We start from the raw sequence: 71,408 nt of genomic DNA, 5'->3' as shown, positions 1-71,408 counted from the left end.
GGATGGAATCAAATCTATACAGGTTACCATAAGTATAGTGTTATCGTAGTTATTTGTTTTTTGTGTACCTATTTAAACTTATTTTAGGTATAAAGGATTGATCAAGACTGAGTTCTAGTTTATAAGTAAGCTATGACACAGTGATTGCAGGAGAATTTGAAAAACAGCTTTACGAATTTAAAATTGTACGTAAGTTCAATATTGTTTTTTTATTACTTGACTACTGGTATTTGTATCAAGTAGTACAAAATTATTTTTTATAGGTAGATACTTAGATTTTTTCATATAGCTATCGGGCATCTGTAAAAGACACTATTTAGTATTTGAAAATATACCTAGGTACTTTATTATTCATGAAGATAAAACTAAAGACATAGATTAACATAAAATAATAAATATTTAGTAAATAATTAGAAATTGTAATGGTAACACACACAAAAATAGTTATATTCCACAAAAAAATGTTACTATATTTATTATTTTGTTTTCATCAATAGTAATATACCTATAAACTACCTTTCTGCCAAATTTCAGCTTCAAGGGTCGTGTAGTTTTTGAAATTTCGAGTTTAATAATTAATGTTGATTTGGCTTCGTAGAAAAAAAATTGTATCCAAAAACATATTTGTGTTAAAAATATTTCGAAAGGACTTCGAATGGTACTTTATATGGTACGTATAATAAATGTTATATAGGTATCAATTATTTAGTATTTCTTTAAAATTATTACAATTTATTCATAAATATATTTAATACATTTTTGTTTGATTAATTCATTTTTTTCTGAATTTCATGATTTTCACGATCTTAACTAAAAATAATTTTTTCAAACTATTTATATACTGACAATTTGTAGATAGATACTTTTGGCCTTTTTACGTGGTGTTGCACGTGCATGTGTTGGCGTGTAGCAGTAGTAAAGTTAGGGTTGATTGAGGGAGTCAACGTGACGGTAAATACGTACGTTTTTGACAAAATCGATTTAATTTTTTTGCAAAATCTTAGAAATAAAGAAACGTACATTTAGGTATTTAAGAGGACTCTACACAGGCATACCGGTTACTGATTCTTTACACTTAAAAACTAAATAATCGTAAAAAAGTCACATACAAATACAGATTATGTTCTTATAAGTTATTATCAAATAGTTTTGTAATAGGTCGATTTATTCTAATTTTTGAACTAACAAATAAGCTAGACGTGATCTGCTGTGTGGAAATTTGGTATATTACACATTTTATAAAATCATTAATTTATTTTAAATTTTAAAATAATAACATTTTACCCAGTAATGAACTCTTAGATCTTAATCTGTGAATTATTGTTTTTAAATCAATTTTATAACATAAATAACCTACCTTACCCTCGCAGCCGTACGTGTCGGTAATCCGTTAGAGTTGAAGGTAAGTATAAATTATAAATCTTATTTAGACCAAAAGCTCATTCCTCATACTCCTTTTCGTAGTCAGTTCTGCACTACTGTGGCAGTTCTTAATATTTTAGATGGTATTTTGCTCCAAGTTTAGTAAATACTTGCAATAAATTAGCGCCACCACTAGGTATATTTAAGTGCGTCTGTAATCTGTGCCAAAATATTTTTTTTAAAACAACATGTATCTTATGCCAGGTTCAAATATTAATATTTATAATATGCACCAGACATTCAATTTCAATTGTTGGAATTTACTTAATAAATAAGGATAAAAAAAATCAAAGATCACATAAATTATAGCACATAAAACGTGAATTATAATATTCCTGATTTTTACATATTTTATAATTAATTGAAATATTACTCATTTCGTTGGTAAGTAGGTATACCAGGGCGGGCTATTGCCCTCCCGAACTACCGTTTAAATATGACCCAGTATACATACATAATGTTATCTTTAATTCCTGACTCAGTTTTTTTATTACGACTTTTGTTAAGGAGGTATTTAGCAATACCTATATCAATATGTAAATATTAAGTATTAAGGCATAGCAGATCCACGGATATTGTTAAAACTTAAAACGTCTATATAATTTAAACTATTTGTATTTCGCTAATGACAGCAATATTTCTTAACATGGAATTAACCTTTAAGGCTTTAACCGCAAAAATGAAATAATCCCACTAAAAGTTAAAAGTACTCCTGATATAAGCTATTAAACGAGTTTTTACAGTTGTACACGACATTTAACCACGATTCCTAATCAAACATTCATTATTCATGTCACACAATTCAACTAACAAACGAATCACTATAGTTGCAAATATGTATATTATTAATATTTCAAAACCTTTAAAATAATCTATCAATGTTATACATTGTTATTCGTTTATCTAGCTAATGTGCAATTTAATGATTCTGATTCGTATAAAAGTAATAAAAATATTAGTTGACTTGTAAGATTTTATAACTTTGCGAAATTATTATTAGATTATAATTACTTATAATATCAATTATGTCAGACCTCAGACCCGGTATATAATATTAATATATAATATGACTTAAAGTTGTAGAAAATAGTTTTAAAACTGCAATCGATATTTTATTTTCGGTTTTTATACAAGCTACGAATGTCTCATCATGTTATGGTTAAAAATATTTAATCTTTTCCGTTATAACAATATTCTTTGACCACGGACTATTATTTTTAGATTCTGAGCGGAGCAATGGCAGTATTGGTTTTACAATGATTTGTGTTTTTTGTGTCTTTAGACACTTTTTATGGAATAAAGAATCTTTTATGGTACCAAAGTAAAAAGTAGGGTCAAAAGTAGAAATTTCGGAGTACTTTTCTTAACAATTAAGATTTATGGGGAAAAGTAAAAAACAAAAAAAAAAACAAAAAACATCCCTTTTTACTTAAAACAAGTATTCGATAAAATTGATATTCTAAATTTGTTGTGATTGAAAAACTAACAACAGTATAATCACTTGAAATTTCATTCTATTTTTTTACATTATTTTTTTCTATACACGATATTTTCAAAATATTATATTATATTTGATTTATTCATAGAAATTTTATATTTGACATTTAAAATTAATTTTTTATATTAATGATTACAAATGTATGTTTTGTAAATAAGCTTAAACATTTAATACAAGGTTTCTCTGAAATTGTCAATACTGTTTAAAAAAAAAAAATTAAATAATCCTACAATAATGTTTCACGAGCATTTGAAGTTTGAATTTTGACGAACTTTGATATTCCTGCTTAAAAAATAACGATTTCTCATCAATGAGTAGATACTAAAAGTGGAAACTTAAAACATACCACTATTATTTGAATCATAATTTTCTATACTTCATTAAAAATGTTAACAATATTCATACTGAATTGAAGCTATTCTTAGGCATTGAAAATGTTCGTATTTTCACTATTTTTTTTTAGTGTCGATTAAAATTGTTAGGCTATTTAAAAACGTGTACATTTAATACTAGATTCTACATGTATATGCATGATTTTTTTTATGAGTTTGAAGTTCAAACTTTGATAGCATAATTCAAATTCATGACAATTTGCAAATTATGTTACAAATATAGAATATTTTAAATGTTTAGAGTTAATGATTGAACATTTAATTCTAGGTTCCTCATAATTAGTTCTTACTAAGACCCAAAATGTAATACCACATCTTTTTTTATAATTATTTGAACTTTAAATGTTAACGTTTTGGTTAACGAAGACGAAGGAATAACGATGTAGAGGATAATTATTGATACTAACTTATTATTATTTATTATTAATAAGGAATATATGGCTAACACACGATGATAAGTTCGATAGTTCTGGGACAACAACATCGAACTTCGGATGACCATGTTATTTGTAAGACTTTCGTTGCTTTATACTTGCATTTCACAAGAACTGTGTAACATTTAAACTTATGAACTAGAACTTAGTATTTGATCTATATTGCCTGACCCTGAAGCTCCCGAGCTACGGTCAAAATATAATTCAAAGGGCTCTAAATACCTTCAAATTACCTATATATAACATATTCTCTAACCCTGTTACAGCGATTTCAATTATTTTGCTGTAAATTATTATTCGAGAAGAATGAAACCTTGACGTAAAAACAATTTTTGTGGAATTTCACTTTATATGCAAGAATTCAAATTCAGCAAATCCATTATAGTGACCTAATCAAGGTAAAGAAAAGGTACACTCGACATCTACTGACTGCTGTACAGTAGAGCAGTCACCTCTCATCCACATTTTTTTAAAGTTTAAATTAAAAACATGGACAACACGTTAACAAAACTGTATTGAATCTGGCCACAGAATTTTTTCAATACTATCTGCATAAAATATACTCGTAAATTATAATAAGCTCTAGGCACTAAGTTCGTTTCTCTTGGAACGTTTCATGTAGACCATGCGATCATTTTAAGCTTATAAAATCAAGTTCACCCTACCAAGAATAGCCTTACATGAACAGTATACAGTTAGTCACACACAATTAAAACCTAAAGATTATAGTAATGGTTACCAATTATTTTTGAAAACTATAAAAATTGTTTCGGTCAAACTTACAACGATCAATATTTTTATTGCTCGGTGGTAAAATATTATTTTGAGATCATTATTTAGTCACGCACAGACGTAAACGACGCGTGTGTGAATAATTTGAACAAAACAATATAGTATAATATGTGTACGACACGATGACGACGACGACGACGATGTGCACTTGGATGAACGAGGACCGCGCAGCATAATAGGCCCGGGCAAACGTACGTACACTATGGTAAACGCACTATAATATGGGTTTAATAATCATATTATATAATGTGAGTAATGTCGTGTGATGGTGGTTACCGTCGACTTTATGGTCATTAATAATAACCTCCCCAGGATGCCTAAATATAATAATATTTTAACGCTTGGGATAAAAGTTCTATCACATGGAACGTCGTCGTCAGTCGAATATAATACAGGTACCTATGAACGTAGTTACGAACCTACCTACGTGTTTATTATAATAACAATATGTTTTGGGGACAATGTAGAAAGTTTGAAATAAAATAAGTTATTCGTAATTGTATTCGTTGATAATTAATAACTATGCCGTCGAGTTGTTGAAAATTTAAAGTTAAATAAAACACTGTTCAACATTTCCAAACATTGTATATAAAATATCAAGTACACCACATTCGTTCAATTTTCTATTTGAGTTAATTTTCTGACAATGTATTTAAAGTTTAAACCACAAACTATGACATGATTAAAATTGTAAAAGAATATGAAATGTCGTGGTCAGTAGTCACCCTTTCACCTCTCGAGATATAAAACTTAATATCACAGTAAAGTTATCTGTTTAAACGAGCATATTTATAATTTACACGAGGGTGATATACATTTTTTAGGCATCTAATTTTTAAGACTGGAGTACCTATACAGTAAAAAAAATAGACAGTTACACTATATAAAATTAAACAAAGTGGTCTTAAATGTACCTATACCGGGTGTAGGTATGCAGGTCTAACCAGTTTGGAGAACGTTCAATTTATTGGATGGATTAAGTTGGATTGGGTAGCAAAATATTTTTCGATGTATCACTATCGTAAACTAATACCCATAAGCAATATAAATTATTTAAAATTTAAAATAATCTTTATGTTTAACTTCAGTATTGCATCTTATTATATAAAAAGGTGGGGAATCGGGTACCTCTCTGCTCTACACCAGGTGTTGTGTGGGTCACTGTAATAGATAAGTTAAATTTGAATTCAATGATGTTAAATCATTGTATGTAAAAAAATAATCTGATTGAAAATGGTTGCCAGCTTATATATTATTAAGTATACTATACGATATTATTGCTATTAAAGTAATTTATTTTACCATTAGTAATACAGAGGGTTGAATTCATTTTGTAGAAAAATATTGTATTTGGAAAGGTACCCACGAATAACATTTTTTAATTATAACGAAATAACTAAAATCGATATTCATCATTTAAATATCTAATTTCATCCAAATTTAAACTTAAATATCTATAAAAAAAACGGCGTTTATATATTTTTAGATTTTTTGGTTACAGTATGAACTACTCGAACAGAGAACCTTATTTCATTTTTCAGTGCTTAGTTATACAAATTTAACATTTTATAAGTTTTTAACTATAAAATAAATTGTGAATTTTTGAGATTTTGTAAGAATTTGAACTTTAAATGCTTATTAAACCAATTTCTTGCCTAGTTTTTTAAATATGTTTAAACTGCTATTATAACAACATATGATAAGACTTGTATAACATTTTCAAGCTTTTAGACTCAACTGATTTTCAATTTTCAATTTTTTTTCCACATTTACAGAAAAAATTTAAAACAAAAATTTAAAATTTAAATTCTCTATAAATTGCTCAATGTTATGTTGTAACACGTGGTTACAACATTATTTAGTACAACGGTCGCCAACCTTTTGGACCTTGCGGACCACTAAATTAATATTCTAAATTCTACGGACCACGTATAGCTTTTTACTTGAATAAGGTTCCATTACTGATAAATGTTACACCAAATTAATATAAAAAAAATACATACATAAAACAATAAAAAAATGTTTTATTTTTATTTATTTTGTGAAATTTTGGATCCAATGTAGTCACTACAAGTCTTTACTTATTTCTAGCTGATTTTTAGCTATTTTTCTGTGGACCACCGGTTGGCGACCGCTGATTTAGTATAACTCACACCAATGGCGACCTGATACAGATATGGAATCACTTATAATAATAAATACCAACTATACAATTTAAAGAAATCTGATACTATTTAACTTTTTCTTTTTTTCTATGTAGTAGGTGTATTATGAATGCACATTGGTAAAGGGATTACAATTATTCAATCTATGAAATATTATTACTTTGGCTATAAATATTATTTTTAACATATTACGTTTCGCCAGCTGCTTATAAATTTCTTAATTTTTCATTATTCGGTTACGTTCTATTTAAATATTGATTGTTCTAAATATTTGTTTTTGATAATTTCTTGTTGTTGATTTATTTATTTTTTTTCGTTGTGAAAAATAATACTGCCTAAATAGCTGAAACACTGATATATATATTTCGTTACTCTAATTCAAAATCTGAAATTCTGAATATGGTTTCTGGTTCTAAAGTGAAAAAAAATGCAAACAATTGTTAAATAATACAATTGTAATGCATTATTTGAATAAAAATGTTTTTTTTCACGTTATTTTTTTCATTCAAAATCTATATTTTATGTACTTGGTATTTAAAATTTTTTTTTTAGCAAAATTATGCTATAATACTCAGGGCCGGCTATAGCGAAAATAATGCACTAGGCAAATAATAATATTATCACTGGTTTGAAAATGCCACCACCTACTAAAGTGCAGCTATAGGCGTGTGCCCATGTCACTCACCCCATGAGCCAGGCATGATAATACTTTTATTACTATAACTTGGGGTTTCTTTAGTATTCATTTTATTAAATAAATTGTTATATTGTTATAAATGTTGCATTCATATGAAATTTAGGCATGAACAATTATAATTATTTCTATGATATCGAAGTGTGTTTTTAATTGTTCTGAGGAAAAAAAAACTTCAAAAATTAAGGCGCCGGACCTCGTGAACCCAGGTCTCACCCTTGCTGAGTGATTGCTCTACCACTAAGCTAACCCAAAACGCAGACCCAAAACGCTATCTTCCCCAGTCAAAGGATATTTAAATATTTTAATAGTATATTATATTATAGAGCTTAAAAAAAAAATGAATGCATTTTTTATGTTAACATTTGAATGTGATGTATGTCAAGTTTGTTGGCACAAAACATTGTTACCGAGGACACTTTACCAAATTTTTTTTATCAAATAGTAACTAATATCTAGTTTTAATATTTATAAATTAAATACTATTAAAATTTAAAATGTTTCATTATTTTGAACATGACGAAATAAACTGTAATTAATAGGAATACAATATAGTAAGATAATTTTATTTGGGCCATAAATAATTATTAAGTGTGTCCATGGACAAAATTGGGGGACAGCGATAAAGCACAAAATATATTATGGTTTCTTATAAAATTTAACATCCAAAAATATTTATATTTTTAACTAAAACAATTTTCTTGATACAAGTTCCACAAGCTTTGCAACTCATCCCGGTGTCCTGTCATAGTATAGTTCATTTAGTAAGTTTCGCACATACAATTTTTTATGCTGTAACTGTATAAACATTTTTAGCATCAGAACGCCTGGTGTAAAAAGTACACCAGATACTGAAACCAGTAACCACTAATGAAACCAATAGTTTCATGAAGATTGGTTCTGTAGTTTCGGAGGAGATAGCAATAATGAATTGTGTCGAACTGGCCACTGGGGGATAGCCCAGTGGGGTATAGCTTCGCTCCATCCAATAAAGACTTAAGACACGGATAGGATATAACGTATTCATTATATTGTGTTAGTTTTGTGGTCCAACATAAGTAGTATGTATTTGTATGTTTACAGTTCGTTTTTCCGAGGTAAATATTTTTGCTCAAGGAGGAATGTTAAACTCGGAAAACATTGATTTACCGTATCCCACATCACGGAGATTACATACTTATTGTCTATCTATTTGCTCCTCACACAAAAATATTTACCACGTAAACACCAATTCTTTTTTCTATCAAACCTTAGGTACTAAAATAATATTTCAAGTAAAGGACATAAATTATTAAATAAACTTTCTTGTTGTTATAAATTAATTTTAAATTATATTTACACACGTTTTCTTACTTCTTTAGTAAAAAGTACATATTCTACAATACGATCACGAATTAACAAACAATAAACAGTTACCCCTGTAAAGGATTTCGATGCCTCAATTTCCAACAAAACATCCACTGCTGAGGCTGTAGCTAAATCATTCTGTTTTGAAGTATAGATAGTTATATTTGGAGGGTCCGATAGAAAAGTGGAAGGACTCAATATTGGGTATTATATTTTACTTTTTTCATAGTACGATTCTTGAAACGATGTACAAATAACATATAATAAGGTGACAATTTTTTACAAAATTTAAATTTAAATCATCATAAGAATAAACTATTGAGTATAGAAATAAATTAAAGTTTGTTAGATTAAAATGATCAAATAAACTACAATCTTTTGATATTGAATTTCTTGCGTTATTTCTGTAACCCAATTATGATAAATCGTGGTTTTTCTAATTTTGAAGCAGTTTCCAAGTTCTATACAACTTTTTTAGGAGTTCTGAGTTCAGGATATTCAAAAGTTTCAAAAGATCTAAGGAATAAACAAACTTTTTTCTTTTTCTACAAGTTTCAATAACTTTAACCTTTCTTCATCGTCAATAGTAATATACGTGGAACCTTCCAGACTATTTTATTGAAAACAACTTTACCTGTAGCAGTAATAGTTCCGCCATTTTTAAAGCTTACTTAACGCATTTAAATCAATATGACTTCAAGTTAATATTAGTTCCAATCTAGAATTATCTAATATTTTTTTATAGTCTTCAAACAAACTTAACTAATATTTCAATGAAATGCAAGCGCTAAATTCACCTTTATCGTTTGCTGGTTGTGATGCATTTTTAAAACTACAGCCAGAATTTTCATAACAGTTATAGTTATCTGGTGTGTTTTTCAACGAGCCAGTAATTCCAAGAACACAATATGTACTACCTATCTACTTTTAACCGATTGATTTATAATCGTATTTATTCGAATAGATAATAGTAAATTAGTAACCATTATTAGTTAGTTTCACTTTGTCAGCTTCCGATATTCTTCCTTAATAAAAATAAACTTTTCGTGTATGGATAAACTTCCGATTGCTGGATTGATACACGTATTTCATTATTATTATTAGGCGATGGTGTATACGAATGATATTCAATTTTCGTAATTTTAGAATCCGTTTCATACGCTGAACTTATATCTAAAATATCACTCCCTGGCATTCTACTGTAATTTATAACCCAAAGCTTGTAATTTTTTTTTATTTTTCCGGGTAAATTTTTTTATTTTATTTGATGTTACCGGTGGCATTTAGTCATATAACTATAGTTGAACTAATTTGAAGTAATGGGTTTATAATGATTTTTAATCACATCTCAAGACTCGTTGCGTTTAATATGTAGCACGATTGTCAATATCTCACTAAAATGATCTATCAGATTATGATCTTGATCGACTAACTGGACGGTTGTCAAGTCAATATTTGTTTCATTAAATTTGGTGCCGACTGCATTACTTTTCCTGACATTTAGGATACATTGGGATACACTTGGGATAAATCGAATGACTTCGAAGATGGCTGTTGAATGATCCTTGAGCTATATTACACATTACTTTTATAGAATTGAGTTTAAGTTCAAAGCTTTTTACGATCGATGAGTTTCACATTCTGGCTTATTTTCTCGTTTCAAAAACCTCAATACAGGTGCCATACTACGTTAAAGCTCTAAGTGTAGTATTTCATTACATTTTATATATGATTTTAAATCATTAGGATCAACCGAAATGTAGAATGTTAACTGTTTTAAATCGTTCATTATAGGTAGATATTTATTTGTTCTATAACTCGTTATCTAATATATTTAATTTCATAGCATCCTTCTTCCAGTTTAATGAAACACCAAAATTTAGTAAATATGTATTTGCTAGTAAGGTTTGTTGAAAAAAAAATATTTAGTATGTACATGGTAAATATTCTTAGGTATACTTTAAATCAACGTCCTCCGAGTGGAACATACCCACTTGAGCAAAAATATTTACTGTGGATAAACGAACTGGGAACATACAAATACATACAACTAATAAAGATAAGAAATTTGCTTAAAATTTTGTGTAGTACCTAGGTACCTGAAAGATAGTTAGATACTCGGTATATAGGTTAGGTCGGCCGTTCTCAACCTTTTTAAATCTGCGTACCACCCATACAGCTTAAACATTTTCATAACCACTTGACTAAATAACGTTTTTTGCCTATCAAAAATGCATAGGTACGTTGTTTCATATGAATGCATTTTTATTTTATTAAAAACTTTGAAATTATGACAATATAAAAGGTAAATTTCTAAATTGAATTAATGATTAATTTGATACACCAAATAAAAATTAAATATGTACAATTTTTATTTATGTTACCTTTTATTAATATTAAATAAACCAAATAATATTTAATGTGAATGATCCATTCCAATTTTTTTATAAAGGGAAGTTTTCTTCACTTTCGGTCCGACCTATGAGCTTTTAATGTGTCACTAGTGGTACGCGTACCATAGGTCGATAAACACCGGGTTAAGTTTATCAGTCTATGTGACCTATATGGTCACAGGTAAATTGTCAATCTTGATCGAATTAGTTCACAAAGCGAAGTATGCCAACGCAATTCTTCCCGTTATCGGAGGTACACCAAAACAAAGATACACCTGTAAATCGCTATATTTTATATTTTTTCATCTGAGAAGTCGGGGTATACAGCAAAAAATGAATATAATATGTTTATCTGAAGTTAATAGACTCAAAAACTACTGAACCGTTTTCAATAAAAGTTATATCAATAGATTCCTCGAGACTAAGAGGGTACAGTTTATACTTTATAGCTTTTTTGTCAACTAACAGTGGCGTACATACGGGGGGGGTTTTCGGGTTCAAACCCCCCCCCCAGGACCAAAAAAAAAAAAAAAATATGTGATATTATTGATGAATTTCTTATGATACACGGACAAACAAACGTCATAATAATATGACTATTGAGTAAACACTATACTTTACCAACAACGAAAAAAGATTTCAAAACGAAATTATGGTTGCCGTATATACACTTAAAATATGTACACTATATTATGTAGTATGTACACTTGATCGTACACAGTCAGTTAATTGCATAGGTACATATTAATATATAAATCACTGGCTGAGAAAATTGACATTGCGATAAACATGCCAAGAATATCAAAAAGACAAACCAACAGGTGTAACATTCAAACAAACGATCCAGAAATATTTTATCGTGTATCAGTATTTATTCCGTACATAGACAAATTCATTAATGAATTGGAAGAAAGATTTACAAATCACCAAAGTACATTGACAAGCTTCCATTCCTTATTCAAAGAAAGTGGTTTTGAAGAAGATTTTATATCTCTTACAAAACAGTATATCGAAGATCTAGAAGATATTGGAAATTGTGATGAGGTATTCAAAAATGAGTTCAAACTTTGGCAACGAAAACTTAAATGTTTATCAGAAACGGATAAACCAAAAAATGCAATGGACGCTATTTACATATGTAATGAAGCCATGTACCCAAATATTTTTAAGTTACTTAAAATATTAGCAACTTTACCAGTTTCTTCTGCCACTAATGAAAGGACATTCTCAACTCTCAAGAGAATAAAAACTTACTTACGCAACTCTACTTCTGAGGTAGGTATGTTTAATTTAAATAAAAGTATTAATGATTATAATGATTCAACTTAATTTAATGTTGTAATTCATTTTGATAGGGAAGACTTAATGGTCTAGCTATGCTATCGATCAATAAAAATGATTCAATTACTCCTGATGAAGTGCTGGTTGAACTATCCAATAAAAAAAGGAGATTAGAATTTTTGTTATAAATAATTAATAATATAATATATATATATAATTATCTGTATTTACTATGTGCATATTAAATAATATTTTACTGCCATGAGTTATGTAAACCTTTGTATTTGTTTTGCTGTTTTGCCTATTAATATTTATACGTGTAATGTATTTGATTGTTAAGAAAATGGGTATTTTTAAAGGGAAAGTTTTAGTGTTGGTTATTTTTTTTAAACCCCCCCCAGATCAAATTTGAATGTACGCCACTGTCAACTAATGTAGGCAGCTAAAGGATGCATTTTAAACATGATTTTTTTCAGCTTACGGAAAAGAAAATTGTTTTTGTTTATCTAAATAGTTGCCATTGGTAAAATATTATATTACAATTATAACTAGAATAAATATAACATATATATTTATTGAAAAAACAAATCTTTGACTCGGGCAACGTCGGGTGAGACTACTAGTATATCACAACATACCACAAAGAGTAGGTAGAGTATATGTTTACAAAAAAAAAACTCAAAAAGTTCACGATAAATATAGTAATAATAAGAAAAAGGTCGACGAAACAGTCTTTACCATATAATATTAATAAGACAAACTGTAATCACAAAAATACGCATGTTTGGTTAAAAAGTCAGCTTTGAAATAGGTACGTCGCTTCTGAAAGGTTATGACTGTTATCTATACCACGATCATTTTACCAAGATGATTTTAACTGTTTGACTGTTTTTTAAATATGTTATACAGTTTATTTTCCTGAAATATTTCATTTTTGAAAATAATAAAATAAATCTTGTTTAAAAACAGATGTTTTAATGAACATTTAGGATTCTTAGTAGAGAGAGGAATTTATTAATTTTAGAATGACATTGTGTGAGCTGTTCTAGACCCAGCCCATCAAATTTCTGAAAAAGTTTCTCACTTCCAATGGGTTCACATAAAAATCTAGAATGTAAAAACCTGTACGTTTCAAATCTGGAATTCTCGCTGCTCTGCGCTCGAACAAAAAAAATGAAAATATCCATCGACTTTTTATGCAACACTACCAAAAGTAGGTCACTGTCCAGATTTTTACGAAATACAAAATTATAATATATTCCAGATTTTTAATGTCCAGAATTGTATGGATTTGTAGTTATTAAATTCCAGATTTTTACTGTACAGATTTATACCGTCCTAAATTTTACTGTTCAGATTTTTACATTCCAAGTTAATACGCACTTCCCTAGAGATTCGTAGAACACGATGGTTTAATGATGGCACGAATGTGAAATAGCTAGAACCTAGGAACACGGAAGTCAGTAGCGCTGGTCCCGCGGAAACAAAACGTTTCAGAGTTCGATGATACGCGACTCCACCACGGTCCGGCCACCGGAAGCAAGTGCGGCTCTAACGGCCGGGCGAAAACAACGGAGAGTATTAGGACAGCTGTGCGGTCCACCGATTCTCTATTTTTCGAATCGGGCTTTCTATCACCGGTGATTCCGCGGAATCGATATAATAGTGTTCGCTCACTATGTGTTTTGGTCTTCGCGGTCACAACAATTATCTTTAGCACCTTGCAACAAGGTAAGTAAAACATAGTAGGCACATTAGCCACTTGACGTCAATCGTCGTCGCTTCTGCAGCCGTCACGGTCATCATCACGCACCCGCGACACTCGTCCGCTGCGTAGCACCAGCCGTGCCAAAGTCGTTGAGGTGATCTGTTGTAGCCCAAGACTAAATACATATCAACATCATCTGCACCCGATACGTCATCACGGGCATCACGTATCCGCCGGTGGGGGATCTCGACTTAAGGACTATGTCTAACGTATTTATTTTTTTTATTATAATATTTATTGTTTTTTTCTCGACTCCCTTGTTAGATTATTAAAATTGTTTTTTCTAAATTTTAAGTCACACCTAACAATGACATTATATTCATAAAATATGGCAACCTTAATACAGTCATTTTTTGAACTCTGTGACTTAAAAACAGATTGCAAGCACCACCGAATACTATCTAGGCCTGAGAAAGATCTCTCCGGAATTGATGTTAACACCGGGACCTACTTGCAGAAGATCTTTAACAGCTTATTAATAATATGGCAAGACCTTCTAGCACATAACTTGCATATAATGCAGTTAGATTTGAACAAAGTGAAGTATTGTCAGCTATACTGAAAATGTAGTTTATATTATACTTACCAGAGAGAATTTTTTTAAATGCCATATTTTTCGGTTATCTGGAAACATAATAATATTATACATTTTTATACTATATATTACGATCGTGTTTGGCACAAAAACTTGACGCTTGATGTTGTCGATAATAATGCACGCAGTGTCGTAAACCCACGTGAACGTGAAACCCGAATCATCGATTAGGGCAGGCGTATGTATAGAACCATATAAATATATTTATAAAATATATAATACCTATGCCTGTTTATTATACCATCAAGTGCCTACCCTTATATGGGTTTTTATTCGTGGGCACTGTACCGAGCACGTTTTATGCATTTACACTTTATATTTTTTTTTTTGTATTTCTTCTCACCGTGTATTTAAAAGCCGACCGTGGATATTGTATATAATAATAAAATATAACACTACGGTACAGGTGCCATGGAAGTCACGGGAGCGACGGGGATCGTCATCACGTGATCGCCGTGCAGTCACGATAATAATATAATAGATGTGTCGCGGACCCTGCAGCTGCCTCGAGGCAGCTATGCAAAATAAAATGTTCGTGAAGGAGCGCTTAGGGCGGCAGTGAGTGGGTGGACGCGAACTCAAAATAATAAAAGACCGTGACTTGTGAGCGGGCATGCTCACCTACAAATTACCCCTTCACATACGTACAACACACACACACACACACACACACACACACACACACACATGCTCACCTATATAGTGATACATCACCTCGCGTAATGGTTACCGTGTTGCAGCAAAGTTGTAAAGAAAATTACTTTAAAAAAGTCGTTCGGCCTTTCGTCTTACTTCGGTTGTGCACTGCACTATAATATTACGGACACCGGTATTTTAGACGTATTACTTTGAACGGCAAACATTTTATTATACCGAAGTCCCAAAAAACTATTATGATTTGAACACACGCTCGACGTAGTATAGATTAGTATGGGTACCTACCGTTATCTAACGGTTTTTTTTTTTAACAATTAACCACTGGCTTATGTTTTTTCCCTAGCGTCTGAAGTACGATAAGCTACGCTTAATTTTCAATACCTATATAGATGAATGCTGCTGGTATAGAGGTGTTTCGCTGTCTTAATGTATAACCATTTTAGGCTATTTTTAATTTAAAATATTTATTCAATCTGCAGATTTCTATACAGTAGGTATAGTCTTTTACGAATTGTACGTTATAACGCCTATAACTATGCGACTTAAACATTAAACGTGCAGGTCGTTGCATACGCATGTATAAAATGTAACATTAATATTTAATATATTATGCCGGGTGGTATACTCGCCAACCATTTCAGTGTATATTATAATAATTTGTGCCACGATAGCATTTTCTTCTGAACCTCCCCACATCCACTTATTATGGCTCTTAATTGTGATTCTTTATACGTATAAAAAGTGCCTTGGGCGTTTAGCGCCGTCTATTAACGTCGTCAAAGTACACCTTTCAAAATTATATGAAGTGGCCTCTCTGGGTCTCCTTAAGATTATTATTACTATTATTTTTTTAATGCAGGAAAAGTGACAACTAAATATTAAATTTTATAGAACCAGAATAAGTTTATCATGAACAAAAAATATGTATGATACATATGTACCTATTTGGCTTAAGTAACTCTTCCTACTACACAAAAAAAATGTAACAGTGAAATCACGAAATTAGTATCATTTTCAGTAATTAATGAACAATTTGTAAATTAAAATTACTATGCACGAATAAAATGTGTTCTCATTCGTTATTCTAAAGGTCTTAAAATGATTTCAAAAATTATCTAATTAATAATTATGTTTATGATTATGTTTTCATAACATAAAATACAGAATGGTTCCAAAGAAAAACTGATTTATAAATGTACCTATTACTTGTCTGTAACTTGTTCATTAAAGATGTTCAGTTTACTAAGAAATCATTTAAACACTCATATTATAATATTTTATGATGTACCTACCTCCTTCAGCTACATGAAATACGTATAGAATTTACATGTTCGACGTACAAAGTCTTTTAAGAGAAAACTTATAAAAATCTTCTAAAAATGAGTAGGTATTAGCATTTGGCTCTAAATAATACCCACCTATGCTTACCAAAATTAAATATGAAAATGTATGAAAAAAAATATTATTCTTTTTCTATTATTTTAAAATTTGCATGCTTAAATCATTAACAATATTCTTAATACACTTAGTGAATGCATTTAATAATAATTAATAAATTATAACCATTAAAAGTTTAAAATAAAAAAAAATCTAGTGGTACTAAACTGTGGTAAGCTATAATATAGTTTTCAAGTATTAAATAATGTTAACCTACATTATAACATTATAGGTGCATCGCTTTTTATTAAACTTTTAACTTTTAACACTGAATTACAATCAGTGTTGAGAAGGAACGCGTTTCTTTTATACGAACGAAGCATGGAACGCATTCTGTTTCAAATATAGTAACGAGAAATATGAAATAGTTCCTATTAATGAGAAACATGAACTCAAATTTCCATTCCTTATATTATAAGAAAAAAAAATGAAACACATGTTATTTTGAATAATATTTTCTGCATCTAATGAGCAAAAATCAAAAGCTGACACCTTCAATTTTCCAAGATCAATCTGGGTCCAATTAACTACTAGACAATGTATTGAATTTCAAAATTAGCCGATTATTTCTGCTAAGATGCAAAGTTCGATTTTTTGATGCCTACTGTGGATTAGTAGAAAACGTACAACAGTTTGGTCTATGCCAAAAAAATTGGGTCTTTTCATTTTACACAAAATACGAACAAAACCTTTTTGCTTGCAACAATGTCATTATGTCAACGATACTTTTGGCAGTAAAAATATTAAAAACCAAAATTATCACTACAAACAATATTATGAACTAATAAAATTCTGATGGAAATACTTCTTTTCTAAAAATCTCTTTATTCTACAGATAATTTGTGGCTGTAAAGGTTAATACGTAAAAAGATTTTTGTACTCTCTTTTTGTACAATTATAAATATTTATCTTTAAAAAAATTTCGAGTAGCTCGACCAAAAAAATATGGCTCTAACTGTGTATCTGAACGTCTATCCGTTAAATGTCAACGGATCTATTAAGCTTACATAATATAGTGATGATGAAGCTTATTGAATGGAGTTGTGTAATATTACTTATGTAATATTATATATAATATATAATATGTATACGTATATATAATATATAATATGTATACGTATATGTTTATATTTATATATTATATATAGACAAAGATAAAAATATGTACTTATTTTGGGGTTTGAAACCGATATTGGATACCGATTTTAAACATCGGTTAAAACAATTAAAACCGAAATCGAAATAGGAAAAAATATTTTCGGTTTCAAGCCCTGATTTATTAATTATAATTTATAATGATACTTTAGTTAGTCATGTGAGAAATATCTATGTAAATTGTAATTATTTAATTGTATTCAATAAATGATTGAATGAATTTATATTTCAAATTATGAACTCATGGGTCCCACACGAACTTGTTCAGTGGTCTTTGTTATCTTCTTAAAAAAAAATTAAACAGAATAAGTACTGTTACACAATACAATATTCAAAATTTCAAATATTGTGTAGCTAATACATTTTATGATTGAGTTGAACAAATCAGCTAAATAGTGAACTATTTTGATATATGTTTTTCTATGTATAAAGATTTAAGAACATTGTAATTGAACAGTACGTATTATTTTAAATTTGTGGATACATTAACTATTTAATTTTACCCCTATTTCTTGCAAATTATGGCAAAAAGTTTGGGTATAGTCATCTCAACGTTTTTGGTTCCAGGTTTTGTAATTTTGAATATAGTAGTCGGTAGGTATATTATATAGTTTGTAGTACATTAAACTATAATTTAATAGTTGAGAGCAAGTATATGATATTTGATTTTTTTTTTTAAAATGTCTATAAATAGTAGCAAAAATACTGCAAAAAACAAAATTGATTTCGTTGAAAATATTTGTAGCGTAAATATTACTGTTTTCTGAAGTTTTTTTTTAGTTTTTCACGATTATATAGGAAAACACAAGGATGAAGGAAGTTATTACTTTTAAACCTCCCACTCCTCTCAAAGTATAATCTTCGAGGAACTATTAATTTTATTCCACTTACCTCAAATAAACTCCAAGCTATTCGCACATAGTTGGAGAAGTGCAAACAACACATGGGAGAAGTATGACAATTTATCTACTGCACCTGGAATTTTAAGAGTCAATTCTATACAATCTGCCAAATTGAAGTCTTCACAATATCAGTTAATAATTATGGTAAATATAGGTACGATTTATTTGAAAAATTTTAATGCTATAAAAACTTTAATTTATTTCTTAAACATTTTTAAACAAATAACAAATATTTACTTATAAATTATAATGTAATTTTATGTTTTTGGAAATTTGGATAACTTAATAATTATTTTATTTGTATAAACTTCAGTATATTGTAATTTAATAAATTAAAAACATATTTAATATTTACGAATTAATTAATTCGTTATTCATAAATTAATGGTATTGACTATGACTATTGAGTCATTTGAATGTAGGGCGGTTTCTATAGAATTAAAATATCTTATAATTTTAGTGAGGTTAGGATACATTTCGATACTGCATCAACCGAAATTAGTAAACCGTTGAGGTACAGACGTTGATAGTGGAGGTAAAATCAGGTACAACTGATGTGAAAATGAGGCACAAATTATTGATATGGGTTTCCGTCAGAAATGTTACGGGTGCTGGGAACATAGATCTGAAATGAGTCCCTGTATATCCAAATTAATTCTAACACAGGGGCAGACGATCAATCTTTTCGTGATCAGTTTGACCATCCCTTAAAAAACGAATGCATCGAGTGTCTCTTTTCATTTAAACCAACTGCTAACACAGTTGAATATATAATTATGTAATATATACTTTCTACACCCTCTCCCCCTTTGACACTAGTATTTCCAAAAGATCTCGACTTCAAAAACTCTTATTTAAATTTATGAAAAATCATAAATATCTCGTTTATAATGTGATTATATTTTCACTTATTTATATTATACTAATCATAGTGATCTATGGACCTGATTTTAATACATATATTTATGATTAATATATGGAAACAATATAGTTGAATCTTTATAATAATTAATAACCTTGGTAGATCAACAATAATTATGTCGCAAACTCTCAAGGTTAGGAGCACTTCATTGCCAATTTTCACCACTGCAAATTTCCGCCAATTGTCTTGCTAAGATATATTAAGTTCCTATTTATAAACTTAAAATGCAATTATTAATCGATTAAAAAGTATTCCAAAATAACTGATGATTAATGTTGGTACAAGTTAATTAATTAAAAACATTTTAGTAGGTATAGGTAGGTACTATATTTCTAAAAATAAGACAATTACTTTACTTTATTTCTATAGGTACCCCCATCATAGTGATAAGTGGTAACCATTTTCTTTTTATGTTTGAAGAGTATACCTATTCTGTGAAGATAATAAATTTTTGTGTTTGTTTACTGTTTACATATCACAAGATATCGTTTACTCAGTTACCCAGTATCATATTACTATCGACTTTTATTCATTGTGTCACATTGTCAATACGTACGTATATTTGTCATTTGTACGCACAACACATTATACTGTCGCTAGAGAAAAAATAAACCCTAATAGGAAATAATTGATTTTGTACATTTAATATAAAAGTCTAATTGCCACAATCTCTAGATAGTATATATTTTAAAAATCTTGTAATATAATATAATAATATGCTTATTGTTTATAGTAAAATGAAAAAATTAGTAAGTCATGATTTTTGATTTGTAATTTGATAGACTTTATTTGGAGGTGAATAGTTATTTACTTAACTTAAACTAATTAAAGCCCAGTGTTAGGATGTAAGATCATGCTCGGTGTTATTGTTTATATAAATGTACCTACATAAAATTATACGTTTTTATATGTAAAACAACTATAATCTATCTCAGATATTACGTCATAATTTTTAAGAAAATAGGAAGTTGAAGTACATACGTATATCGTTATATAAACATAATATTGTCAATATGATATTGAAGTAAGATCTAGGAAGATTATTTCAATAAGAAGTCGCAGTTTGTATGTATCTACAGACTATGTGACCTATATGGCTATATATATATATATAGTCAATAGTGGTATTAAGTACTATTTAAATAGTTACTTAAAATAAATATTTCTAGCCTACCAACCTCCCGATTTCATTCATAATCATGTTTAAAATTTTTATACTCATGTTTAATCAATACATTAATATATAAATGTTGCATCAAATTCCATAGAATCACCATGTAGCAATATTTTATTTTAATTAACATTCGTAAAATAATTTAAAGATAAACTTAGCATAACAAATTATTAACATTTAATTAAGTTTACCATACTTATAGAAGTTTGAATACAATGTAATTACTATGCATGCTGACCCTTTTGTATACTTAAATTACGTTTATATTCAAATTCTGATTTTTACAATTTATAAATAGCCAAATAGGTACTCATTAAAATCAAATTTTTGAATACTTGAGACTTTTTGTACTACATATGAGGGATTCTATGACCAAAAACTTCTATTTTTCATATTTAATAGTTGGACTAGCCCAACTAGCTAAATAGTGCTTTTAGAACTATCCAGTAGACAGTATCTTGTGTAACGCCGGAGAACCTCAAATGTAAGTAATTTGCAACATTAATATCAGGGGTGGTTCCAGAGACTTGGTTGGGGGGGGGGCTAATAGTTATAATTTTCACAAAACTAATAACAACAAATATAAAACAACAATTTTTACAACTCTTATTATTTATTTTTAGAATAATAACAATACAATTCTTATCAAGACAATATTCTTAGTATTTCCCCAAGTTATTTAGTATTCTCGTAGTCCATACAGATAGTAGATGCATTTTACAACTCATACACCGACGTACCTCCAATAATTACATACTTTTACGCGGGTCTATAATAGTCGATACTATAATATGTTTTTTGTTAGTAATTTTTTGTTAGCAATATACAATTTTTTAGAAATACGGGTTTTGGGCCTTGGGGGCGTGGCCCCTAGGCCCCCCTGATTAATATTGTAAAATATTTTATTAAGACCTGAAACCTTCTAAACCGTTTATCTAACCAAAACTCAGAACACAACTTTCAGCAAACTAAAGCGAAGACCCCCCATCTACCACTTTCGCAGCCCACACAAAAACAAAAGAGAAAATCGGAATTGACAGTTCTTATCAACAAAATCCCTTTTTCGTCGTATGCTCCTTGGACATACCACCTAGAATAAACACCCAACTACAATACAGTTAAGAGTGTTAAGACAATACCACAAGCTCAATCATTGCCTCTTGTTTTCATGAACTAATAGACCAACAAAATCATGACCAACTACACATTTACAAGACTCATATAAAAGTATCAACCGAACAAGATTCTTCATAGTTGAAGGCCCCAGAGTCAGAACTTACCAACTACCTGAATACACCAATATATACACTGCGAAAACTTGTGCAACACACATGGGCAAATGGCAGTAAAGTTCTCAAATTCATAAGACAACGAATCTATTAACATTGGGTGATTTGTTTAGTGCGAATACTTCACTAAAAAACCAATATCCAGAAAACCAACTACTACAACTCATCCGAGAACACATTTTTTCATCAAAACAAAAAATAATTTTTATGTGGGTTCCATTTCATATTCTTGGCATCATTCCAGGAAATTAAAAAGCAGACAAAATAGTTAAGAAAGCGGGAACCCTGAATAATATTTTATGAAGTTGACATTGTTACTCTTTGGATATTCACCCGACTTCACATCGAATGATTTTCTTATTTTGTTTTAATTTCAAAACAAATAACCGTAGGCATTTTCATCAAAAATCTATTTTATAATTTTTTATACATGCTACATTTTTCAAAATTTAATATTTTAATAACCTTCGAAATGTTCAATCATACTAGTTTTTTTTTTTATAAATGTCAGTAAAAAATTTTCTAAGTTGACATTGAAGGACTGGGTATAAGACTTTAAAAGCTCGCTCTGGTCCAAGTTCTGGCTTGCAAAATTCTGAAATTGGACCTGCAAACTCTTGATAACTAAGGGAAATATTTTATAACCGTTTCGGACTTTCAGAATTAATATTGAAGGGCTGGGTGAAGTTGGCCCTGCAATACCCTTACCTCCAATAACCACCATAATTCACACTTGCGAATTCTTGTAAACTACTTGCTAACTCTGAGGATAACTTTCAAAATGTTTGAACACAGTTGAAGGGCCAACTTCACTGATTTAAAATCTTTTTTTGTGTTCATGATCGACAATTTCAAATTTAACTAAATTGTATTTATTTATTCATAACATATTTTACGGTCTACAAACCGGCACTATGTTAAATAATAGGTGGCAATTACTAATCAGTACCAAATAAATATTTATCAACTATGATACCGGCTTCAAATTTAGTAGGTACTTCATCATTTTTTTGAGATTTATTATTTTATATTGATATTACAGTTTATACTACCTACTGGCTACTACCTATTAATATTACGATAAGTTGTGTTAATTTTTTCCAAAAATATTGCATTTATTACTTTATTAATTTTTAATTTTAATAGTTTATTATGTCTATCAGGGGCCTCATTTGGGGGGGGGGGCAGACTATGGCAAATGCCCCACTCTAAACATTTTTAAAAAGTCGGCAATTCTTTGTCCGATGATCAAATACTAAAATCGGTAAATACTAAATTTGTATATACTATTTTACACTCAGAAATCAGATATTATTCTAATATTCTCTTTTAAATACACATTCACGGTTATTAATATGTGGGGAAACACTGGCTCCTCCTCAACTTATGACAATCGTTATTACGCGAAATACTTTTATGAAATATCTAGAAAAATTCTAAAAATAGGTATACAATAAATTGTTTGTGTTGATAACATCGATAGCCGTTGCCGACTTCCACGATCTAATCATTAACTAGTATTATTAGTTTTAAGAGGACGTTATACCCGCATGGGTTGTCTCCGTCTTACAAGTGCGTAACATAGCAAATTGTACACTCAGCAGAACACGTGTAGCTCCGTTAATTTAAAAATTAAAGTGAATTGACCTCTTATAAAATCTAAACTTAAGATTATTATCTAGGCAACCTCATAGGTTTTTTATTATATTTTAATTTTAACGCGAGTTATGAGTATTTTAAGATGTATAAAAAATTTACAATGTTAAAATACTCATAACTCGCGTTAAAATTAAAATATAATAAAAAACCTATGAGGTTGCCTAGATAATAATCTTAAGTTTAGATTTTATAAGAGGTCAATTCACTTTAATTTTTAAATTAGCGGAGCTACACGTGTTCTGCTGAGTGTACAATTTGCTATGTTACGCACTTGTAAGACGGAGACAACCCATGCGGGTATAACGTCCTCTTAACTGGTATTATAATTTCATCAAAGTTTTAAATGTACAAATAATAAAATTTTAAGTATTTATTTAATATGATTTATATTATTATTCCATTAAACCTATTGATACTTGATAGGTAACTTATAGGATAAGTAAATAAATTAACGTTTTACTATTTTTAATGTTATTATTTAATTGGGTAAATTGAAACGTTTCATGTTATTTGTTTATCATCACATCATGACATCATTATTCATTCACCCTTACATTTTTTGTTCCGAAAAAAATATTTTGTTGATGGTCTATCGTCCATACATATTAAATATATAGATAAGCATAATTTTTTAAATATTATGAAGTCGGCAAATTTAATCAATTGCCCTATCCTTTCAAAAGTTGAAATGACGCCCCTGAATTGTCTATGCATTCTAACTGTCCTGTCCGTCGATTTTAAAAGATTTGGCAAGTATTTATTTGCAAAAATCCCATGGAAGAAGACCTTTCAGTATTTCAATACAATTTTCGATTTTTCTTTTTTTAAAAACCTTATTCATTACAATTATTTTTTTTAAATAATGAGATAAATTAGTGCAACTGTTCTCATGAAATGCAGTTAACAACAAACACCATTTCATTTTTTTTTATTGTATAGATTTTTATTATTTTATTTGAAAATACTCTCGGCAATTAGGCCATCGACTGTACATAGTTATTTATTATATATAATGCTGTTATTATAACTTCTGAGTCAATATTGACTTGTCTACAAAGAAAGATCTGAATAGGTTTATGGTATAAATATAAAATAAGCAATAGGTAGTGTACAATTATTCTAAATTTAATAATTGAAAAAAGTCATTGGGTCTATAAAATATAGGTAATTATATAGTAAAAGCTTCAAATATCCTAATACAAAAAATAACTGAAATCATTATTCATTGCTTATAGTTCAAATACATCTAATTTCTTCCAAGTTTGAACTTGAAATGTCCTTGAAAATAATGGTACTTTCATAGTTGTATTATTATTTATTTTGTATTTTTATCATTAGTATTAATTACATATTATGAGGAATCATGTTGTAAGTTTTGAAAATGTAACTATAAAAATTGAACATTTAATACATTTTTAACTAACAAATAATTGGCGCATTTTCTTATAGGCAGATATAAAAAAAAAATTTTGGACTTTGAATTTACGAATTTCTTCAAAATTTGAACTTCAAATGCTTATAAAAAATAACTGTGATTATGCATCTTAAATAATTTTAAATAACTATAGAACATACGAGTATCTAACATTGAATTAAAATGTTTAGCTTTTGGACTGACCAAAAATTATTTATTAATATTTTATACAGTAAAAAAAACTGAAAATATCGAAAATATCCAGTCCCTACAATTAGCTTTAAACAGTATAAATAATTTTAAAATTATCCCAGGTATAGAATAAGCTTCTATAAACAATTTCAAACATTTATAAATATTCTATTTTGAATTACAACGAAATAAGACAATTTATTTGTCAAAAACTAGTTTTGCATTTATTTCTAATTTTTTTTTGTCCTCCCGAAAGTAAAAACTACTTACAAAGATTCAATTACTTACCAGAAATCCAGAAAAGGTATTGAAACTGAAAATCTAAGCATTTGTTCTATTATAAATCGTATATCTGTACTCAAGAATCTAAAACTATTTCTTTGTTAATATTTAAAGTCGTCTAAATTGGGTATAACAAATGTTATGTTGTTTACAAAATATATACAATGATATTGATTTGAAAAATCATTTGCGGCTCAAAAGAAGTGTAAACATGTAGCTGAGATACAGACATACAATAAATAATAATGCAAATAAAGATAAAACTTAACAAAATTTACCAAAATTCAGCATGAAGTAAGCATGAACTTACTTAGGCAAGTGTAAGTATAATCTTATATTAATTACCTACCTATTATATTATAACAAGCCAGTGTACAAGGGAAGTTGGCGTTCACCGCCCCCGTCATTTTTAAATTAGGTATATAATTATGCACTTTTATTTCATGTATTAAAAATATTTTTACCCCCCCCCCCCCTTCTTCCTCATAAATTGGTGCTGAATATGTGCTTGTAATATAATACATACAATTTATATAAAATATATTATAATATTACAATACTAAATTGTATAAAACACCTTCTATAAAATACCATTTTTTACAGTGTATTATTTTTGGACTGATGTTAATTAGCTACTGAATACGGTTAGTGAACTGACTATACATAGAAATTGTTTTATACAATTTAGTATTGTAATATTATAATATATTTTATATAAATTTTATGTATTATATTACAAGCACATATTCAGCACCAATTTATGAGGAAGAAGGGGGGGGGGGGGTAAAAATATTTTTAATACATGAAATAAAAGTGCATAATTATATACCTAATTTAAAAATGACGGGGGCGGTGAACGCCAACTTCCCTTGTACACTGGCTTGTTATAATATAATAGGTAGGTAATTAATATAAGATTATACTTACACTTGCCTAAGTAAGTTCATGCTTACTTCATGCTGAATTTTGGTAAATTTTGTTAAGTTTTATCTTTATTTGCATTATTATTTATTGTATGTCTGTATCTCAGCTACATGTTTACACTTCTTTTGAGCCGCAAATGATTTTTCAAATCAATATCATTGTATATATTTTGTAAACAACATAACATTTGTTATACCCAATTTAGACGACTTTAAATATTAACAAAGAAATAGTTTTAGATTCTTGAGTACAGATATACGATTTATAATAGAACAAAAAGCATAGGCTTTTGGGCATTCCGCTGAGGGCGTATGTCCGTCACACCGCCACCTTCCGGAATTTCATCTAAAAAAATTTAAAACGATACATGGATACAGCCGCGATACCCATTGACGCGTTATAGGTACTACAACAGAAAACGGTCACCTATAATTCGTCTTGCTAGTTACGTATTATGGGTCAAATTGTCATAAAGGTTTATAGACAAATTGCATGGCGCTATCTTGTGGTGAGGTTACACTATAACTGCTTGCGCCTGGCACTTGATATGTATTGTTACAAGAATACAACGTCATATTATTATCATGAATTTTTATGATCAATGTTATTATATATTTATATAGGTATAGCCAGTATAGGTATATGTTTATATTATGTATCTTGTACTCTTATTACGGTTATAGAAAAAAAATTGATGATTTGATACTGTTGGTATTTAAATTGTCTAAGACTAAACAAATAATTAATATTAAATAGGTAGGTATTCAAGTAATATAGTAGGTACCTACAAATACAACTAATAACAATGTATTAAGTGAATGAGAATTTATTAAAAAATATATTATACAATTTTACATAGGCAGGTAGGAATTATGAAATAAAATGATTGTTTTTAGTTGCAAACTGTATCTTTCATTAATAACTGGTGAAGATTTTACTAAATTAATTATGATGTTGTTTAGATAGGTATTCAAATAGGCTTGGCTAATCATTGCAATTAAGTATTTTTATTTTATGTAGAGTAAAATGTAAGTATATATGACCTCAGTGCATTTGTCACATTGAGGTAATACTGATCATGAATCTATTTTTCATTAATAATAATGGATTAAAAAAAATGTTTTAGTCACTTTATTACTTTAACAATGTTTAGTGCTTTCAGACGCATTTTTAAGTCCACATATACACTTAAATGACACAAAACTGTTAGGTATGTGTAATCAAATTTATTGATAATTTGTAATGAGATCTTTTCTGTTGGATGTCCATGATGATTCTGATATTTCTTCCATACAGTATTCACAGTTGATGTCTCCAGAAATATGGTTGACAATAAGTTTATCCAAACATATAATAAGTACCTACAATATATTTTTAGTGATTGTATTCAAAAAGCTATAATTATAGTTATCCATATTTTATAAGTAATAGAATATTTTCAAGAATTTTATCTTACTTTTATTTGTCTTTATAATTATACTTCAATGAAAGTAATGAATTATTTGACATAAACAGTGTATAGTTTTCAGTAGACATTTTAATGAAATTCTGTAATAAAATACTGCAAATAGCATATTTCAATTTTAAATAATTTGGGAAAATGTTATATCCAAACCTTCCTCTAATATGACCAAAAAGTAGTTCAAGAGCTTCCTGATTAAACATATATTATGTTAACAAGTGTCACATAAGTACATACAATTACAAGCTAATAAAATCTTAATATTCTACACATAAAAAAAATGTATTTATTTTAATGGTTGTTCTGATGTATGTTGTTTAATTGTTTAAGTGAGTATAGAAATGCTATACATGTGATTTCTCATTCTCAAGTGCCCACCCAGGATTTTTTTTTAACGGGAGCTAAATAGAATTTTAAAATATATATAGAAATATGTAAGCACACTATTTTACTGACTTTTTTATGAAATAAACTATATATTTGTATTAATTTTTGGACTTGGAGTTTTAATTTTAGTCGCAGTGATGTTATATTATATAAGTATAGAGATGTAAGTTGAATTAATTGTTAATACAATACAATGACACCTGTGGGTTGAGATAAATCAAATTTCATCAACAAAAATGTTATAGTGAGAATTTTCCGGTTTCGTATTAATATATTATGCCTACATAGTTTCGAAGAGCGACATTTACAATGATAATAATGTAGAACAGAGGTTTCTCTCGGTTCCCAGAATGGCAAGTATAAATATTGTATTATATTATGTTTTGATTTTACAATCTTAATGGTTGGTAATTTTGTTTATAACATAACTTAAAGTCCATTCTTAATAAAATTAACAGTAAAATTGCCAACATGTTAAGAACTTAGACATATTAATGGTCAGTCAAATATATTTTTTTTTTGGTTAACTCCCACTCTTGCTTATTCTAGATTCTAGGTATACCTACTAAATTTTATGGATACATTGTTTTTTTATATTTTCTTGTAAATGCATTTCTCAAATTAAAAAAATCAAAAATCTCATCAATAATTAGTATAAATTTAATAGTAGCTTCACAATTTTTAGAGTCTACTGAAATGTTTTGTAAAAATTGAAATGCCTTTACGACTGAGCCACCGAGATGTTTGATTAGCTAATTTTTCTTTCATACTATTATTCCTCCAATAAATATGTGAAAAACTCAGTTTCTTGGTTCATTTAAAATTTAAATTGAATATTATTTTTGATTTTAAAAAGTTGTTCTGTATGCCTTCACTCAATCAAATATCATTTTCATCTAGAAAAAAAATACTATAAATTAATCCAAGGTATTTATTGCTAGTTTAATGTTGTGGCATGCTTTGTAGTGAAATAAATGAATATTAAGATGACATCACACTGGTAATTTTCAGTGGTGAATACACATACCGCAGTCAGAGAAAAATTTGCTTAGTTTTGATGTTAGAGTAAAAACAGCTATTACAAAATTAAAATATGACAGTATTATGGAGGGCAAGATGTTGAGTCTTAAAAAAGTTTAATGTTAGAAAAGTTAAAGGTGATTTGAAAATGTTGACATTTTTGGTATTTCTAAAAGATAATAATTGAACGTTATATTGGGAATAATGGAAAAAACGCATTGTCAAACCCTTCAAAATAATATCATAATTTAGGGTTGCCATTCGTCCCAATTTCGCCGGGACACTACCGGTTTTTACTACAGAGTCCCGATATTTTTAATTTCCCGGCCGGGACATGGATAAGTACCGGTTTCTTAAAATAAGATTTAAACAATACACATATTAGTAAATAAGTAAGACCACTCTGTTTTAAATTAAAAATTGTGTACCTAATTAATTTTTTTAGATAATTTGAAATTATATTTATGAACAAGATAATAATAATACTATTATTACATTTTGTGCTATTACTAATTTTGGACTTATTTATTATAAATTATAATATAATAAAAATATTAAATAACGTTGGACTAAAAAAGGTATTATTAAAAATTCCAAAGAATGTGTTGTGGGGAGGGGGGGGGGTATTATAGTGACCCGACTTGTATTTTTGTATAAATGGCAACCCTCAACCCTATCATAATTAAATTTAATAATAGGTATGCATTTTTACTCTAAAACCTAATTTAAGAGTGTTATACTCAGACTTTATCTATATACTTAATATATAAGCTAATCCCGTGCACTTTGTAACCCGTTAACAATGCTCACTTTGGATGAAACCCGCTTGTGATAATGCAAGCAGTATATTATCAGGCGGACAATCCACCATAGGTGGATTGCGGACCCCTCTTGATGCATACTCTATATAAATTATAGGTATCTTTTTTACTTTTATATATTTATTTTCATTTTGATTGCCGTCACGCCGATGAGCAGGTATAAGTACAGCATAGCCATCTTGGTAGACAATGTGCAAAAATTTAATTTGGTGCATGCTCCTGATCCACCCGCCTGGGTAAGTGACTACTCAGTTACTACTCGATTCGTTTTTTTGGCTAAGCTAAATAATTAAAAATGATTGTGTATCATTCGACATCAATACCGACCAGCCTAGAAGCATCCATGGTTGTTGAGTTTGATTGTTATTTATTTTTATTTTTCAGCCAACAAATATTTTTTACTAAAAAAGGTAAACAATTTACAACTTTATTTTACTTGATAGATGAGTTAATTTTTTATTAACTTTGACAATTGTTGAAATGTCATTGGGATAGGAACCTTCTCCGTGATATCATCATCCATTAAAAAAAAAAATGGAGATGATGGGTTGAGTAGTTTCCGATAACATAAGTGTCAAAGGTTTGAATTTTCGATTTTATATATGAAGACTATAAAAAGATATATATTTAATATCTGTATCCTGTATAACTGTATTCTGTATTTCCGTGAATTGAAATTTGAAATGCGACCAATCATTCAAGACTTATCATCACTATAATAATAATATAGTCGTACAAAAAGCAGTTACCTATGTGTTTCAGACATCCAACTTCTAACCCCTGACAGTTGACATCTACCCAGTTAAATGTTTGACAATATTGTCTATTGATATTTGATTTACTAAATAGTAAATATTAATTAGTAAGTAAATGAAATTAATAATACATCATAATTAATATTTTAATACGTCATTTCATAAGGTCACCGAAGATTATAATACTTTATTCTGCAATCTGCCTCCATACAATAAAGATAACGAAATGATTGGCTGGCAGATGATGTCAGAAACGTTTTTTATCGTTTTCGTGTCTGGTTGTTCATTATTGATATCAAGCGGTTGCATTGTTTTCACCAAGCAATTACGCACCAGATAAGCCATTAGGTATTTTAATGTAGCTCAGCTTATTGTTTGTGTTAACTTCTTAAGTTTTTTTGTGTTTCACTGTATCATCGCTATTGTCATTAGTCAATAGTCATTACATAGAGCTGCTGTCGTCTTATACCTCAGATTTCAGTACTTACATTGCTGAAATATTTGGATTCACGCGCCGTGTTTTAGCGTACAGAATTCCGGTTTATGAACGTGCTAGTTTCGCGATGCATTTAAAAAACTATGGGTGAGGGTGTTGTACGATCTAACTAGTGTCTATCAGTCGTTTGTTAACAAAAAACTTATGTGCAATTAAATTAAGAGTGTTTGGTTGTTTTTATTAATTGTGTAATTTTTATTTTCTCAGAATGCTCCTCTAATAAAGTTGACACGATGGTTGCGAGTTTACAGTCGAGGCGTAAAGCATTAGAATCTAAAATCACCGAAAAAAATCGTGAATTAAAGCGATTATGCATACAAGAAGCAGAATTGACGGGCAGCTTACCTCCGGAGATCCCATTGGATCCTGGCGAAACACCACCTACATTCCGTCGACGTGTTGGAACATCATTTACTTATCCTGAAAATTTAATAAATAAACTGAAATTTAAAGACGTAAGTAATCATTTATATTTTTTACTGTAATGAACAGGTTTTGCTTAAGCGTTTTGCTTGTTAGGATGAAACATTGGCTTCACTAGAACTGGAGTATAAAATTCAAAAAGGAATTGCCGAAGCTGCTTTAGGACTTGCTAATGATGAGACTGCCAATAAATCTGTGCGACGTAAACATAGAATGATGTATCAACAGAGTCAAAATAGAATTATTGAACTCGAAACAAGAATAAATTTATGCAATAATCAAAAAGTTAAAAAAAAACCTCGCCCTGAGAGCAGTTACACAACAGGTAATATATGATATATTATATTTCACCATTGTGAATAAGATTAGATAAATAAAATAATAATAATGATATTATAATAATATTAGATTAGAGTAAAAAAAAATTTTAAAAGCTACATGATTTTGGTTAAGTTAGTTAGAAAGAGTAAAAAGTAAAAAGAGCAATTTCTTTAAGTACAATTGACAAATCCTAATGCCCTGATAATATATATGTTACGGTCCAAATAAATAAATTGACATTGCTGACCAATCAATGCGTGCAATGCCCAAGTGGTATGAACCACGTAGATACTTATACATATTGACCAGATATCATATACCATGGCCCAGTGGTGCCGAGTCTTATAAATAGTGGAGCGAAATAAAATAATTTACTTATCCACCCATACACTTCAATAATGTAAGTTTGATATTTCAATTTTCAGACTATTATTTAATATTTTTATCCAGTATTGGTAATATCATTAATGGGTAAATTCACCTAACCCGGTTAAATATTATAACCAAATAAATATTCTTGCTACTCTTAAAATCGGTTTCCGATCAACAGATTTATCATATTAGATTTTGAACAGAGAAATGAATGTATTGACTTTTATGTTATGTTCTTTTTTTTTTTTTTTTTGAAAACACTTTATAGCAAAAAAATACAAATCCTTTTATAATAATTGGGATAAGCCGAAAAAAAATAACCATGGATAATTGAAATGTTTACCTTTATCAACATTTCCTGTACATTTTAACATTTTCTTAATATTTTGTCATAATCACTAAAATTTTCAAACTATTTTATAGTTAAAAATTAAATACAAGGTTCCAACTAAATATTAGGTATATACTAGAATAAAAAAATAAAAATTGTAAGTAAATCCACAACAATTTTTAATGAGCATCTGAAGTTTAAATTTTAATTACATTGGATATTCTCACAATATTTTTTCATCAAACAATTTTCTTATGTCTTTATACCTAACTCAAAACCAAATAACTAGAGTACATGACATTTTAACCAAATAATGTTTGTATTATCATTTTGTACACACAATATAATTTTCAAAGAAGGAATATGACTCATTAAATTTCTTAAAGAATATATATTTCTGGTGATTTACCTCAAATATAGGTAAAAGTTATATTTATAATGGAAAAATATTTTTAAAATATGTATGAAATATGTACAAAATATGTCCATGGAAAAAATTCAAATTCAAATGAATCTAAAAAAATAGCTATTCAAATATTATACATCCTTAAAATGTCATTTTAACATTTTGATAATACATAATGCATACAAGACAAGATAATAGTTATGCACCTATAATATGTAATATTAATAATAATAAGTACCTATGCAAAATAGTATGCATTACATTATATTTTCAATGTTATATATTATATTAGTCATAAATAGGAAATGGATTTTATTGTTATTACATATTTTTATTGGAATAAGATATTTTAAATTCTGATGAAAAATGTGTACAATTTAGATCATTCTAATTTAAATAAACCCAAATTTATTTCACATATTTTTTAGGTATATATTTTGGTATAAATACAATTTTTTTACATAATTTAGTATTTTTTGATTTTTGAAGACTAAACATTATCTGTATCGGGAGTATTTTGACAGCATTTATCCTTAAACTGGTTCAATTTACATGTTTAGCGCATGGCTTTTATCGTGTATCAGAAACAATAAGATGCAATTATTCCAAAGTTTAACAACCAAAGTATCAGTTTAATCAGATATTTTAATTGGTAAAAATCAACAAGGATTTCTAGATATTGAATTCACTCCTTCTGGTATAGTAAACATGAATTATGCCCCTATCACATCTGTTGACGTAGAATGGTCTTTTAGTCCAGTGGTGCGCAACCGGGGAGGTCTTGAAATTTTATTAGGGGGTCGCCAATAGTTTTAATCTAAATGAAAAAGTTATATATTACTATTCCCTGGTCAATGAGTGTGTCAAATGTGATAATTAAAAACAAATATCTCTCTACATTAAATGTTGAAGCTGATTTAAGAGTAGTAGTGTCAAATATCAAACCAAACATAGAATCAATCATGTCTACAATGCAAGCTCAGGTTTCTCATTAAAATAATTTATTGGTAATTTCATAATTTAAAAAATATTTAAAAAATATTTAAATGTTGTTTATCATTTTAATAATTCCAGTAGTTTTTTAATTTTAGATTCTATATGACTCTAATTCTGTATTTTTTTTTCATGTTTTGGATTAATTAAATTAGAGAAGTATTGAAATTAACGTTTTAATTTATATGAATAATATGTTTGTATACATTAAGACTATGAAGTAAATATATATTATACACTTACATAATGTTGGTAGGAAGGGGGGTCGTATTACCAAAATAAATAATTTTGGGGGGTTGTGGATCAAAAAAGGTTGCGCACCACTGTTTTAGTCAATAGAAGAGTATTCTTCGACTAAACCGACACAATTTTTTATTTGCAAACCTTCAAAAATATGTTTTTCCTCATTGCTATGTTCCGGTATGATACTCATGGTTTTATAAACCTACATCATTTTATTAATTTTATTTATAAAATATTTTTTTGCTTTTAATTTTTAATGCTAATGCATTTTTTCGATATTTACATATTATTAATTTTTTTTGCATATTTTGATACAAATAGTTGAATATTTATATACATATTTTGATTTTTTTATTACAATAAAGTCTGTTCCCTAGTCATAAACATATGTACTTATATTTGCTTACCTGAAATATTCTTTCACAATCTGTTGAAAAATATAAAGATAACAATTATTACTGCACTTTTTTAATTCGATGACTGAACACTCTATACACACTATACTGACAAGTTTACCATCAATATTTTTATTACCAAATATATTTCTTTTATAATATTATTACCTAATGTGGATAGTTTTTTCATAGTCTTTATCTTCTCTAAATTCATTACCTAAAGAGTCAAGTGCTGAGTGTTGCAATAATTTGTTCGCTTCAAATATAATAATAAATAAAGATAGGGATTATTCTTTAAAAATATAATACTGAATTCAAAGAGGCAGAAAAGCATTAAAAAAAATATCTTAAGAAATCAAGTCTTATAATTTGGCTTTAAGTAGAAAAAATTAGAGTTCTAGTTTATTATATGTTCTCTAAGCTACTACCTATACAAAAAAAACTTATGACTTCTACACTATCAGAGCTAACGTGCAAGACAATTGAATTTTTGAAACGTGGCTTTATAGGTAAATTATAAAAAATGGTATGGACAGATCGCATTGCCAATCAAATGATATTAGAACAAATTAAAAAGGAGAAAGAACTTAGATGATAACTTAAATGATAAAATATTTTTAGTTATATTACATACATGGAACATGTGAGAAATAATCAATGATATATTCTTCTCATCCTTATGTACTACATACAGCTTCTTGTCTTCATATTATATGAGAGGTGTTTTAATCTTGTGTTTTAGTGAATTAGGTTCTTTCAATATCTAATCTAAAATTGTGTGGTCATAAAGTAATAAAATATAAACAATTTGGTCAGCATATAATTATATAAATAATATGTCATTCTCTATTAAGACATTTTAAGTATCAAAATTCATTTAAGATCAATACAGCATATTATGCACTTCATAATTGCAAAATGTGTATACATACTTTAAAAATGTATAGACAATTATATAAAGAATAGCATTGAGGTAAGAATTATTATAATAATTGTTTCTACTAATTTAAACATAAATGATTATGAATATTGACTAAGTTGATCAAGCATAAAGCCACTTCTTATATATATTTATATAACCTTAACAAGTACCTAATATTGATTTAATTAATTATTTGTTGAAATAGTCATCTATAAGCAATAATATTATACAATAAAATATAATTATTTTTATGGTCAACTTCCAATCTTTGAAGTGTCAAAACCCTACAATATTTCATTAGGTACATTAAAAAATAACCAATTAGGTACCAATTTAAAATGGTTACCTAGCAATTTGATGAAATAAATATATATAACCTATATCTACTACATTTATAAACATAGATTAAAAAAACTCTTTGATTCAGACTTAGCTTTACTCAAACTGTATGTTCAAGCAAAATAAAATATAAATATTGTGAGTTTGCTTTAATGCTGAACTTAAAGATTGTGTCATAATTAATATAATAAAATGTTGAAAACAAGCTCTTACATTTGTAATTATTCATAAATCATAATATATTTTATTTTGTATTTTTAGTATAGTAGTTCACCTATAAATTATAACTTTGTTTATACTGCTAGTAATTTTATTTAAAATAAAAAAATATTCAAGTACAGCTGATTCTACCATTAGTTTTAACAGTTATAATGCTATATACAAAACAAATGAATACACATAAAATTATTTCATTAGAAAAACAGTTAAATCTTAAATTCAGCATGATGGAATAGAATGATTGTGAACTAAATAACAAAGTGAGAATTATAGAAAAGAATGGACCTGAGGTTTATTTATTTTGCTAGAATATTTCGAGAACTTATTAAAGTTAAAAAAGTTGTATGTTATGAGAAAATAAAAGTTAAAAATAAAAGGGGGAATATCGCAGATGGCTGGAGAATTATGACGAGTACAGAATGGAGAATCATTTAGGGTAAGTTTGTATAAGAGCGAAGGTAGTAGAATTTGTTCAAAACAAAGGCGAGAGAACGTTGAAATGTTTTTGCTGAAAGTGTCACTTTTCAATCATTTTTGTGATTATTAATTATTGTAATATGATTAAAATAAATAACATAGTAGAAATGAAAATAACAGATCATTATTATTACCTTACTAAAAAACATATTTAATTTTCCCAATTACTTATACTGTTGAATATTATTTTTTAATTGTTAATGGTTTTGAATTTTTAAATGATTATTTAATAAGTTTTTATTTCTTGCTTGGTTAATAGTTAAATACTAAGTAGGAACTTTTGTTTGAAATGCAGATAAACCATTTTATTCCGAAATATAATAAGTATTTATCATTAATGATTAGTATAAAAATAAAGTATATCCTTATAAAATAATATATTTTGTTTAAGTTCTGATTGGTGATTCAGAACAATTTATTTATTATAAATACATTTAATATTTTTATGTTGTTCTTTTATTAGATTTTGTGAACAATCATAGTGTGACTGATGGTAATTTTGTTGTACCTAAAGATCCAATTGTACAATCTCTGAACCCAAAAGTTTTATCTCACAAAAGTAATTTAAGGCAGTCACAATCATACAACAAATTCCCTGGTCAAAGAAATTCTCATGACCCAAGGTAATTTTAAATATTAAATTAATTTAAACTTATATTTACCTAAATTGCTGATGAAATGTATACAATATTTTTGATGTGGATGTACTTTTATTCAAGTTTGAGTGTTGAAACTTCATATGCATTAATTAATTTTAATGAGAGAAATTTAAATTTTTTATAGTTATATACATATATACATGTATTGTATACATATATTAACTAGTTAAATTTTAATGTAAAATAAATCATATTTTTTTGCAGTACATAACACATTTAAGAATTTTTATTCATGTAGCTTAAAATAAATTAAATTTTATAGCTCAAATAGACCGAGTTAATTAAAAAAAACATATTAATTAATCAATTTTTAGAATTGGAAATGGGCTACATAATGCATGGAATACTCATGAACACATATCCAGTTCTAATATGCAACCAATGCTACTACCAAGATCAACCATAAGTTTAGATAAAGATCATGGTAAATTCTTTATTAATTATTAAAAAATGTTTTTGTTAAAGTAACAATGTTTATTCATTTACAGTAACTTATCCTAAAGATAATGGTGTATTTTTTAATAATAATTCAAATTCTACAAATTTGCCATCCAGTCATGAATTGTCAAGTAAGATTATTGATCAAGATTCCACATCTAAGTATAGGGACAGGTATATAATATTATATTTTACTATAGTAATATTACGTTTTTATAATAAAATAAATTTGAATAATTTAATATTTTTTGATCACAGGTTTGGAAGTTTAGATAGGCGGCACACTACAAGGAGTTCTAGTTCTCGAAGTAACAGTAGTGTTGATCATGAACCTTCAGCTGTACCTGTTGTACCGCGACACACAAATTCTCAGCATCCCACAACTACTATTTTATTACCAAATCAAATGTACCCTGAAAATAGTTTAATGAGAACTCACTCTCTGGGTAATATTAAAAATGAAAATCAGCAACAACCCGAAAAAGGATTTACAGATTTAAATCAGATATCATTGTCTGAAAGTAGAAAAAATTCTGAGAAAAAATGGATTGAAACATCATTAGATAGTAGTAGTGTTGAGTCTGGGCCAACACTTACCCATGATTTACCACCTCCTATCAAAATGCATACACCTCCAATACAACCGGAAAATCACCCACTTCCGTACGATCCACTAGTCAATCATTTTGACACTGTAATTATTTTATAACTTTTGGGTATTGAATTCAAATAATTATGCATATAAATGTAATTTTTTATTAGGTTCCATTTGAATCACCAAAAAATCATACGGTTGTTCAGGTTGGAAAGTGGCAACCGTATCGTGAAGTAACTAAGCCATTTGAAATGTCTGATTTTTATAAGTACAGTACAAGATTTAGGAAGCCATCTGCTAATTCTATTAATACATCTCCAGAAATAGTTCAAGCTACAGCTAACCCATCTCCAACACCATCTTTGCCACCACCATTACAAAATAAAGGAATTTATCAACCTTTACAACCTCATAATTGTCATCCACTGGTACCTCAGTAAGTTAACGCACAATTATATATTTCAGTATGAAATACTACGTTTAAAATACATTTAATTTTACAGAAACATTTCATTAATGGAAGAAACAGTTTGTCCCATTGATTCATTTGAACCCAATAATGAATTATGTTTGGATGAAAGTGTATTTGCTAATGAAATGTTATCTTGGTATCAAGATGAAGCTACTCCTCAATCTAGGACCGCCACGTTGGTATGATCTAAAAAAATAAATAACTAAAACCTACTATGGTATAGTTCTGTATTACGAATTTATTGATAGGCAGCTAGAAGACAACCAATATAATATTATATATTATTATCATTTTAGTACAACATTATTTCTCCATATGAATGACAACAAAATTCTAAAATTTTAATACACATATCTATTTACAATGTATAATATAGTTTTAATTTTTATGACTATATGTGACATTGATCATATTAAAAGTTAATTTATTTTGTACTTCAGTATCATTAAACTGAAAAAAATCTATTGGGTTTCTTTAATAATTGTAATTTTATTTCTGTACAAAGATATTATTCATAAAGATTCATTATGAATAATATGAAAATTAACTTAACTTGTTCGTATACATTTATCGAAGTAATCACAATATTTTGTAATTAATCATCGTATGCAATTCTAGTAATTTACCTAAATTAAATTTATTAAGACATAATGTCTTACTTGATAAATAATAGTTCAGTTTTTAATTATAAATATTTTATTTTAGTATGCTTAACAAACAAAAATTGTAGTTTTTTAACAAAATGCACTATGAATGCAAATAATGTATTAATACAAATATGGAAGAATATGTAGTATAAGATAAGACTGAATGTTATGTGCAATTAGTCTTAAGATTTTAAGATGTTTATATACTTTTTTTACTTATATAGATGATTTTTTTATTTTGCTATACCATTATTATTAAGTAATGTATACAAAAAAAAAGTCATTTATTTTTTAAATTATTATTGTCTTTTGTATTTTATTTTTATAACGACAACATATATTTTCTTATAATTGTATTCAATTTTGAGTTTGTGTTTGTAATAAAAATAATAGTATAGAAATTGATGTGCTCAATGATTATTTTTGGTAAAAATGTTTGGCTATGTTTTTTTTTAATGCTAAATACAATTTATATGATGATAATTTTATAATATATATTTAACAAGATATGCAATTTTTTACATTTTATATATAATATATGCACATAGAGATCTACATTTATCAAACATAAATCTATGTTTATATTTTACTTATATAACTATTATTAATATTTGTTTAAGTACACTCTGCATCACCTACGTTTTATAAAAGTCCCCCAATTTGTAAAATATTTGACAGAACATTTAATGTTTATTTAGACTTAAACATACATAGTAAACTAAAATAATACTAATTAGTAGTAACATTGTGAATTGATTAATTTAATTGCACATTTAATCTGATTTTATGTAATAAACTATTTCGCCTTTGCAATGTTACCTATCTGCTTATAAATAAACAAATACAATACATATGTATTGTTAATTCAATTTGGATCCTATCTATTTTGTTGCACAATACATTAAAAACTACATATTTCCTTAACTGTTGTGATTAATGTTTAGAGTAATAATTGACATAAAGTTTTAATGACAAAATTAACTTTGATAAATTTTAAATCCAGTTATCCATAAAATAAAATTTTTTGAATATTTATTTCAGATTCAGACAGACAGAAAAGTACTTGTCATTTTTGTGTGTAAAACAATATTATTATTTTACATTTAATTTATTTTACCCTTACAATACCATTTAAGCACTGTTTAATTTAAAGGATTTAGTTAATAATATGTAATTTGTAAAGATTAATATCTCTATTATATAAATTTATACTTCCGTTCCATATTCAAATCCTGAAATCCCAATACCTACCGTTATCATGCTGTCTTTTTTTTTTTTTGAGAAAAATAGAATTCTACTTCATTTTTTCAACTAATTACTTTTGCAAATGTTATAGATAAAAACTTATTAGTTATTACATTTCTAAGTATATATTATTACAGGATTGTTATTTTTATATTATATCTTGATTAATTATAAAATAAGAAATGTGATGTGAATTTACTATACAAAATTAATATTGTAGAATACAGATAATGTTTTAATGAAAAAAATATTTGCATTTGTAAAAATGGATGATCTTAATGTTTAAACCATTAGAGACCAAATGTTCTTACTCCAAACAATTTTGAAATCAGACTTTATCCGATTCATTATCATCCAGCAAAGTGCACCCAGAGCTATCTCATATAAAAAAAATAAATCAAACCCATAAATCTAGAAGTTTACTCAGTGCATGATATCTATGAAGCTTTTCCCTTTATTTCTGGTACAATGATTAGGAAATGAATCCGTTTTTACTTACATAATTTTTATATTTTTTACGATTATTATAGAATCTCATCAAAAGTATCTTTTTGCAAACCCAAAAATCAATATATTATACAAATGTCTAAAACTCAACATTAATTTAATTAAAAAATAATGTCAGTAGCTACCAACTGCAATGTCAAAAATTTTTAATTTTGAGAATAAATGCTAACTTATTTTTGACACATGGCATTGTTATTTTATTTATTATTTTTAACCAATTATTAAATTATTTTGTGAATATTTATTTATTGTGATTGCCGAGTCTCTGTGGTAGCTGATAGTGGAATCGTGTTCCACTTATTTTATGTATTTATACCCCACCTTATTTTGATCACTATTATAATCATAGAGTCCAGAAATAGTGTGAAACGCTTCAACAGTATTATTGAGTAGGTGCTAATTAAGATTTTAGAATTAATATACAATTTTAATTTATAAATAATATTTAAAATTATGTCAACACAATGTTAGTTTTTATGTCAATATGTGATGTCATCCAATATATTATTTTCTATAATTATTTACACTTGGTGATTTTACTTTGAGAATATTGAAAAACATAACAAAAAATGATTTTGCTTGAATACTAATTGTTGTTTATGTTGCTCGTGTGCCAGAGCAAATAACCAATTGGTGCACTGACACCGTCTTAACGTTTACGATTATTATTATTTTTTTTTTTCAAAACAAAGTATATATGAGGATTTATGTCGGAAAAAAATTTACTTAACGTGATTATAAATATATTTATAGATACTTACAGATAAGTAAGATAACATGAATAAAATTATCTTAGAAGCTTACTTCTACAAAAATAAACTTGCAATAATAATATGAATAATATGTACTTATGTAATTTTAACTTTAAACTCATTTATGCTCCAGCGTTGCTCATAATGTTAAATTTATAATATAATAAGCCCTACACCCTATATCACTCTCTAATACATTGCAATTTGCAACTCTAACAATTTAGCCTAATTTACACCACTGATAAACCAATAATAAGTTATTGAAGTGCAACTACCTGCAATATATTACAGGGCTGTTAGTTTGCAGTCTAAATTTCTTTTTCAACAAAGTATTTAGGAACTTTCTGTACCTAAGTCTGTAAACAAGATAGGCAAGATAGTCTGCGTTTAAATTATGGAAAGTAGTCTATAGTCATGGGCCATGGGCGTATAGGTTTACAGAGAAATCGGGAATATTTATCCCCCTGTATAAGAATAATGGGGCCTGTTTCATCGTTTGATGCAATAACTCCTGAATGGAGTTTAAAATTTCAAATGGAGTATGATGTATGAATCATGATGTATGAAACCTACGCGAGCATATGAGCATAATATATTGATATCATATAATAGAAATTAGAAAATAGATTTAATTCAGTTTAATAATGGAGTTTACTTGCCTCCAGGTACAAAGGGGGCAAAAAGAGAAAGTAGATTTAAAATATGTGGACGAAAAGAGAAAGGTCATTAATGGGCGAACAGGTTGCTGCCCATTTGTGAGTAGGTACCTCCTTGAAGTGACTTTTGAACAGCGTTTGAAAGACGATGACGCGTAGTACCTATTAAACATATAATAATCATTTAGACCGCTAGCCATAAACATTTTAACGAGAGACAATAATATTTATTAATTTTTACAAGGCGATATATATACATATTACCTACCTAAGTCCTAACAGATACTTATTATCCTTACGTCGACACCGTCGCCATAGTTTATTGATTTTCTAAGCAATTAATACATGCAACAATTTATGGTTCGGAAGCCAGTGACTACTTTTCGTAGCTATAACAATAATAGGTTTATGTGTAGGACCCTGGCAGCCTGAGAGTGTACAGTGTTGAGGAGGGATCACATGAGTTGCGTCCGGTAAAAAAGGTATACACGAATTGCGTCCCAAAAAATGCAGGATGCAATTCGTGTAATTAAATCAGGGGTTCTTAAATAACTAACAAAAATAACTAACAATTATAAATATAAAGTAAAAAAACGTTAAATCACTTAAATCCAATTAAAATTAATATAGTCAATAATATAATAAATAAGTTAATTAATTAATAATAATAATGTCAATAAAAATGTCAGTCAAAAATTAGGTTTATATTTATTAGATAAGCTTTTTACAAAATCTAACCTTGTTATTTTATTTTCGTTCAATTTTTTGATCTGATTTTCAACAAATAAAATATTGTTTTGGCGTTGTTTCCTATAATGACGTACAGAAATTAGCGAGCTTTTTATTAACATTACATTATCGGTTTGCATTATCTTTAAAACATCTAAAAATGTGTAAATATTTGGATGGAAACTATTAAAAAAACTATTACATTTTTTGTGAAATGACTCGCACGCGTTTGTCGTTCGCTGTAAACTTGAACTTTTTTCTGCTCATATTGATAGAGGGAAATTATAGTAATAACTTATCTGTACAACTGTCGAGTGTCGACTTTAGCTAAAATAGTTGTATAAATGAGTAAATTGGTAAATAAACAAAATTGCAAAAAAATTGAAAAAATCCCAAAAATTACAATAAATTGCACTTAAAATTTTTAGATTTGAATTTCTACTTACTAAAAATGTATTTAAAACTTACTTGGTAATAAATTGAAAAAGTAGAAAAAAGTTGCAAATGCAACATCATCGGTGGCTTACTTATAGTTAATATACCTTTGAGAACCCCTGAAAACGAAATAAAAATTCTACTACCTATCCCATATAGTGGGACGCAATTCATGTATACCTTTTTAATGGGACGCAACTAAGGTGCCCCGGTTGAGGACTGGCTTTGCCATACGGAGATAAGCAAGACGTGCTTAGCCTTATTCCCTCAAAGTTATCAGGTAGAATGTTTTTCCGTAGTTATTATTACCTAAGTAACCAACATTTTTAACTTGCACTGAAACAAAATAAAATATGAAAAGCAGCATCTAATACTAAAAATGTTTTTAAAAAAATTGTAATATTCATAAAGAAACAATAAAAAAAAAAATGGGCATGTGGGTTTTGGATACCACTCTGATAGAAAATTGGATCTAGTTGAAAGTTTTTTTTTTTGTGGGAGTTAAAGGTGACCAAAAGTAAATAATTCCCAGTAGGTACCTACTTTATATATATATATATATATATTAATAACTTCAATACGATATCATAATTTAATATCATATCAGCAAATCAGAAAATGTGCGACAGAGGCTACATTAAGTAGTTTAGTTATAATTCCAACTTTAGGAGTTGAAGTATATTTTCTTAGTTAATGATGATAAATAATGATTAATATTGATGGTTTCCAGGGCAATCAATATTATCTCGAATAGATCTAACGAACCGAAAATAATAATTTTGTCAATGCGATTTAAAATATATATATGATATGTTTTTTATTTAATTATTAATTATTACATACATTTAAATGTATTTATAATATTAAATAGGAAAGAAGATTTCACTATTTAAAAGAAAAACACTGATCAGGGGGCCTGTGTAGAGCACCACTTGCACACGGCTATGGATAAATAAAGCATATATTACGTTATATACCTATACAGTGTAGAGTTACTTCAGAAAATATTTTTAAAAATGAAGGGTACATCCACTTTATTTTAAATTAGAAGACTATAGACATATACAGTTTGTACATGTTAATGTTTATTTCATGATGAACAAAAAACATTGATAATCTAATATTCGTTGGTCACTTTAAATTCAATTTAACAAATGAAGTATGATGTACGAAGTAAGAAAATGACATATTACTCTTATGACACAAATAAACATGAAGTGAAGTGACTATATGAGAGTTGGCGTGATAATATTCTAAAACTGTCAAAGAAGGTAAATGAAGAGTGGAAACATAAGATTAGGAAGAGTTAATGTGATAAATGTAACTGGTCAAGGACACTTTTAGTAAAAAGTAGAATTTCGATAAATGTAAATCTTAAAATTAAACCATCATTTGTGTACCTATCTATTATACAAATTTAAAAAAACAATTGGTAGGTAGATAACCATTATAGGTTGGTATACCTATTATATATTATTATACAATATTTATTTGAGAAGACAAATCAGACAATTTTTGGCTTGTCAACATCGAATTTCTCGATAAAAATATCTTAATTTTATTTGAGTAGGTACCCATCTGTAATTGTAATACTATTGTGAAATTTTAGGTATCTAAGTATAGTAAATTATATTAGCATATACCACACATTCTCACCTATTATTACCGTATAACATATTTAGCCATGTTAAATAAAAATTGGAATGGATATAATATTATTATTATAGATAGTTGATAGTAAAGCTAGGTGGCAGGCATTCGTCTCGCTATATTCTCTCACCTTGGCACGAAATCGAGTTGTATTATAATTATTTAAAAATTAATAATAAATCATCACTAACAAAAAATATGTTGGTTGTGATCCATTTAAATTACAATAGCCAATAGGAGATACAATATTTCACATTTTTAATGTTTATTTGACAAATGTACGGATAGCGGAATTTCAATATTTTTATACTCAAATTTCAAATAATAATACAAGTAATTAATATTAAAAATAACTCCATTTTTTTCCTTATTACTTGCACACCGTACGATTCGTTCATATAAACAAATGAAACAATAAAGATTAAAAAAAAACTGATTTACGAACTAAATAATTTGATATATGTAGTACTAATATCATAAATATAACAGGATATAAATGTTTATATTTAAGCACATGGATAAATATCTAACCACAGTTCAAAGAGTAACATAAACGAACATTACGGCGATACTAAAGTAAAATTAAAAATGTATATACAACACATTTCTCAGCACTAACTACATTTAAGGAGCTAGAAACATGTTTAGATGTTTAGGTTTATATATTTATAAAGATGATGAATTGAATTCGGTCTTGGTCATATGACATATTTTTACCTCAGTAGTATCATCATCTCTATATTGTTGACCCTATGGTGAAGTAGGTACCGAAGTAGTAGCTACAGACTCTTTACATTCTAATTAACAATATTTTAAATGTTATTAAAACAGCAATTATAATAGTACACGAATATACAAAGACCAAAACTTCGAATAATATATTTTTTTTATATGTATAAACTATTATTGCATTTTAAATGTAGTAAAATTATTTTCAATAAACTGTTGTAGCTATACAATTTTTATGTATACTACAATGTACAACAATTTTATTTTTATTTTTTGAATATATACATACATAAAGTATACAATTAAAATAATTAAATGCAAATACTTATTCATACATTATAAATATATTGTAACTGTTAACTAGTTTATTTTGATAATAAATATAATTTCTACTATATATACTTTCCATTGAAAGTTGAGAATTGAAGGACATCAACAAAATACGCAATTGACAACATTTCAATGCAAAAATCAATAATTATTAAAAGTAGTAACGACTTGGGACGTGAGATTTAATTGGATTCTTATAAAAAAAATACGTTGACATTTTAAATGTTTTTAGTCATACATCTCTACTTATATTAAAATTGCCTATATATAACTCCTTAAAAATTGTCACTGAATTGTTATTTTAAATGCGGGCGATTCGAACGTATTGGATTTAAAATGTTTTTTGAATATTTTTACTGTGTTAATCATCACATACAGGGGCAACTAAAATACTTCAATCTTCAACTTTTATAGTAACTAATCGAATCTCTGATTTCCAGTACTTTTCAAAATATTCGTGAAAATAATAGGTATGCAAGTGGGTATAGCTATCTGCTGTACATTAAAAATCATGTGGTGCATATGTTGAATTCGAATTCAATAATTTAAAATCATTGTGCACGAAAAACTATTCTGAGCGAAGACGGTCTGGCAGCCATATTACTAATTATTTATTTTTATGATATCATTGCTAACAAATAATTTATTTCACTATCAGTAATATGGTATGCTGAATTAATTTTTCAGGTACAACAAAACATCTATAATTGTTATTCTTTATACTCTTAGTAATTAAATTTCATCCGAACTTAAAATATCTATAAAAAAACCGTTTGTATTTATTTTTATATTGTTGTGCTACAGTATACGAACTATTTATAAGAAATCTTGTTTAAAATTTTCAATCCTTTGAAATTATAATTGAACATTTTATAAGTTTTTAACTACAAATTTTGTCAACATTTGAAATTGAAATCCTTATAAAAAAAAAAAATAGTAAATACTTACCTTTAACATTTCTTAACTACTATTATAACGACTTAAGAGAAATCTTTATTATATTTCAAGCTGTTTGACAAAAAAATAAATCGAACATTTATAAAAAAATTACTGTAGACCTCAGCTTTTACCAAATATTGCAGTTAGCTTTTACTATAAAGGTACTTTAAATGATTGTTTTAGTATTTGGACTCATTTTGTTCTATGTCTTGATATTTTAAACTGCTTAGGGGTTTTTTTTATTTAAGTATGATAACATTATTGCTTTTGAGTGAAAAAAGTTGAAAAATTTTAGTTCACCTAAGTTGTTTTTACCGCATTTATAAAACATCGAAAATAATATATAGGTACTCACAATTTTTTAAGTGCTTTAAGTTAAAATGTTTACCAAATGCATCAAAATCAAGAACCTTTTCAATATAAATTTTTAACTAAAAATGCATTCAATTATAAATGTAGGCACCTAAAACTTGAAAATTTGATATAAGATTCCTATTGAATTTGTTCTTACATCAATTAAAAAATATCAAAAATAAATAGGAAAAAACAAAAAATTTTATACAAATTTCAAATTAAAATAATGACGAAATTAGAAGTTCACTCTCAAACTAGCGATTGTATAATTATTTTGTTAGACTATAAAAATATTTAAACATATAAGTTAAAAGCTAGTACTATTATATGAGTATATTATATTACTAATTACTACTAGTGTCTAGTTATAATTTTGGCAAATAAAAGTTCACCCTACAGTACTGTTAATAGAAAAATAAACTACTAATACCTACCTATCAATACACAAATAGATCTAATTGTAGGCTGACAGATACTGTCTCTATTGAAAATCGTTTTTCGTGCACAATGATTTATTATCGAATTTAAATCAGGGATTTAAGCCGTTTACCGATTTTTCACGACTACCATTAAAAATTGTAAATTTTAATAACCTTAAGCCGGTTATCTATTTTATCTGTAGTTTAGAAAGCGGATATCGGTAACCGATTAACACAAGTTTATTAAGTCGATTTCCAAAAACCAATTATCAACATTACTGAATGAGCAAAAATATTTTTTTGTTCCAGTTACCCTTAAGAATTCATTTTTATTTTAGTTTAAACTTTGTTAGTAAAAGAGTTTACAATTAGATAATCAGTAATATTGTACTTACCTATGAGTTTATAGTTTAATTATATGGATATTAAATGTAAAATACGTACGAGTCATACGGATGATGAGTATTGTAATACTTTTAAATTAAAAATTATATATTTATGTTTGTACTGATTATTTTGTACTATCGGTTTTCCACTATTTGGCCATATTATTTATATTTTAATATTTTATTAAAAGCGTTTAATTGACATACATAATTAATATTAAATTCTATTTAGTTATAACTTATGAATTAATTAAAAATAAAATAAAACTACGAAATATGAATTTGTATTTTTAAATAGCTACAATATAAGTCTTAATTGTTTATGATGGTGATTATGCATTAGTATTAAACAAGAAGACTAGACAGAGCCTAATAGGATTAACCCCTTAGGAGTCAGAATGATGGATTTTCTTATTATATAGAAGGTAATATAGTATAACTCATTTATTCATATCTGTTAAGTATAAATACATTATTATACATAATTGATAACAAAAAAGTCTTTTATAAAAAGTGGTAATTAAACCGGTTAAAAGAGGTAACTGGTAATCGCTTTTTCATTCTTTATGATTTTAAAACTCCATTTACCCGCTAACTGGTAAACGCCCCTTCTTATAATAAGAAAACTAATTACCAGTTTTTAAAACAATTTCAGCTACTATTGGAACCGACTACTTAGAATCTATAATTTTAGAATCGGTTTTAAGCAATGATTCAAATTCACAATAATTGTAATTCATCAATAAAATTACAGCTGTGACTCACGAGATACCCTCAAGACCTACTATACACTGCAGAACGAATCCCCTAGTTTATTTAATTCTGAAAATTAAAAAATGAGTATAAAAAATATGTAACTGAATTATAATGAAAATGATTTTTTGGAATTGTACGCTATTTCTCTGTTATACAGTAATTTTGTTTAATGTTAAAATCAATCATTTTTGAAACGTTATAGAATAAAGTTGATGAACTTTTAAATCTTAAAATTTTAACAGCCAATTTTATAAAACAAAATTATAAAGCATACTAGATACTATGAATTTCAATGGTTATGTGAAAAAAAAAACATTCAAATTTCTTTGCTTGAAACGTAATGTATTGAACAATATTTTGTTCAATATATTTAATTTAAATATATTTTTTTCTTCATTCAAATGATGAAAATTATAATTTATAATAATCAATAAACATGACTTTTTTGAACAAAGATTTTAAAATAATATGTTTTAGTATGTAACTTTTAAACACGTGACCTTCAGAAAAGTGACCCTGGCCCTCTATTCCGTGATTTTCTCATACACATAAGGGAAAGTTTTAAAACTAATAAGTTTAAGTGTAGTATACGTATATTACTACGTTGTAACAAATAAAAGGACATACAAAGTATCGCATTTAATACTATAAAAACATATTTGACTTGACTGGTTATTACATTACTATTACACTAATTAAATTAGTTAACGTTCAAATTCGTCAAAAGTAACATCGAACACAATGTTTGTGTAAGTAAGCCTAAATTAGTTGACATACAGATGGGTACCTATACATAGTTAGACGTTTTCATTTTTTTCTGTAATATTTTTGTTATGAACGTTTTTATATTCTTTTCTGGTAGTTCACTGAAGCAGACCGAACAGTCCTGGCACGTCGTCAAAAAACCAATGGAAGTAGAAAAAAAATAAGAAAACCATCTATTTATACGTGGCAAAATGTATTAATAAACTACCACCGCCATAGCCCTGCCTCTCCTCACCGGAGTGTCACATCACGGCTCATTGATAGTAAAAGTGAATATTGACGCTCTTTGAATATTGTCCACTTGCGTCCTCCGAGAGGGTATTTTTTCTCGATTTTTTTGCTTGTTTAATCTTTAATAATCTGTTTTTTATTTCTCATTGAAATGCACGTAACATTTTTGCCCGGGGATTCAGTTTACACATACGACATTTGAAAATTATAATTGCGAATTCATAGCTAAAAATACGTATAGTTGTATTGAATTACATGGATTGGGACGTGGAATGTTGCCAATCTTCGGTGAGTTAGCCATATTTGTGTAACATATAGTAACATTTATGTTATCGGTTAGTGACATTATTCTATGGATTAGTTAAAAAAAAATTGAATAATATTTAAGTTAGCTTGTAATACACATTGGAATATATAACGATCATTTATTGATGCGGAGTGGTTAGGTAGATGTTGTTATTTTTCTACTCGAGCCAATTACTGTGTACATTTCATTTAACGATTAATTAGAACATTGATATCCATTGTAATTTGCAAGTTTGCAACGTACCTACTACTTACTTAACTTCTTTCATTCATAGCATTTTTATCTTTATAAAGTTGTTTTTATGTTTATATATGACGTATAAAATAATATGGAAAATTCTTCAAAAAATATCATTGTTATAATTATACCTACCTACCTATAATTATTAAGTATGTAAGTACTAATGTAAGTACTATATCGTGTATTATACATACACATATAATATTTAAAAATTAATTTCAAACATTATTCAAAGTTTGCGTCATAAGTAGGCACCTATGGATAGTGATATAATCTTAATTTATTTAATATGTCATAAGTATAATTATAGAGAGTATATATCTTGATTGAATTTGTACGTAAATGGTAAATGTGTTTTAGAATACATTTTATTTTATTGTAACATTTTCTGATCCTGAGGTAGAAAATAATGTGTTAAAATTATTAATAGTTATTGAAGTGCACTGCAGTGTAGAAAGAGTAATAGTGATTTTATTCTAGTTTAGAGTACCTACCTACCACAGCTCGGTAGATGCTATGTTATATATTATTGTCTATGTATATGTGTGTCAGAGAGAGGAATAGAGTGTGTGTGTGTGTGTGAGAGAGAGAGAGAGAGAGAGAGAGAGAGAGAGAGAGAGAGAGAGAGAGAGAGATAGTGTGCGATAATAAGAGAGAGTGAGTGTGAGAGAGAACACGAGTAAGAATGAATAATACTTCAAAACACTTTAAAAAAGTTATTTTAAGTATAATAATGTTCTAAAATTAATAACGTATTGAATAATTACACATAATTGACAACGTTTAACCAAATAACTTTTAACAAATCGAAAAAAAATTGGACTCCACACTCCATATTATCACGTTTTATGTTTTTCAACAGTATTATAAATATACACAAGATATCAAATTTTAATCCATGACAAAATAATTTAATAATATGGACGTGCCGTTTTATAATATTGTGTTTTTTCTCTTCGTGTATTTTTAGATCTTCTGAAATACTATTTATTTTTGTCGCCGTACATATACGTTACGTATATATGTATATAATACAAAAGTATTTGATAAATGTGTAAATAAAAAGTTAAAAGAGTGAATAAAATATATTACAATTTTATAAACTGTATAAGCTGTAAGTAATAAAAGCAAACAGTTTTTTTCTTACGATTATTGCTAAGGATTTTAATTAGATTTTTTTATGTACCAACATGTCAATTAAAATTTAAAATAGAATAATAACATGGTAGTTAAAATTGAGAGAATATCTAGGTTGCTAATTTATAGTTAAACAATAATTTTAATAATAACTTCAAACAATTATTTATGTGATAGTCATCTCATAAAACAAATATTATAAACATTTAGAAATTTTACTATGTAGGTATTTACTTTTATAATATTTCATACATTGTATTGTGATTTATTTAATATTTATAATGAGAGAACGAATTTAAATAGTACACAAACTACAAAGCTATAAATGCATTCTGTAAAAATCTTTAAAATAATATATTAAGTATGCGTCTATATTATATTCATATGAGTACCTATGTGATTAATTTAATGAAAGCTAGTCGTAAGGTACTGATTGTATATTGTTTTGGTTTCCTTATATTTTATGTAAAAGAATCACTATATATACCAATTTAGTATATTATTTAAAATTTTTTAACTATTTAAAGAAATGGTTAATTAATATACTTAAATATATTTTAAAGTTAACACAAGATTTTTATTTATTGATTTAATTTTAAAATACCCCATGACTGGTTGTTGTAAAACAATTGGATGCTAAAATAGTTTTAGGAATCAGCGTACTAAAAATAAAAAAAGCCAGACTGTAGACCGAAACCTAGCTGGTGGGCACAGGGTGGTGGGCACTCATCTCATCTCGGCGTAACAGAAATTGTCACGGTATTAAATTTGAAAGCAATGTTATGCAATCATCATAATATTTTAAAAACGATTCCTAGCGCTAAAACCATACTTACTTGCTGACATTTTCGTCACCGTTTTATTTTGCACTTTGGACACTAGTGATAAAATAGAAAAATTACCGTTTATTTGAACAACTTGGAGTACTTAATAGATTCGATTTATAATAGAGGTATAATATATGAAATATAATATAATGTAAGAATATAATATTATGGTCAGTTGAACTTTTGTAACACGTCTTATTTTAATTGAAATATTGATTCTCAAAATCTAAAAAAATTTGGATAAACTGTAATATTTTATGCATACCTACCTAGGTACTTCAAAAATCCTAATTTTAATTTTAGAACTTTTATAACTTAGCTATTGTATGATGATGTTTCCTAAAGGTTTTAATTAATTAATCGAACTCGTATTTTAATTTTAGATTAATTTTCAACGGTCAACTCTTCACGTATATTAATAGATGGGAGCAATTTAAAAGTTCTATAAGGTCGCCGTTCAATAATATCCACTGTTTCGGGTGTTTTATACTTTTTAAGGTAAGTTGATCCTGATTAAAAATTTGAATCTTTGAAACATATTCATATCAAGAATTGTTATCAAAAATTTATATAAATGTATTATATAGATATTTTAATTCAAGGTATAATTTTTTAAAAATTTTAAAATGTAATTCATTTTTAACAAATAGTTATAGCGAAGTGAATTGATGTATTACTTAATATTTAATGTACAGGTATAAAATTGATTATATATATATATATATATATATAAAGTACCTATATATAATTATTAATGAATCATTTTTCTGCTATAACAATAATAAATATACTTATATAGTCATATACCTACGTAGGTAACTACTTGAACAAAATTAAATTTATATCAATAAGTTACGTAGCTGGGCATAGCATATACATAGCTCGTGCCTCCCATAAATAAATTGATTATAAATTTAGAGGCATGCAGTATATTGCGTATAGAATTTATGTAATGCAAATATATTCATATCTTACTATAATATTAAGCTGTAGTGATACCTAGGTGGCTAGGTATCATATTTCTCGAAAATGTTACTTTAACACTTCATCTTTTATACGCCCACGCCGACTGTCTTAATATGTCATGTCAACACGTCTATCTGAATCAGTTATTAGTAGGATGACCGCTCTTTTATAAAATATAATATTATGATTCAGGTTTTTCAGTTCCTACGCTTGTAAATATTTCAGAAAATATAAAAATAAGGACAATTTAAAATTTAGTTTAACATTAAAATACAAATTAAACCTGATGTTATATATTCTTGATATTCTTCTAAATATTTGAAAATGTTTTTCAGTTAAACGTATATTTCACCACAATGTACAATACTTATAATTCTCTATTTTAGTTAATCTTATATGAAGTAACTGAATGAATATAAAAACGAATAGTTGTATTCAAATAATCAAATACCTTTGTTGTCTCAAATTAAAATATATGATACGAATAGTCTAATTAAAAACTATACAGTCTATATACATTGCTTTAGTGTACTTAGAACTATAACCCATGCAATTTTAATTGGCCAACTGTAAGACTTGCTGTTATATTTATAGTGGATTCTAGTTTGGATACTGCAAAGTCTTTTTTTTAATGCAATTTTTATCGTATTTAAATAACTCATACAATTTAAGCTTTTGATAAATGTAATTACAATTTTTCTGTTTATACTTTATTTTTCTAATAAAAATGATAACATATTTTATGTAAAATAAATAATTTGAAGGAAATAAATACTAATAATATAAGTTATTATTTTACCGTATTATGGCTTTGCGCCTTTAACATAGACAACTTATAAATACTGGCACAACAGTTAACCATACTGCTTATAATACAAGCCGAGGAGATGATTGATCTTCTTTTACGTAAGAACATATTTATCTGCCATATTAATTGTCTCATTTAATTTATGACCTTACTAACTTATGGTATAAACTAGTAGACAAAGTATTAGTATTGTACTATTATGTATAATACTCAAATAAACAATGGTCCATTTAGGGGCTGATCTAAGTTTGTTTAAGAAGGAAAGGTGAGTAGGAATATTTTTGAGTGATATATAAAGTAAATGTAAAATGAAGAGTTGCCCGTAGTTTATTCAAGCAATTTTGAAAAAAATAGTACAATTCTTAGAAGTTATAATTAACTTTACGGCTTTATTTAATTATAGTATAAGCATACAAATTCTTTACCTATTCAAAAATATTAATTGCAATTTACAATAACAATTTAAACATTTTTTTTTTCATTTGCAAACCTATTGATAACTTCTACTATATTTACAACAATGTCCTTATGTGTGTGCATTAAAGCTAATTCAGTTAATTTACTTTCACCCGATCTTAACCATGTTTTTAATCTACAAATTAAAAACAATAAAAAATACGAAGCATTTTGGAATATGGATGCAGATTTTTCATCCATATATTAATAAACTAGATTTTATTTTTATCTTTGAGATTTATGTATGAATTTATGTTTGATTATGGTTATTACCACGACTATTTTTTATTATTTGCTACTTATACAAAGATAATATACCATATTATTGTTATACATAGTAAATATTAAATAATTTTAAAATAAACTAATTAAAAANGGGGTAATTGCCTTGTCGATCCTCATAAATCCATCCCTGGGTCAATTACTTACTTTTACATAATTAAAATATGTATCTAAATTCTGAAATTTATTGTACTATAACTTTTAATTAAAATTCCTAATATTTATTATTTATTGACTACCTATACTGAGATAGAGTCTTAAAACATAAATTGTCTGGTTACCTTAAAGCAAGCCATTTATAGTAATGTATTATTATTTTTAAATTTGAAAGTAATAAATATAGTAATGTCATTGTTACATTAAAATAACAAATTTGTTAAAATATGCTTTATGTTCAAGAATTTGTAAAATTCATTTTATATTCTGAGGGAAGCGACAATGTATTGATTTTACAATGTGTGTGTTTTATAATTATTTTATTTTTATATTGTGTGGCTGTGTACATGATAAGTACTTATTCGAAACAATGCTTCGAATTTCAACTTCAGTTTATTTTCTGCTAGGGAGTAATCTAATTGGCACATTTAAAAGGTAAAAATAGAAGATTCTCATTAGTAGTAAAAAGCATCACTAAAAACAAAAAAGGGAATATTTATGCATAACCAGTTTTTGACAAAATTCACTATGTTTTTTTGGAATATCTCAAAAAACTAATAAACGTAGGAAATAGGTACTTAAACTGCTCTCAAAATATTTGTATTAGCATTTTCTGTAGGTACTATGATTTTTAAAATATTTTGACTCTTTTTTAGCTATTTCTTTAATTAATATTTTTTAACAATTCTCTGTTAGTTCTAAGAAATTGAAATTTTAATACAAAATTCTTCATAAATTTTCATAATAGCAGTTCAAATATATTAAAATACTATTAAAGAACTATTAAAGATGTATTTTTTATATGCACTTCAGGTTAGGATTTTGGTTAAAAATCATCAAAATCATAAGTATTCTCAAATTGTTTTGTGGATAAAAGTGTATAAAATGTTCAATTTGTTAGATAAGAATTTAAAATTTAAAACAAGATTTCTTATAAATGGTTCATACTGTAGTCAAAAAATCTAAAAAATATATAAACATAGTTTATTTTTTTAAATAGATATTTTTAAGTCCAAATTAAATAACTCAAAAAATTACACACCAAAAATTGGATATTCAAACAAAGAATAAACATTTTAATTATTTTGTTGTAATTAAAAAATAAAAAATATTGAATACTTGAAAGGTTTGAAATATATTATTATATTTTAATTTACACACACAATGACATTTTCAAATCCAATGTTTTCGGTTAGAATTGTTTCAACCTACGACTGTATGACTCATAGTAAAATAAATTACTTTGATAACAATAATATCGTAAAATATACTGATTGATATAAGCTGTCTTCGCTCGGAATAATTTTTGGTAGGTATACAATGATTTTGTATCATTTACTTTAAATTGTACTCATCCATTATAGCATTACATCTAATGTACAGCAGAACGGTACCCATTTACCAAAACTTTTTTTCTGTTTGACTTTTACAAATAGGTATTAAAGATCTTATCTTTTTCCAAATCTGTATTGTTAAATTATTCTTTTTTTTTTAACTGCTTAGAAATACATGTTATTTGAATATTGGAAGTACCTTCAACATTTCTAAGAAATCACAAATGACTACAAAATGTTTCGAGTAGGTTTAGCTGTTATAGAAAGAACGATCAAGTTTCATTATAGGATCAATTTTTTAGCTTCTCTGTTATTTTCGACACAATTAATTTTGAATGACTTTACGGAATAAGATAGTCATTTTAATGCTAGCATTTAAAACTATTTTTTTTATGAATCTTTTATGTGTTAAATCGTAGCATTTTTTTAAAATTTACAACAGCAATAATTTATTTTAATGATTTTAAAATAATACAAGGTTAGTTTTTAATGGTACTCTCGCTATAGTCAGTAGTCACTATACTTCATTAAATTTATTTTAAAACATTTAAATTAAAATTTATTTTTGAGTTACTACACTTATATTGAATTTAAAAAAGTCATTTACCTAGAGCCTACATAATAGAAAAAATATGTTAACTTTGCTTAATATTTTCTGGATGCGATTAATTAGCATTAATTTTAAACGTAAACTCATTTATTCTGGGGGCTCTTAATTTTTGTTCAAAAGAACCAATATTGTGTTGTTTTATTTAATATTAAAGTAAACTGATCTATTATCAAACATGAAATTGACATTATTTGTGTTCTGAAGTTGACATTTCTACGATATTTCAATCTTAAAACGATCAATAAGCATTTTTAAAATATTACATTTTACATACTCAGAGTCACCCTTACAATTTGCAATAAAGCAAAAACTTTTTTAGCGGGGCCTATAAAAAAATATGATATTTTTCATACAAAGTCTCAAACAAACGTAAACATACATAAACTATTAATTTTTTCTATTACCTTAATCAGTACCTCGCCAAACCATTTTACATTTATGCATCACATACATATATGTAATGTATATTCATTGGTTCTACGACAATTGAGCGAAAGAAAAAGAGTGAACGTAAATGAGCGAAAAAATATAATATTATAATATAATTGAAATAAATTATTTGCACATACATATAATTATAAAATTAATACATTTACGTAGATTTCATATTTGTCATACTTATTGAATATAGAATTAATACATTTATACTTGCAATGAAAAATTATACGCGATACCTTTTAAATATTAAAGTGTCGGAATATTATAATAATCGTCAACAATATTTTTTAATTTTTCTCAGAATCATTATATTTTTATTTTTTATTGGACGAACGAATGACACTATTAATTTGATGTAACTGTATATCCACTTAAGTCTGTTGATTTTGAAGGGCTTTTATGAACTTCCAAATTGTTGGATTACACGATATGTCCATCATATTTTTTCGCTCTATATGCTTTCACACATATTTTTATTCGCTATTTTTCATTCGCTCATTTATGTTCCCTCTTTTTCTTTCGCTCAATTGTCGGGATACCATATTCATTATATTGTTGTATAATGTGTCAATAATATTAAGTCCAATTTGTCTAATATTTCAAGTTCAATTGATGAAGTTGCTAAATTTGTTGTTTTTTCCTGATTTCATGTAGTTCTTAGGTAATTTCTCCTAAGATAAGTTCCCGTTCACCCAGACCTTAGGATGGCCCTGTACGGCTATACATGCTCATAACTCGTTTAAAATTGAAATATTATAAAAAAGCCAACCGAAGATCACCGATAATGTTCTTAATTTTTGATAATAGAACAATTTACTCCAATATTTAAGCTAGCAACACAAGGATTGTTGGGCTAAACACAGATTTGCTATAACTTGGGTGGGTCAGAGAGAGAATACAATAATAGTGCACTGCAGGCATCATCGTACATTGTTATTAGAACTATAAAAGGTGTAATAGATAGACCTGACCGAAAATAAAAAATGATGTTACCTTAACGTAGTACAATTTTTTTTAAACATTATATGAGTAGAAAATAATTTAAAAAATATACTCATGTCAGCAAATTTCCTAAAATTATATTTTGAAAAAAGTTATTACGCTTTAAATGAATTTGATCAAAAAAATATTGATATTTAAAAAAATTCTAAAAAAAAAACTACTCGGATTAGATAAATGTTTTTACCATCGAAATTGTTCTTATAATCAGATTCCAAATTGGCTATTTTAAACTTATCCAATACAAATTTAGGTAAATTTTAAATCTTTTATATTCAGTATTAAAAAAATAAAAATAATTTTACGCAAGTGACCGTAAATAATTTATAAAAAAAATTCAAAATTTGATTATAACAAAAGTTATTGCATTAGTCAGTTTTTTCTGGTACACCCTGTATACTGTAAATCTTCTCAAAAATAAAGTTAAATTTTATAAAGACATTTTATATTTTTCGCATAAAGTTTGTAATTACTAACATCAACTGTTGACTAATCATTTAAAATTTTACTCAATCAATACTTTGAGAATGTTATGAATGTTATGAAACATTAATTGTTTATGTGTTAAAAATGTTATATTATTATATTTATAGTATAATTTTTGATGCATACATTAAATATGTACGTTAACACAATAGTAGGTAGGTACCTACTACATTGTATAGTACCATGTACCAAATACAACTATCGAATGGGTCAAAGATGTGGTTAATTGCATCGAAGGCTTAATATTATTAGTTGTATATAGCTATATTATATAGGTATACAACTATTTAGTTATAATTATATCTAGAAGTCTAGACCAAAATATGTGTGATATTAAGAGGTTTTGTTATTGTATTTCGCGTCTGTTTCATAAGAAAAAAAGGAAAGTTATCTATATTATATTCGATTTACCTGTATGGTTACTATTGTGTTTTTGGCTCGGCGTTATCATTCATTGATGGAAAATTGCCGATTAATTATTTCTTGTTCTCAATCCAAAAGCTGTCTATCAAATCCTATTGTTTACGTTAGTTGGTCATTGCGCCTATGTAAATTTGGCTCATCTGATTTATATATAATTTTAAATATACTTATATTTACAAGTATATATATAAGCCAATCAACATACGATTGAAAAAATACTATTATTGTGTACGGGTTGTCAAATCCAAAATGCTGTCGTCTTAACTATTTAGTTAATACTTCTGACGTCAGAAATATGTGTTCTATTCTTTTTTTTCTTTTAATATTTGTGGCCGCATCACGTTTCTCTCGATAGATTCACATGCTAAAAATATCTCTCGAGGAAGAACTTAGGAATGGACGTTGTTAGTGCTCGCTGAGTTGTGGTCATGTGCTGTGTTAAGTGATTTTTTTTATAATGGAGCAACTTATTCGAAGGTGAGTTTATTCTATGTTATATTTATTTAAGTATTTATTAAAACATTATTAGTTATTTAAAACAAAGATTATTATTTCAATTTATTAAAATATAATTTTAATTAAAACAATATAACTTATGTAATATTAAATTTGAAAATAAATTATTTTTTATTCATGAGAAGACTCGTGGTCTATATTATATTTTTTTATACTAGAAATAAAATCATATTTTATTTTTTTATTAATATTTTATAGTTTAAATTTTTTACATTTATAAGCATGCAGTTGTAAGACTAGAAATGAATTATTATTTTACCCTTATTTGCAACCAAATATAATAATATACTACCTAAATTTTATTTTGTGAAAGTACCTTCCTATATTTTCAACATAATTTTCTTCCCCGGATAAATAATAATAATTTCAAAAATATTTTTATTTTATTTGTAATTAAATGTTTAAAACACTATAAGTATATCTAGTTTTATTTTAACTAATGTCTAGATACGCGATCAAGTAGTTTATCAAATAATTATTTCGCACATGTATTTTCCAAGTGCCTATCTATAAGGACGTTATACTGTAATCTTGTAACATTCAATATTTAAAAATAATTATGTTATACAAAAACAATATTAAATTGCTATGACAAATGTTTGAATACGTAACTTAGTACTTTTCATATTCAAGACACTTACATGATAAATAACCACAATAATTAAACCAAGCTATTGCATTTCGTGACACACACATTTAAATCAAAACAAAAGTCAGATATTCACTTTTTATTATGTCCTAATACTCTTTTTTAAGGCAACAATTTTTTATTTTTGAATTAAAAAAAATGTATAGGCTATAGGTATTCAGTTTATCAATGATGGCGTTCGATTCAACCTTAAAATATATTTGAGAGATTAATAGCGATATGATCAATTTTAATTAATAGCGTAATCACATTGAGTGTACGATTGCATAAAATAAGATATTTTGGACAGTGTCCACGCCCTAAATTAGTGTAAATATTATTAGTCATCTTTATTTTTATGTCCACTCGCGCCATATTGGTTTTGGTCCAATTCCCACAAGTAGACGTTCTATTTTAAATAAATCTAGTGACACTCAACAAATTCAAATATTTTATTTCAAAAATCCACACCAGTGCTTATAATATTATGTATTAAATAGTCTGATTACCATCATGATTTTCCAAGGACCTTGTTTAATAGGTAAAAGTTCATTACTAAAATCAATGTTGTATTTATTTTTCTAATGTTAAATGATTATTTTTGTGTATTTCAAGTATTTTCATTAGACTTGATTTGCATTTGAAATGCATGAAAAAAAAAATTATTGATAATATTCTGATAAGATATTTTGATTTAATTATTATGCGATTGACATAAATTAGATACATACAGGACACATGAACACACATAACAATATATAAAACTTGTGTATCTATACCTATAAGCTTAACGTATTATGAATATTACACGATATATAAGTAACTACATAACTAGTTACCTACCTACATGTTTTATTATTTTTATAAAATAATTATTTTGAAAATTTAAAAAACAACATATTTTATTAAAACTGCTATAGATTACATAATTTGTGATTACTTATTATTTTTCAAACTGTTGTTTATATATTAATTATTAATTACTGTGTTATCCATCTAACCTATCAAATATAATAAATATAATTTTTTTTATAACACTTTGAATTGTATGGTAATGGTATTAAAGATTTCAAAATTGAATTGTTCATACATCATAACATTAAGAAACTCAAAAAAGAATATTCAGCGTTGTATTTAATCAAAAATATAGGCACAGGTTTTTAATTTCATAGAAATTTAGATAAAATATTATGCATAATATAGTACCTACCTAAAAGATGAATCTGTTTTGCGAAAATTCGATAAATGTTTGAATAGAATATCTTTTTTATTACATATTTTTAAAATACACAAATCAATTTTATAAAAATGTTTGAAGTTGTTCCTTTAAAAAAAGTATTTCTTTAGGAAAAGATTACTAACCTATTTTTTAAAATATAATTAATTCAATTGTTTATTTATCTTTAAAATCATCGTTTTATTTCTTATAAAAGGTACGTTTGTCTAACTTATCATAAGTAAACAAACATTATTATAATATTATTCAACATCATAATATACATTATATGTATTTTATACAATCTATTTAGGCACAAATATACACAGTCAATTCACAGCCATAGTCGTAAAAATTAATTAAAAAACCCTCTCAGTGTATTTAGTCCGGATATTTATTCATAATTTTGGTATTTTTAACAATATTATTTTGTTTAACATTATCTAAACATAGGTTATATTTTAATAATTTTCATAGGATTTTAAAAATAAAATTCCATGATTGCTTTTAAATTATATCACCTATATATTTTTAACCACCTCGATAATTGTTTATATATTTAATTACATACTTTATAATTTATAAACAATAAACTTACTATTTGAGTTTTATTTTATGCAATTTTAATTATTGTGTATAATGAAAAAACTATGGAACAAAATAATTTATGCATTTCATGCGTTATGTAATTTTTACATTCTTAAATTTATCTTACCTATATAATAATTATAATACAAATTTTAAAATTATCATTGAGTATTTGTATTAATAGAATAAAGAAAACAAATGTTTGTATATATATTAATGAAGTGCGTGTTTTAACTCTATAAACCGTGATTTAAATTTCATACAAAAAAAGTTATACACATTTTTAAAAAAATATAACTAATAGTACCTAGTTAATATTTTTAAATTCACTAAAGAGTAGGTTGGTGATGATAGTGATGATAAGGTGCTCAGTTTATTATTAATAACCCATGATTAAAATAACATTATGAAAAGCTATGCAGTGGATACTTCCTAATTTATAAACAATGCTAAAAATATTTCATTATTTATTTATATTGAATTTCTACATTTATGTGTATCCATGAAAAGTGAATACATTAAATATTACATGTATCTGTGATTTACAATCTTAAGCTAATTATGTTGTTAAAATATTTCTAAATATTTGTAGGTTCAAAAATATTAGAAGGTTTAGCTACTTGACAAGTTTTATTAAGCACCTTTGCATAATTGTATTGATGGGGGGTTAACCGACCTGATACGTTAAATTAATTAGTCACGCTCACACACACTCTGACTTAACACTGATATATAACAATAACAGAGCATTTTTTTTTCTGTAAAATATGACTCTTAGAATTTATTCGATGTGTATTTTAAACGAAAGACTTTGTACAAACGCCACTCAGAATAAATTATACTACAAATATTTATTGACATTTGTTATACTGTTCAGTATATTGTATATTGTAGTATTGTACAGCTTGTCCGAAATGCTAATTATAGTGTACATATTTTCTAATATTAACCTTTACTCGGAGCCAGCTTAAATGAATGCTACAGTGAATGGTATACATAAAATGTTTGAAGCTTCTCTATATTGTTATTCAGTCAAGTATCAACCAATAAAACAAAATAAATTTCGACAACCACTAATATACTAATTTATATTAATTTAAACTTGAAAAAAAAGGAAAAATGTAAAAGTTTTAACAATGCATTTCTAATAAAACTATTATTGGTTTTGATTAGGTATCGTTAAACACGATTTGTATCTTTAAATACTATTCTGAGCCTAAGTCGTGTTTTTCTACTAATAGGCTCTAAGTCGATGTGATATAAGTTATAGAGTTTAAACAAAAGTTAGAGAAAATGGTAAAATATAGTCTTATGTACTCTAAAAAATGAATCAATCAGCAATGTGATTTTACATGCTGAGTACATTTAGGAGTAGGCACCTATATTATTTTTAATAACCTTTTGCTACAAATGTTTTTAATAAGTATTCGATTCAGGACTTTACACCGGAATCATTTATTCAGGTTTCAGGTGTTAAAAGAAAATTCTGGTTACGTTCGGGTGCAAAGTACTAATTTGATTAAATAGGAAATACCTATAGGAAACATGTATGAATTTAATAAGATAAAATGTTTCATTATTAACTGCAATATATTACATTAATAATACACTCATTTTAAATGAACGTATGAAACTGTATATTACCAGCATAATAAATAATAATGATTATGATCTACGACTAACGAGCCAGATAATTTTTGGAATAAAATCGAATTAGGTACCTACATACTTTAATAAATATAAATTTTACTTATTTGTTAAAATTAAATTTTCGTAAATGTATTTATTAAATAGGTTAGTACAGTTATATTTGGACAGTGTTCTATTTAATGTACTGGTACACCTATCTAAAACTCATGTTTTTGCTGTGTTATACTTACACATTTATATTAATTTCTTTTAAACATACAAACGAGTTATTTATCTTCCCCATTGGCCATTTTCCCACTTTATTTACTAGTTTTCGCTAATTATTATCGTTAGATGTTTTATCTAAATAAAACATACTTTTTACAAGACATGTATGTTGTAGATATCATGTATGTATATGTTAGACATAAAAAAATCTGATAAATATCATTTCAAATTAAAATGTATTTTAATTTAGAACCACGGTTGTCATAAATATATATCTATTATGAAAGCTTAGGTGCTAACCTATTTTGCTAACAATAATTTCGTATTCAAAAATAATGAGTTACACAGTTGTGGATTTAGGCAAACCATATGAAAAAATTGTTGTGTGTAGGCATTTAGTATTCAAAACTATACTTTTAAACACATGATACAAATAATTCAGTATATTAATGAAGCGCGGACAGTTTTATTTATAGAAACTTAAAGTGTTATAGTTTTCTTAAACATTAGTTAGTACCTATCCTACTCATTTTTCTTCAATCAAATTTCGATTGTTGTACAGTAGTCTAAATCATTATGTTCGAGAGTAAAATATATTTTTAAAAATGTGATTCCCTGACACAAGGTTGTGTAAAAATAGTTTACTACCCATATTTAATTTATGTTTAAAAAGAGAAATATATAATATATACATTTAGAGAAAAATAAACTTTTGTATACATTACACGATTGTATTTATTCTTATACCATATATTATAAGTATCAAACACCATGACACCGAGCTGTTTTATACTGTACACTGTGCAACATGTTAATTTTACACTTCTATCAAAGTAGACGGAGATGTATGAGCTATGAGTACAACTATTATGCAATACTTCGACTATATATTTATTTAATGCAATTTTGTATAATCATCATCGGTTGAAAATTCGTAATAAAAATATCTGATTGAATCGTGTGTATGTTTTTGGTGTATACATTAATTTTAGATTGAAATCAAGGATTAAATTTCTTGGTTTTTACATTTCCATATAATATGTTTTCTGGCACAAAATTTAATAATTACATTTTTTTCCCATTCATCTGTACATAAAATGTATAATATGTCTTAATTTAGTGTAACATACTTTTGCACTTGCAGTGTTAATATTGTATATAACTAAATATTTCAAAATTACAAAATTATTAAATTATTATACGTGACTTTTTTTGTAGTACCAATATAGAGTAGCAGATTAGAGAGTTTACACCCACTAGTCTTACTACACACATATTATAATACATGATAGATTAAAATAATTATACATGTAAATATATTTCTATATAAATAAATGTTATAAATTGTGTAATTGTTATACAATTATAAGAACTTCACTTCACTATATTCTTATCTAAATCAATATGTTTTGACATAATATAGTATGTAAGGAATATTTTTTTCTCACTCAAAATGAGAATAATCCTATAAAAATCAAAATAAAGTTTTATCATATTATAATCAGTATCGACACTTTTTTAAATTTAATTGTTTGAATATTTGACAAATTCTACCTTCAAAAGTTATGAAAACTATAATTACACCAATTAATTGAAAAGAACTTGAATTTGTGTTTGAAATATCCTTCTTGATAACATTATATAAATATAAATACACATCTCCTGTTTGGTTAACCAAGTAATAGCTATTTCAACTGTGTTTAGTATAGTAATTTAGTACAATAATTAAATGATTAGAACAGCGTATTATACTTTGTAGTTTGTAGGTAAAATGTATTATAATGATAAATTACAGTTCTATTATGCGTAGGTATAGAATGTTTATTACACGTCATTTACACATCATGTTATAATACAAAATGTAAATATTCACTTCTAATTATGAATAACAGTACCTATTAGGTATTTATTTGATTTAAAACTCACGATAATACCTACTAGTTAGAAATAAAAATAACAATATTTAACTACAGTTTATAATTATATATCTACTAAGCTTTTAATTCAAAAATAATTCAGTTACAAAATGTATGATTGTATTAATTGCCAATTTATGCGAATTATTCATGAGTTTATTATACCAAAATACCTACACATAACATTATCTATAGCAAATGTCGATTTATATGTTGATTTTTTCAGAATGATATTATGCAGAATTCCTCATAAAGGACGAAGGATGTCATTGAATTGTTAAATTGGCAAGTAAAGTCCCTCCACATTAGAGTACACAGGACTACTGTATTTATTTTGCCATTGAGCACCAATCGGCTTGCACATTATAACGATGGGCGTAGCCGAAGACTTCGCTCCTAGCTTCACGCAGAAGCCACAATTGCGACAGGAAGACGAAGGCAACCGATTGATATTTGAATGCCGACTGTTGGGATGCCCCAAACCAGAAATTACATGGTTCCGGGGCGAGACTCAGCTGGCCGAAGACCACAGAACCGTAATGAAAATCCAGGCAGTGGCTACCAACACGTATGTTGTTATCCTTGAGCTGGATGATGTGGTCGAAATGGATGCTGGCCTTTATAAGGTAAAAGCAAAAAATAAAATGGGTGAAGTGGCAGCATCAATCAATTTGAATTTCAGCCGTGAGTAACTCAACAATGTTATTTTTATTTGTTTATTTATGATTTTTTTTTTAAACATTGACTTACTTCTTTAGTATTTAAGAATAAAAAAATATAATTTTAAATACCTACGACATACTTTGGAGCTTGCATTTTCTTGTGTAAAAGGATAAGTCGTTATAGTTAAAACAGTGCACTAGGTAACATTTTGGCATGAACTCATTTTTTTTTCTAAATGTGTGAAATGTTCACACGGGTCCTCTTATATTATAAATAAGTATTATTTTTAATTTGATGAAGAAAATTAAATGCCTAAGTAATTTATGTATCTAAACTAGAAATAAAAGTTTTTTTAAAAAACATTTTTGGACATTTCGTTTTAAGATATTCGTAGTTCTTATTTAGATTCAATTTTATAACAAAATAATAAATATTGAATAAAAATTAAAAATTAATAATTAAATTACTTTTATTTTTAAAAGTAGGTAACCTCTACCCTATACATAAATACCAAATATTTTATAGTAATTTATTTATGAATGTATACAATAATATGTAGGTAACCATACAATTAATAGTAGGTAGGTATTATTATATTATTTACCACATTTGGTAGAATACATGTACCTATACAATAATCAATAGTATGATACTTTTATCATACTCAACCTTGAAAAACGATTATTCATTATAGTTTATGGTTATGTGGTAGATAGATCCTCAATGGATCGAACAAAATAATTACAGAAGTGCTGGCATTTCAAGTTTTTATTCATACTGTTTTTATATTAATTCGATTTAAAATGTGGGTTTAATTTTAAAAAGGTATTGAAGAAAATGCTTTAAAAAAATTGTTAAGTTTTTATTTATACCTAATATAGTATTGATATCATTCTGAATATTATGTAATAACACCCCATGTTGTGTTTTATTCAAATTTTAACTATTGTAATTTTTCTTGTACTGATTAGTTATTACACAACTTAAAAAAAAAATTATTTATGTATTTTGATTTCTAATATTTTTTGTTTCAATTTTACTTTAAGCATTTTATTTAAAATTATACTTTTGATATAAAGTCTCATAATTATCTCAATTTTTATAGAATTTTATTAAGAAAAGTAATGATTTACTGCTTTACACTTAAGTGAGGTAAAATTTCTACAGATACTTGATAGAATAAAAATTAAACAAAAAATATTATATTCTGAAATTATAAATATTTAAATAATCCAATTGTGGTACATAATTAATAAATAATATTACATATTTCAATGCCCAAAGTCAATTTGCGTCATTTATTAATACGTGAACATAACAATTGATAATATCTTATAAAAAAATTGCCTTTCTATCTTCTCGAGTTCGTTAACATTTATGATGTTGGCACTATGTCTATGTAAAAATACAGTGATCCAGTGAGAACAGTTGAGTGGGTTAAATTTGGCAATAAACTCGCATTCCCCTAAATATAGATAAAGAGTTCTGTCACCAAACGTTTCTACTAATGAGACTTGCATTTAAAATTACTTTGCTAAAAAATATGAATAGGAACACCTAACAATACAAATATTTTCATTGCAATATTTTGTGTGTAGGTAGGTACGTTAATAATTTATTACACCTCTACCTATTACGGAATACCTACCAAATGAAATTATTTATTTATGAAAAACAGTATGAATATACCATTCAATATGAAAGATACCATGATTTTACCATCGTTAAGTATTGGTAATAAATCATTTTTAGGTATTTTTATTTAATTTGTAAGTTGTAAAAACAATAATTGTTGAAAGACATCTTTATTTAGGTACATACAACTTTAAAACATTTAATTATTGAACACGATAAAATATCGATCAACATTGTATGGTTTTATCATCCGACAAAAGATAATATTATGCATTGAAAAATAGATGATTAAATTTAAAATCCTTAGTGGTATAACTATAATATAAAGTATTAAGACACTGCCTCCAAAGTATTTACACAATAGCTTTATATTTAATGATTGATGTGTTGGGCCTACCTAATATGACGTATCTACACTGAAAATAATATTTTATACTATACATTTTTTTTATTGGTTCCATTGTGTAATAAATAAGAATACCAACCACCATGCCAGTTATTTTTATATTATGTGATTTATATTTGAATATAATTATATTAATCATACCTATATTTAATGTTCAATATTATATTTGTAATGAACAGCGAATTTAAAGGCATTGGTAAAAGAATATTATTAAAATAAAATTACATACAACATACGATAGGTATTTGAAAAGATTTAACAAAATCGGAGACTAAAGTATAAATTATAAAAATATATTGATTATTATTTTTTTTTTAATACCTGGTTGATAAAATATAAAAAATTTATAAAATATTCTGCGCTAAAACTATATAAATCAGACAAATTCGTAATATTATTTAATGGCAATTTCTACCATTGTTGACATTTTTAGGTAGTAGTAAGCAATATAATATATCAAAATAATTTTAATTCAACAAGATTCTATAAAAATCTATTCGATGGTATTCGATTTGAATCTCATTATAGTCGGAAGTAGATAGGTACCTAAGTAAATGTGCAGTTATTTATTTATTTATTTGTACATTAAAATAATAAATTAGGCACTCGATAGTGAAATAAGAACTATTAGGTTTGATTTATATTCCTATAAACATACTAATACATCGGTTTTATAAAAAAACTATTACTTATTACAGTTTGTTAATTGTTAACAAAATTAATTGTTTTTTTTTTGTTTTAGCGGTTGACGAACCGCATGAAAAGTAAGTTATCTTTTTTAATATAACCTCTAAATCGTAGAGTAAGTATAAATATTTAATATAAAAATTAATATTTTTTACTACAGGCAAATTGATGGATTGGCCCCAACATTTTCAAAAAAGCCATCTATCAAACAAGAAGATGATGGTAAGAGACTTTTATTCGAGTGCATTATTCAAGCTGATCCAAAACCAACAATTGCATGGATTCACGGTGGAAAACCAGTGATAGATTCTCCTAGACATAAGGTGTGAATAAAAATAATTATTTTGAAAAAAAAATTTTATTTTGTATATGAATATAATGGAAATAAAATTAACCATTTTTAGTAGGAAATATTTCTATTTATCAGTTACATAGCCAGGATTTTTTTCAAGAGGGTTGCTTAAGGCCTAAGTCCCAATATAGCTACAGCACCGATATTTATAATATTTTTTTATTACTATAACTTTGTGTATCTTAGTATTTATTAAAAATAATAAATATAGGTATCCTTTATCCATTTAGTATAGGTAAAAAATAATAATAGAAAAAAGTATTAGTACTTCCAATAACCTAGATTCTATACTTCCTCCAAGCAATCGCTCATAAATCATAATGTATTAATTAATTTCTCAATTATCAGGATAAGCTTTTCATCTTTGTGTCTTTGTCTTATACTATTTTACTATACCTAAATTACAGTTTTTAATTTAACACACAACTACAAGCTTCTCGGAGCTGTTTTTCATTTTTTTTTATTAATTTTTTACAGCAATATGTAGATAAAGATGGACATTCCTATTTAGCAACTCTAGAAATAAGAAACGTCACTGTTGAAGATGCTGGAAAATATAAAGTTACAGCGAAAAATGAATTGGGTGAAAGTAATGCCACAATTAGTCTTAA

General features: G+C 26.9%; 3 protein-coding genes and 1 long non-coding RNA gene across 20 annotated transcripts in view; 3 read left to right on the top strand and 1 right to left on the bottom strand.

The window, feature by feature from the left end:
- The first annotated feature begins 11,653 nt into the window (after positions 1-11,653).
- LOC111040825 (52 kDa repressor of the inhibitor of the protein kinase-like) lies at positions 11,654-12,825 on the top strand. Its single transcript, XM_022324879.1, has 2 exons — positions 11,654-12,412; positions 12,493-12,825. Exons 1-2 carry the CDS (start codon positions 11,927-11,929, stop codon positions 12,604-12,606), a joined length of 600 nt encoding a protein of 199 aa, XP_022180571.1. The 5' UTR covers positions 11,654-11,926; the 3' UTR covers positions 12,607-12,825.
- A 14,834-nt stretch (positions 12,826-27,659) lies between these two features.
- On the bottom strand, positions 27,660-31,469 carry LOC111040829. 3 transcript variants are annotated; one of them, XR_002605251.1, is made up of 5 exons: positions 31,228-31,469; positions 30,468-30,879; positions 28,404-29,533; positions 28,245-28,336; positions 27,660-28,149 (listed from the first exon to the last, which is right to left on the bottom strand). It is a non-coding gene; the product is annotated as an uncharacterized LOC111040829 (long non-coding RNA). The 3 variants fall into 3 exon arrangements; XR_002605250.1 differs by having other exon boundaries at positions 28,245-29,533; XR_002605252.1 differs by having other exon boundaries at positions 28,245-29,533; positions 30,589-30,879.
- A 138-nt stretch (positions 31,470-31,607) lies between these two features.
- On the top strand, positions 31,608-40,251 carry LOC111040827 (FERM domain-containing protein 4A). Its single transcript, XM_022324881.1, has 9 exons — positions 31,608-31,816; positions 31,937-32,184; positions 32,249-32,477; positions 37,634-37,793; positions 38,144-38,253; positions 38,318-38,441; positions 38,526-38,961; positions 39,030-39,298; positions 39,366-40,251. The coding sequence occupies exons 1-9, from the start codon at positions 31,813-31,815 to the stop codon at positions 39,517-39,519; spliced, it is 1,734 nt and encodes a 577-aa protein (XP_022180573.1). The 5' UTR covers positions 31,608-31,812; the 3' UTR covers positions 39,520-40,251.
- A 20,443-nt stretch (positions 40,252-60,694) lies between these two features.
- Positions 60,695-71,408, top strand: part of LOC111040815 (twitchin) — a 79,774-nt gene continuing 69,060 nt past the window's right edge. For 14 of the 15 annotated variants that reach the window (XM_022324859.1, XM_022324858.1, XM_022324856.1 and 11 more), the window contains exons 1-5: positions 60,695-60,810; positions 67,281-67,738; positions 70,501-70,522; positions 70,606-70,768; positions 71,275-71,408. The exon at positions 71,275-71,408 is cut by the window's right edge and continues 8 nt beyond it. In XM_022324859.1, coding sequence (XP_022180551.1) covers positions 67,426-67,738; positions 70,501-70,522; positions 70,606-70,768; positions 71,275-71,408 — 632 coding nt within the window. In that variant the 5' untranslated portion in view covers positions 60,695-60,810; positions 67,281-67,425. Of the gene's footprint in view, positions 60,811-61,998; positions 62,019-67,280; positions 67,739-70,500; positions 70,523-70,605; positions 70,769-71,274 lie in introns of those variants that run through there. The other variant, XM_022324845.1, reaches the window with a different exon arrangement.

Source organism: Myzus persicae, unplaced genomic scaffold (assembly GCF_001856785.1).
Source record: "Myzus persicae strain clone G006 unplaced genomic scaffold, MPER_G0061.0, whole genome shotgun sequence".
NCBI classification, from domain to species: Eukaryota; Metazoa; Arthropoda; class Insecta; order Hemiptera; family Aphididae; genus Myzus; species Myzus persicae.
Note: the sequence above shows the minus strand (reverse complement) of the source record. Positions and strands in the feature narration are given on the sequence as shown.

Excerpts from the sequence above, each read along its gene's own strand:
- LOC111040825 (XM_022324879.1), top strand. The coding sequence starts at position 11,927 with ATGCCAAGAATATCAAAAAGACAAACCAACAGGTGTAACATTCAAACA. Across the intron at positions 12,413-12,492 it reads TACGCAACTCTACTTCTGAG|GGAAGACTTAATGGTCTAGC; the intron begins GTAGGTATGTTT and ends TCATTTTGATAG.
- LOC111040827 (XM_022324881.1), top strand. Across the intron at positions 38,254-38,317 it reads AAGTTTAGATAAAGATCATG|TAACTTATCCTAAAGATAAT; the intron begins GTAAATTCTTTA and ends ATTCATTTACAG. Across the intron at positions 39,299-39,365 it reads TGTCATCCACTGGTACCTCA|AAACATTTCATTAATGGAAG; the intron begins GTAAGTTAACGC and ends TTAATTTTACAG.